Below are 66498 nucleotides of genomic sequence, written 5' to 3' on the forward strand. Positions count from 1 at the left end.
AGCCACCACAGAGCAATGTGGCTGCAATGTTTTCAATATTTATCAAATGTATACATTTGTAGTATTTTTCTAGATAACATGGCAATTTCATATAATACGAAAGAGCTCATTTATTTACGAATATCATAAAGTCCATATTACATAGAATGATGTGATTATTCTGGCATTTACTTGAATGAAACTTTGTTTTAAAATAAAGTCTTAACATGAACATACAAAGATCCTTGTTTACCAAGCCTAAATCCAGTCTATACTATGTTTATTCACAACATCATAAATATAATAATTGACAACACCTGTAACATTCTGTGAGGGTTTGAACCATTGTGTACAGTCTTTCCACTGACATCTATTATCAAAAAGGGTGATATTTTATAAAATATGACATATGTAAATATCTCAGGTGTGGAGCAGAAGCTGGACAGCCTATCCCAGCTGAAGGTGAAGGGTTTGGTGCTTGGTCCAATCCACATGGCCCCCCCAGATGGACCCATGAATCTGAAATTTGAGGAGGTTTCTCCCGAGGCTGGCACCCTGGAGCAGTTTAAGGACCTTGTCCAGTCTGCTCACGGGAAGGGTGAGTGGAAAAAAACCCAATTTCGATTCAGCCACAATGCATTAACTGACCCCTGATTAATACATTGTAATTTTTACGCTGAAAAATAAGGGGTTTTCTGGTTATGGTAGTTCAAATTATGAAATTTTCCTGAACGTGTTCCTGTGTTGCAAAACAGTTTAACAATCTCACTGACCAGATTTTAAGGGAATTTAGTATTAATTAACCCCTTAAGCCCTATGCTTGTTTTAGGGTTATCCTCACCTATAAACACTGTTTAAACCTGAAGTAAATCAAGCTGGCCATAGGATTTTGGTGGCCCTAAACCAGTGGTGTCAAACTCAATTTAGTTCGGGGCCAGATTAGCCCAATTTAAATTTAAGCGGGCCGGATTGGTAAAATCATAGCATAATAACCTATAAATGGACAACTCCAAGTTTTCCCTTTGTTTTAGTGCAAAGAGGTACAACTTCATATTGCAAATGTTTACTTTTATTTAACTATCTTTTTACAAAACATACTATGAACAACCTGAAACTTCTGAAGTAAAACAAGCGCAATTACAACAATAAGCAATAATAACAATAAGGTATATATAAAACAACTTGTCAAGATCTAGAAATTATTTTAAATGTACATACATTTCCACATCTGTGTAGTGATGTGATCCGAACTGACTCACTATCCGTGGGTAACTCCAACAAAGTCTTGGAGGAACAGAGAGTTCAATATTGACAGTTTCAATTTGCTTTCACTGACAACAATACAGGAGAGAAATAATAAATAATAATAAATAATAAATAATAAATGATAAATGATAAATGATAAATGATAAATGATAAAAAATAAAAAATAAAAAATAAATAATGTGCTTGCCATATGGAGAGAAATGAAAGAGAAATTATAATAAATAAGAGAAGTAAAAGGCAAAATGTCCAAAGACATTTCCAGAACAGTACCAAGCTGGAAATGAACGTAAAAGAGCGAGTTGGATACTGCTGTGGAAAGCTGGGGAGAGCAAACAGAACAAGTACATCGATTTGACAAGATCGTAAGGCACAGAAAGCCCTTCACAGGCGGAGATTACATGAAACAATGATTTACTAAAATATTTGAGAATCTATCCTCGGAAAATCACCTTCGTGAATTGCGGCTCCGACGCTGATCTGACGCTGATGTGGAAACGCTGCATTTTAATGGTGGGATGCTGCCACTGGCGGGTCACAAAATCGACATGTGTTGTGGGAAATGTAGTTTATGGACAATGTATGCTTAAATGCGGCAAAGACGTTTATTTTGCTCTCGTAGGCCACATAAAATGACTTGGCGGGCCGGATGAGCAGGTGAGCGAAAAAAAGATTAACGCTGATCGCTGCTACCACTTCTACTGCTGCTCAATGCCACTCTGGCCAAACGCTTCTCGGAAACCGGAGAGAACTTCCTTGTAGGAGCTCACATTGTCTTTGTAGACCTCTAGGTGGACAGTGAGGCCAGATTCTCTCACAGAGTCTCTCCAGTCGATTACCTGAGGCCCTCATGGAGTTCAGAGGTGTACCAGGGGGCTGGACAGGTGAAGGAGATGGAGCGGGTTTTAAGGCGGGCGAGGGAGTCAAGGCTATGGATATACACTGTGGTCATAAGGGGTTTGGAGGCCAAGTGGGTATCCAACACGACACGTGCTCACTGACTTGATGTTGTGGAATGTGATAAGATGATAAGTATGCCGAAGGGGAGAGGGGCAGAAACAGAAAAGAGGATGGCATGGTGATCTGGACAGCAAAGTCCAGGCACTGTAGATGGAGGGGAGTAGTGCCTGTGGAGCACACAAGGTCCAAAGTGTGGCCTTTGGTGTGGGTGGGTCCTTGGACATTCTGCATGAAGTTGAACAGTCCAGTAGAGACAGAAATTCCATGGCAAATATGCAGCTAGAGGAGTCGAAATGGACATTGAAATCACTGAGGAGGAGTTTGGAAGGAGATGCTGAGCATTAGTAGCTTGAATAAGTCAGGAATAAGACAGGAAGGTGGTGGAGCTTTTCAGTCAAATTAAAGGTGAGACATTCCAGAGAAGTTGCAGTGGGTACTGGAAGCTCTTTGACCTTGTGTGTATTTTGCAGCAGTATTGCTTGTACGTAGATGCTGAGCAGGAGTGAGTGGGAGGAATGACACTATAAATGCAGAGGAGACTTCTCAGATTACGAGGATGCATCTGTGGTCTGTTTTGATGATGACAACAAGTCAATTCACATGCAATGTCTCCAAGGGCTTTACAGACCCACAACATCAGGAAAATTCCTGCCCCGCCCAAAGCTCTCTGGGAAGACGAGGAAAAACTCCCAAGAAAACCTTAATGCATAAGGAAAAAAGGAAGAAACCTCTGGAGAAGCAATTCCAAGAGAGATTCCCCCTCCATGACTGGCTGAGTGTGCAATAGGAACTTCCTAATGTTCCTTTATATGTAGTACTATATGTATATGCTGGTAATTTTGAGTTAGGATATTTGAGTTTTCCTGCTTGTTTCCTTCCTGTTAGTTGTTTCCTTATGCCTGTTTTTGGTTTTGGAGTTTTGTGGTAACAATGAAAGAGATTAAATTTAATACATTTCACATTATTTTCCGAAATAATTTGCACTACATGTGGCCTTAAGGATCGTCTTGTTGATTAGAGCACTGTTATACTGCACACTATTGTAGAGGCTGCAGGTTATGATCAATTTAGCTTTCTAAAATTGATACTAAGTCCTCTGGGAACCACCCTTTTTTGCAAGGGGAAAGGATAAAAGGGGATTGGTCAAGGTTTCACCATAATTTATTTTATTTTATTCATTAAAACAACAAGGAATCTCAACAGGTAAGCTTGAGTTTGTTTGTGTTTGTGTGTGTGTGTGCGGGTGTGTGCACGTGCGCGTACTGAGGGAGAGGCACAAAATGGCTGACACAATCCATGAGGGTGGGTCAGTCCCTGTGCAAGTGAGGACACATAGATCTGGATCTATCTCGGGAAGTTTGAATGCACACCGGCTTATATCGAACACTGGAACGGAAACAGTTAAGCATAGAAATAAAAATAGAATACAATCTTTATTGGCTCAAATCACACATGCGAACGCGTCACCATGCAAACACGGCAATCTGAAATGTCATGTGTGCCCCTCTTACACACACACACACAAGCTTTACAGAGGGGTCAGCACAGGGCAGCCATGATACAGCGCCCGCGGAGCAGTGTTGGGGGTTTGGTGCCCCGCTCAAGGGCACCTTGGAGGCAAACTGGCAACTCTCCAGCTGCTAGTCCATTTTCTTGGTCCATACAGGACTCGAAGCGGCGATCCTCCAGTTCCCAAGCTTAGTCCCTTTGAACTGAGCTACTGCCGTCCTACACTATTATGAAACACCCCCTTATAATTGGACAGTGATAAGGGATTGTATTTTTGTGTTGGGACCAATTTTACTGTAAGGTTATTTAAGGTACATGTTAAATGGACTGTACTTATAGATCACTTTTATCCAAATAACTTTACATGTATCTCACATTTACCCTTTCATTCATACACTGGTGGCAAGGGCATACCATGCAAGGTGGAGGAGTTCAGTGTCATGCTCAAAAAAGGAATGCTCTCTAGGAACAAGGAACATTCCAGAGCCACGCCGTCTCAGGTTGTTGCTCATGTAAACGTAACATGTCATATGTAATATGTATATCCCTCTGAAATGTAGTGTAGGAAAAGGTTATGTCCCTTCTTTGTTTAATTGACATGAGTCTTTCTGCAGGTATTTCTGTGGTTCTGGATCTGACTCCAAACTATCAAGGATCATCTGGACCCTGGTTCTCCAACATCAGTGTGGTCAATGTGGCTGAGAGGCTGAAGGTGAGTATCCTACCTGAGCCTACGTAGAGCCAGGACAAATTGGAGCTGGCTATGTATATACAAACTCAAATAAATAAAGCCCATCTCACCTTTTCAGACAAAAGAAAGAAATCATTAACAACAAAATACACAGATGATGACAAATATAAAATGTCATGGGTTGATCGCTCAGTAGCGGTCCTATCATAAGTAGTTCTAACTTGGAGATGTCTATGTTCTTTTTGTTACTTGTTCCTTAATGTTCCGTTTCTTTAGTCTCAGTTATAATGCTGCTTGACCTATAGGCTGCCATTGACGCAGTTTAACCACCAAATCCTCCTCTCTAAATACTCTGAACTTGGCCTCTAAGGAACCGTTCTTTGCTGGTTTGACTCCTATCTCTCAGGGAGACATTGTCATGGAGGGCAGAAGTGTCTAAATCAGCACTGCTTGTCCACAGGGGTATCTTAGGTATTGCTTAGACCCCTTCTCTTTTCAATATACTACAACTCACTTGGCTCAACCAGCTGCGCACATGGCATCTCATAGCATTCCTATGATGGTGTCAGCCAGCTCTTCCTGTCCGTACCATCAAAAGACACAGTACATGCAGGGCATGTCTCACAAATATCCCAGCATGGGTTTAAAGAAGGTCACCTTCAGCTTTACTTATCAAAGTTGAGTTTCAGTTCCATACAACCACCAATTAGCATCCAGCTTGACTGCTCACATCAATTGCAAAAATTGATTCCACAATTGGTGACCAACTAAACTTCAAAGAACATGTTGCTTCAGTCTGCCTGTCACATAGTTTCACCTTATACAACATCAGTAAAACCAGACCCTACTTGCCTGAGTATGCGGCACAGCTCCTGCTACAGGCTTTTGTCATCTCACGCCTTGACTACTGCAACGCCCTACTGTCAGCATGTACATGCTCTGTCAATAAATGGCGCCTGATGCTGCCAGCACAACATGGCTCTAAGTCTCCAGCCCTTGGTGGTGGAATGATTTACCCAACTCCATTCGGTCTGCTGAGTCTCACTTGGTCTTTAAAAACGACTAAACACTCGGCACTTTTGGAAGAGATCTACAATAGGTCCTTTACAACAGAAGAGATCCTTATAGATCTTTTACAATTTCAACAAGATGGAGAAGAGGATAAGGCAGTGGGCTTAGAGGAGGCAACTAGCTCAGAGAAAGTGGCCAACGAAACTCTCAAAGATAGTAAAGGTATAGTGTCCCTCATATTGGCAACATCTAAAAGTGTTGTCCTAGTGGGAGTAGAGTTGTCAATTGTTGCTTTTAAATGATCAACCTTGTTCATAAAAAACTCCATGAAGACATTTGGTAAGGACTCAGAGCTGACTGGGGGTACATGTTTGTTTGAAAGCTGTGCCACTGTGTCGATTAACAATTTGGGGTTACTCTTATTGTCATTCATCAATTTTCAGAAATTTGAGCAGAGTGAAGTGCTTGTTCATAACTTAGTACTATCAGACCAGACAAGTTTAAAAACTTCCTTTTTAGCAGTCTGTATGCCTGCTCAAGTCGACAGATATCACTTGTGACCAGGGAGCCCAGTTGTCCCGCTTGTGAGACCTTCGCTTTCAATAGAGTCAAGTATCTGATAATAAGGCAGCATGTTATCTGTTACATATCCAATGAGGCCTCATTAAGTTTAAATGAATTTAGAGTTTGTGGTAGTTCCTCAGCAAGCTGACTGAATGCTAGGACCTAAAATACAGTTAAAATTGAAATAAAGCATTTGATCTGCTTACTATTTTCACACTGGTCACACCTAGACCATGTGCCAGTACTAAATCAAGTGTGACTTCCACCTCTGTGGATTGACTCTTGGATGTATCGGGAGAAACCCACTGAGACGGAGGAGAAAGCTTTTTTAAGTGTATCATTTTGATTCTGGAAATGAATGTTAAAGTGACATGCAACTGAGATTTAAACACCTTCTGACATTGTTGGTAAAAGCCGACCTCTGATAAATCCTGTTTGGTCACTGTGAATTCATGAGGGGATTACTGAATTTAAATCTCATGTAAGTTGCTTTAGATAAAAGCATCTGTCAAATGACTAAATCTAAGTAATATAAGCTGTTGGTCATGATATAGTTTTTCTCAATGAAGTGTGAGTTGGTTCTATTACAATATGAGTATGTTTGTGGCTCACTGTCTGTAATGGGGACTTTTTTTTTTACCCCAGTCTGCTCTGGTTTTCTGGTTGGACAATGGTGTGGATGGCATTCAGCTGTCAGGTGTGGAGCGTGTAGCAAGCACGGTGCCATCTCTGTGGTCCGACATCAGGGCCATTGTCCAGAACGGGACAATGAGTGAGAGGTCCAAAAAAAGGTGAGAAACCATCCAATGTGACAACTTTGTCTGTAAATTGCATTCCCAGATTTCCTGAGGTTTTTTTTCAGGAATTGTTGACTTAAGGGTTAGAAAATGTTACAAATAAAGGTGGTTAAAAAACACCTTTTAAATGTATATTTGTTCATCTTCTTCGCAACTATATGGGGGGAAATAAATTGTTAAATTTTGTAACTTTTCTGCATTTTTAAGAGTCCTTATAGGTGTAACAGAGAAACGTTCAGATGAAGATGTGTCTGGCCTCCTCTCCTCCACTGGAGTTGACCTGCTCATCTCTGGAGTCCTTCACCCTGGGAACTCTGATGCCACAGAGCGTGCTAGGTCCATTCAGAGCCTGTATTCATCACATAGTCAGTTCAACCTGGCCTGGAGCCTGGGCAGTCGGGATCAGGGTCACCTGGCATCAGTGGTGGGCATTGCTCTGGTCAGACTGCACCAGCTGCTCCTGTTTACTCTACCTGGGACACCCGTCTTCAACTATGGAGATGACATCGGTTTGACTGATAAGGTGAGGACATGCTTTATATCACAGGTGTCAAATTCAAGGCCCGCGGGCCGGTTTAATTTCCAGCTTGGTACTTTTCAGTAAATGCTGTGTGTTTGTTCTGGAAATGTCTTTGAACATTTTGCCTTTTACCTCTCTTATTTATTATAAATTTTCTTTAATTTGTCTCCATATAGCAAGCACATTATTATTAGTTATTATTATTTCTCTCCTGTATTGTTGTCAGTGAAAGCAAATTGTAACTGTCCAGGCACAGTTAAACTCTGTTCCTCCAAGACTTTTTTGGAGTTATCCATGGATAGTGAGTCAGTTCAGTTTACATTTCTACACAGATGTGGAAATGTATGTTTATTAAAATGATTTGTAGATCTTGAGAAGTTGTTTTATATATACCTTATTGTTATTGTTTATTGTTGAAATTGCACTTGTTTTACTTGAGAAATTTCAGGTTGTCCACAATAGGTTTGTAAAAAGATTGTTAATTAAAGACATTTGCAATATAAACTTGTACCTCTTTGCACTAAAACAATCCATTTATAGGCTATTATGCTATGATTTTACTAATCCGGCCCACTTAAATTGGGCTGAATCTGGCCCCAAACGAAAATCAGTTTGACACCCCTGCTTTATATCCATCAACAGACAAAAAGACTGAGATAGAAATTTCTATTGGATTGTAATAAAATCTGGTTTAGATATTCATAGCAGATCAATATTTACACTTTATTTCACATACTTCAGCTTTACATTAATAATAACGTAGTATGCCAATATGCTAACATAAAATGATATGTTACACATTAAACTTGAAGTTGAAGATCATGCAACCTGAGCAGGGCGCATTGGCTAACGTGGTCAGAATGGTTGCCTGAAAATAATCATACCAATTTATTATGAATACACTCACAATTCAAGGGTTGGTTGTTTGACGTGTCTGTTAATCTTGATGATTTCTCATGTGTTAAAGGGCACCAAGTTTCCCATGATGGTTTGGGACAAAGATGAGGAGTTGAATGGGACTCTACGGGTTAGTACTGTGTCAATAACCTTTTCAGTGTTATGAGGACAGTGGAATAAATACTTTGTGTTCTGACAGGAGGAGCGGGAGCAGCGTCTGTCATGTCACAGATTCTTCCAGACTTTGAGCGAGTTGCGAGGAAAAGAGCGTTCCCTGCTGTTTGGAGACTTCCTCATCCTCTTTAATTCCTCTTCCTCCATGGCATACTTACGTGAATGGGACCAGAGTGAGCGTTACCTGGCAACCTTCAACTGGGCTCAGGAGGAGGTGGAGCTTGAGCTGAAGGGTGGGGGGCTTCCTAGACAGGCAGTGGTTGTCCTCAGCACCAACAGCAGCTCTCTGCCCGCAGACAGCCGTGTGGACCTGGCAACTCTGCGAATTGGCCCTGGACAGGCTGCGCTCCTCAGGTTTCCCTATTCAGACTAGCCCAAACACTGTTAGAGTAGAGTTTAGGCTCTGCGGCAGGTGATAATTGAATTATTGACACCACAACACTGTTTTTCCATGTTTTAATCCTTGAATTAAAATCAACTTCAATCAATTATTATACTGTACCTCTACCAAGGTTGAACAATCCCACAATTGCTTAATTTTATTTTACATTTATATTGATTTAAATCAGAATCTGCACAACGAGTTCTGGTCATAATCGATGTCAGTGTTTCCCCTTCAACAATTTTATCCATATGAATCTTAAACCACAAATGTTATTCCCTCCCTATGTGCCCTCTGTTTAGTCAAGGAATGTGTTCAATTGTTAAGATATCTTGTGTGAAAGAGGCTATTCTCCATTAAAAACCATACAAAACATGTTTAGCCTCACTCAACTCATTGTTAGATGTGGATTAAAACAAATTAGAACAACTCTTGCTCTAACATCCAACTCTGATCCCTTAGCTGTGCATGGTGGTTTTGGTGTGTACTCTCTGTTTTACACATGGAAATGTTTCTGTTATTTCTGTGATTTCCACTGTCGCCAAAATGGATTATTTTTTAACTATCTGGCAGCAGTCCAACTTAAGATGAAACAACTGACCTGTTTTCCAAAATAGTTCTGTTAAAGTGACAGTATTGGTTTAAGACTGCTGATTAAAAGTTAGTGACTTAAATTATTTATGTCTGTATGTGTACTGTAGTTTGTGAAAATGAATCGTATTTGGCCCTTCTATGTTTAGCGTTCCATGAAAAGATGTTACAAATAAAAGCATTTTCAAAGGTCATGCCTCTTACATGTGATTTATTATGATAATTTGATTATAATTATGTAAAGATTTAAATGAGAAGGATCAAAATGTCAAACAAAGAACTCCTGGGTTTAAAGGGTTTTATCTTACAGTATATCACAGTGATCCTGCTTCTGAAGTAGTGCCTTAGGGCGGTATTGCTCAGGAAGGTAGAGCATTCGTGTAGGGATTGGAAGGTTCCTGGTTCCACTCTGGGCCCCTCCCTAGGGAGCATGTCAAAATGTTCCTTAGCAAGACACTGAACCACTAACTGCTGCTGATGTGCAGATTAGTGTCATGGATGGCACACGTGAAGTAAAGTCATCAACATTTCTATAGCCTAATATCACCTACAATGTCTCAAAGGGCTTTACAGGAAATTCTCGACCCCGTCCAAAGCTTTCTAGAAAGATGACAAAAATCTATGAGGAAAAGGAACAAACCTCGGAAGACACAATTCCTGAGGCATTATCCCGTACAATAAAGCCTGCAAAGCCCTAAACACGAACAAACATTAACCCAGGGGCCTGTACTAAGCACGATTAAGGCATTAGTCAGCTATGTTGCAAGGTCTCATTTTCCAATGTCACAAAGCTGACTTACTTCTGAGCACACTGTCACCACAGTAACTTATGCTCCACTGCAATGCTGGCCTGGAGCAGAATTTGATAGCGCTTAGTCGGACTGAAATATAAAGCCCTGCCTCTTGAACAATCACATTACCATCATTGTACCTGCAGGACGCTGTCACAGTTCAGTCATCCAGCTCTGTTTTTCCATTGATCCTGCCTCCGCCCCACTCAGCCTGCCAGGCACACCCACCTCGCCAGTCTTCTCTACTCACCTGTGCACACAGCTGCTTCTCATCACATGCAATCAGCCCAGCACATATATTCACCAGCTCCACACTCACTCCTCTGCCAGATTGTTCTTTGCCATGCGAGACCTTCCAGCATACTCCTGCCTGTCTTCCCGGTACCGACCTTGCCTGTCCCCGATTCCTCTGCTTTGCCTGCCTCCTGAATTCCCAGGTATCCTGACTAGTGATGGGCAGATGAAGCCCCATGAAGCCTTGAACCTTTCCATCAACTGGTTCGAGAAAAGTTTCATTTCTTGAGGCTTCATGTGCTCACAAACCCCCTGCTGGTACTGAGGAGGCAGGGGTGGACAAGTATCCAAGAGCAAGCCTGTATAGGCTTGGGTATATTTGCCTCTGCCTCTCCCAGTACTGCAGAGGATCCTCAGTCCTGGCAATATTCGGTTCTGCCAGGTAGCATTGTGCTTCCACTGTGGCATCAGCAAAAACATTTGTTGTCTTCCTTGACTCCGATTCCATGGCATGAAATGGCTCCAGAGTTTGTTTCCTGAAAGCAGAAAAATATATAAATTAGGTCATAACTCCAAAGTAGAATGTAAATTAAACCAAAAATACTGACCAGGTCTCTCAGCTCCAGAATCCTGTGAAGTGGACGCTACAGGTGGCATTGAATGAGAACTGCTAGACCCAATAATATTTGCACATTCAGCTGTGAGCCGTTTGATGGCTTCCTCTGTCTTCATTGGACAGAAGAAGCCAAGTGCCTTGAATCTTGGGTCTAGCAGTGTTCCAAGGGACCGGATGCTCATACTCTGCACTTTGTATAGCTTCTCCCTCAGGAGCCTTATGAGATGCTCTCCCAGTTCCCGAGCCACTGGTACTGCCACCTTTGCAGTCTCCTCCTGGATCATCTTCTCAACCATTTTGAGCAATGGCACCACTTTGGAGCCAGATACTTTTTTCTCTTCTGAGAGCTCAATTGTTGCTTCAAAAAAAGGAGACAGTACTGCCAGGCACCCACACACAATAGTGAAATCCTCTGAGGTCAGAGCAGGAATGTCAGTTTTTAGGCCCGCCAAAGCTGCCCCCACAGGCTCCCTGAGCTCTGCTACTCGCTCCAACATCTGGAAGGTGCTGTTCCACCGAGTTTCAACCTCTTGGATTAATTTCTTCTTGGGCATCCCCATCTGGTCTTGAACTTGGTCCAGCTTTTCCTTCAAACATAAAAAAGTAAATGTTACACATGTAGCAATGTAAAATAATGTGTAAACAAATGTGAAAATAATGTTACTCACTTTGGCAGTTGTGCTGCTTCTGAAATAGCCCACCAGCTTTCTTGCCTTTATGCGAATGCTCGATAGCGCTGGGGTGAGTTCCAGGGCCTTTTTCACAACTAAATTAAGTGTGTGAGCAATACACACTGCATGGCGCAGCTTCAGCTCCCTGCCACAGGCAACCATGTTTGATGCACCATCAGTAACTAGATAGATAGATAGATAGATAGATAGATAGATAGATAGATAGATAGATAGATAGATAGATAGATGCTTTATTGTCATTGTACAACATATACAATGAAATTGAGGTGCAACTCCATGTTCTCACATTCAGCCTTGCACAGTAAACTGACCTAAACAAGTTACTTTTGATCGGATGCCCCATTCCTCCATGAGGGAGGATTTCACACTGGCCAGGTTTTCTGCTGTGTGTGCCTGCGGGAATTTCAGTACACCAAGTAGTGTAGACTTCAGACATGTTTTAGCATCAATAAAATGGCATGTTACAGGCAATTATGCATCCATGTTTAGAGATGTTCACATGTCTGCTGTCAAAGACACTGCAGCAACTTTCTGGACCTCAGCTTTGGCCTTCTCCTTCTCACGCTGGTATCTCTCCTCAACCATGGCTTTTACAGCCTAAAGGAAAGGTGAAAAGAAAGGTTAAAAGAAGAAAATAATAATCAGTGCATTGAATCCAATAGTACTCTCATGTTTCATCCATGTCACCAAACAACCCTTTCTTGTTGGGAGGATGTAGGTTGGATCTAGTTTAGCCACAAACTCTCTAAATCCTGTGTCCTCCACTATACAGAAAGGCTGGATGTCTTTTACTATCATTGACACCAAGGCATCATCCAGGACCTTCTTTCTGCTCACTGGAAGAGAAAATAACATGACATGTTTTTACAAAAATATAGCATTAGTTATGTCGATTACATTATTATAGTTGATTAGAAGATATGTCAGGAATTGAAAAGTATGTTCATACAGTGGATATTTTAAATGACTGACTTGGACTGGGTCCAGCCACATTCCCCTCACTGTTTTCATGCAAAGCATGAAAATGCCTCAACATGGGTGTTATTGTTGTATGCCAATTGCTTGGCACACAACAAACACTTCACCTTGGATTAAATGACAAAAAGTGAAAAAAAAATTAGATGAATAAGTTATAATTATTATTATTATTACTGAAAGTGTACTTACCTTGTTGGGAGAGATCAGCTCAAAATGTTCCCACATGGGGGAAAACTTCCTCTTTCTCACAGGTTCCATGGAAAAATGTAGTTGTAGAACAAGATATATATCTATGTCACTCACAAACCAACAAATCACCATCACAAACCCACAAAGTGTGAGCGGATCCATTGCAATACTTATAGATGAATGAATCCTGCCAAAAATCGAACCACTTCCTGAACCACCGAGGCTTCGAACGTCATCAGTGACGTCACTAGCCCCAAACAACACAAGCGTCGATACGCGCTGCACTAAAGGCTTCCGGGATTTCTCGACACACGCTCCGAAGCATCGGCACGGTACGACCCATCACTGATCCTGACCGCCCGCCTGTTCCTGACTACCCGCCTGCCTGCTCCTTCCTGGTACCTTTGCTGGATCGACTGCCTGCCTGCCTGCCCGTTCGACCGATCGATCGACCAACCGACCCCGGCAGTCTTCCAGGCCGTGGCCAACGACGTCCTCAGAGACATGGTCAACAAGAATGTTTTCGTCTATATAGATGACATCCTCATTTTCTCCAAATCCCTCGAAGAGCATATCCACCACATCCAGACGGTTCTCCAACGCCTGCTGGAGAACTCCCTTTTCGTGAAGGCCGAAAAGTGTGAGTTTCACACACAGTCCGTGTCATTCCTGGGTTACATTGTGGCCCAAGGTCGCCTGGAGATGGATCCTGCCAAGGTGGGCGCTGTGATGGGTTGGCCGGTCCCTGAAACCCGTAAGCAGCTGCAGCGGTTCCTGGGCTTTGCCAACTTTTACAGACGTTTCATCCGCAACTATAGCTCCATTGCTGCCCCTCTCACAGCCCTGACATCCTCCAAGACTCTCTTCCGATGGTCCCATTCGGCAGAGACTACCTTTCAGACCCTGAGGGGCCGCTTCAGTTCCGCGCCCATCCTCCAAGTCCCCGACGCCGAGCGGCAGTTCGTCGTGGAGGTGGATGCTTCAGACGTTGGGGTAGGGGCTGTGCTGTCCCAGCGAGCTGCCAGTGACCAGAAGCTCCACCCATGTGCCTTTTTCTCTCGGCGTATTTCCCCAGCCGAGAGAAATTATGACATTGGTAACCGGGAGCTCCTAGCTGTTAAACTGGCCCTGGAGGAGTGGCGGCACTGGCTGGAGGGAACCAAGCAGCCCTTCCTGGTATGGACGGACCACAAGAACCTGGAGTACATCCGAACCGCAAAGAGACTTAACTCTCGGCAGGCACGTTGGGCCCTCTTCTTCACCAGGTTCAATTTCACCCTCTCCTACAGACCCGGCTCCCGCAACGTCAAACCTGACGCTCTGTCACGTCAGTTCCAGAGGGAGGATGATGACGCCAGTGCTTCAGACACCATCCTTCCGTCCCCGTGTGTTGTGGCCTCCGTGACTTGGGAGATTGAGGAGAGGGTGAGAGCTGCCACAGAGGGTCAGCCTGGTCCTAGTGCCTGCCCAACAGGTTGCTTGTTCGTGCCTGCAGCTCTGAGGTCGGATGTATTCCAGTGGGCCCATGCTTCGAGGTTGACCTGCCATCCTGGGATCCAGAGAACCCGGGATGTCCTTCTGCAACATTTCTGGTGGCCCGCACTACAGGAGGACACCCGGGAGTATGTCAGAGCCTGCCAGACCTGCAACCAGAGCAAACCGTCGCGCCAAGCCCCATCCGGCCTCCTGCAGCCTCTCCCGGTGCAACATCGCCCCTGGTCCCACATTTCAGTGGACTTTGTGACGGGCCTGCCACCATTGGATGGGAAGACGGCCATTCTTACCATTGTGGACCGCTTCTCGAAGATGGCCCACTTTGTATCCTTATTTAAGCTCCCGTCAGCTAAAGAGACAGCCCAGCTGCTCCTCAACCATGTCTTTTGCCTTCATGGGATTCCTGTGGACGTGGTCTCGGACAGAGGGCCCCAGTTTTCCTCAGTGTTCTGGCGGGAGTTCTGCAGCCTCTTGGGAGCCACCGCCAGTTTGTCATCTGGGTACCACCCTCAATCTAACGGCCAGACTGAGAGGATGAACCAAGAAATGGAGATGGCCCTCCAGTGTATGGTATCCCAGAACCCATCCTCTTGGTCCCAGCATCTGTTGTGGGTGGAATATGCCCACAACACCCTGACCAGCTCCGCCACCGGTTTGTCTCCTTTCCAGTGTGCCTACGGTTACCAGCCTCCTCTCTTCCCAGCCCTGGAAGGGGAGGCCTCTTGCCCCTCAGTCCACGCCTTCATCCGCCGCTGCCGTCGGACCTGGGCCCGTGCTAGGGCCTCCCTCCTGAAGGCGGCAGACCAGTACTCCTCAGCAGCCAACCGTTGTCGCTCTCAAGCTCCAGAGTACCAGGTGGGCCAGAGGGTTTGGCTCTCCACCCGTGACCTTCCTCTGCGTGTGGAATCCAACAAGCCGGCTCCCAAGTTTGTCGGTCCCTTCGCCATCAAGAAGGTCATCAGCCCTGTGGCAATCCGGCTCAAGCTCCCCCGGTCTATGCGGGTGCACCTGACATTCCATGTGTCCAAGGTCAAGCCGGTCGGCGAGAGCCCACTGGTTTTGGGGACGTCAGGGGCCGTCCCTTGAAGGGGGGGTTCTGTCACAGTTCAGTCATCCAGCTCTGTTTTTCCATTGATCCTGCCTCCGCCCCACTCAGCCTGCCAGGCACACCCACCTTGCCAGTCTTCTCTACTCACCTGTGCACACAGCTGCTTCTCATCACATGCAATCAGCCCAGCACATATATTCACCAGCTCCACACTCACTCCTTTGCCCTATTGTTCTTTGCCATGCGAGACCTGCGAGTCTTCCCAGTACCAACCTTGCCTGTCCCTGATTCCTCTGCTTTGCCTGCCTCCTGAATTCCCAGGTATCCTGACCGCCCGCCTGTTCCTGACTACCCGCCTGCCTGCTCCTTCCTGGTACCTTTGCTGGATCGACTGCCTGCCTGCCTGCCCGCTCGACCGATCGCCGCCTGTCACTGTGTTTCTGTGCTGTCTGCCTGTCTGCCGGAGTGTCAGTAAACCGTTGAACTGTACCAGTGATTCTGAGTCCTTTGTACTGCAATTGGGTCCTTACACCACCCGTTACAGACTCCCCTGATGTATCTTCTCTAGGGGGTTTCCCCGTATAAGGAGATATTTTAAATTCCTCAAGGATATTCTTAACGGCACAGATTCTTGGTGGAGACAGTATTTATGTACGCTTCTTACTTGCTTTGCCATGCGTATCACGCTGCCAGGATTGCAACTAAAACATGAGAATTATACATCGTCTAAGGCAGTGGTCTCCAGTTCAGTCCTCTAGCCAAAAAGTACAAAAAAAAGTACTAAGCATTAAAGAAAATGGAATTAAAGTGCAAACCAGACTGCATAACAACAGAATAAAACATATATATACAGACTGTTACAAATAAATAAATCTAAAGTGGCATGAGTGCAAAGTGATAATATAGTGAAAAGTCACTGGTTAAGGAGCCTGATGGCCTGGGGAAAGAAACTGTTTTTGAGTCTGGTAGTCAGTGTCCGGATGCTCTGGTAGCGTCTACCGGATGGCAGAAGGGTAAACAGTCCATGTGATGGGTGGATGTGGTCTTGGGGATTTCTCGTGCTTTTCTAAGGCATCGTGTGTGATAGATGCCTTGCACAGGGGGAGGTTGGAGCCAATGATCCTCAGCCTTGAGGCCCTCAGCAGAGCAGCTGCTATACCAAGCATTAATGCAGCTGGAGAGGATGCTCTCAACGGTACACCTGTAGAAGTTGCAGCGAGTTTGAGTAGACATGCCAAACTTCTTGAGTCTCCTCGCGAAGTGCAGGCATTTCTGGGCAGTTTTCACTGCCTTGACAGAATGTCTTGACCAGGTGAGATCGTCGCTAATGTGTTCACCGAGGAATTTTAAATGGGAAACTCTCAATGGGCCGCACAGTCATGTGTGAACAGGGCATATAGCAGGGCTGAGTACGCAGTCTTGGGGGGCTCCAGTGCTCAGGGTCAGCAGGAGGAGGTTAGGTTACCCATTCTCACCACTTGGGGCCTGCCCATCAGGAAATCCAGGATCCAGTTGCAAAGGAAGTTGTGAAGACCCAGGATCCTGTGCTTGGGGACTAGCTTGCCTGGCACATTTGTGTTGAATGGGTGTCAGGAAGGGTGGAACAGACGTGGGTTCTGACTAGCCGTTCAAAGCACTTCATGATGGTGGATATCAGTGCTACAGGGCGGTAGTCCTTCAGGCAGGTAATGGCGGGTTTCTTGGGTACAGGGACAGTGGTGATCTGTTTGAAGCTGGTGGGAACTACAGACAGGTTCAGGGAGAGGTTGAAGATACAGGTGAATACCCCCCCTAGCTGATCGGCGCACACTCTGATGACACGGCCTGGAATGCCATCTGGCCCTGGAGACTTTGTGGGTTTATTCTTTTGAAAGCTCTCCTCACGTCGGTCGTGGTTAGTGACAGAGTGCAGTCGTCCTGGACCTCAGCTAGGCTCACTGCGGGGTGTTGTTGCTCGCCTCAAACCGTGTGCAGAAGGTGTTGAGTTCATCTGGGAGAGAGGTGGCGGGCGGGGCATCACTGCTATCCCTCCCCTTGTAGCCTCTGATGGAACGTGAGTCCATTCCACATGCGTCTGGGGTCAGGGCTGTGGTAAACAGACTTCAGCTTGTCCCTGTAGGATCTTTTGGCATCTCTGATGGCCCTCTGGAGGTCGTATCTGGATGTCTTCAAGGCCTCCAGGTCCCCTGAGTTGTAGGCAGAGCCAAGAGCTTAGCACGGACTTCACCATTAACCCAGGGTTTCTGGTTGGGGAAAGACCTGACAGTGACCTTCAGAACGACATCATCGTTGCACTTAGGGATGAGGGCAGAGACAGAGTCTTTGTATTTGTCAATGTCTCCATTGACTGCTTCACAGAACATCTGCTTGCTTTGCTGCGAAGCAGTCGTGGAGGATGGTGGTGGATTCCTCACTCCAGCGTTGTACTGCCTAATAACCAGTTCTTCCTGTTTAAGGCGTTGTCTGTAAGTGGGGAGTGGGAGAATGTAGATGTGGCTTTACCAAAGGCAGGACAGGACGGGGGACGGGTTTGTAGCTGTCCCGTGATTGGGAGTAGCAATGGGAGGTGGTGGTGGTGTGTGATGGTGGAGGGCACCAAATCCTGACGTTGCCTAGGACCAAAATGGCTAGTGCCGGCCCAAGTTTCTAGGTTTGCCTTTCTTACGAGTGATTTGAATAACTGCAGTCCATAGTGACGCGGAGAAAGTGCCTGAAAGAAGAGAACCATTCACATTCTGCAAATGCTTGTATTTTAAACTGTCAGAAAAACGTTATTATACTGAATAAACAAAGAAGGTCATGCTGTATTTCCTCGAGGAAGAAGTGGAGGGGCATTTTCTCTATAAGTATCTATGCAGTAGCTATTGAAGGTCAGTCAACTCAGACTGCAATTGATATTTGTATCATTGTAACTGACTGGACTCGTAGAACAATAAAGCTGTTTTTCTTCAACCAAGTGGCCTGACGTCTCTGAGTCTATGAGAGGTCAGAAAGAATTTCCCTAACAACTTGGTCCTTCAAGCCGGATTCCAACATCTTTCCCACCATCCAGGACTGGAGCTGAAACTGTGCACAGGGGAGTCTGGGGCTCTTGAAACAAAGTCCTCCAACTCGAATTGCTGAATTTTAGTGAGGCCAGCCACCCATCGGTGGATGGTGGAAAGTGACGGAATCCTGAAAGCAACTAGCGGGGGAAAGACCAGGACTGACAGCAATTGGGTGAGAACAGTTTCTATTGTCTGTCTGTGTATTGTTGTGAGAAAAAAAAGGACACTCTGCCAAGACCTGTGGAATGGCAGTGAGGTGTGAGTGGCTATAACTTAAAGTTTTTTGGGAAAAAGGGCATTCCGCCGAGATGTGGAAAATCAATGAGGTGTGAGTGGCTATAACCTAAAGTTCATAGTCTGTGTGAGAAACAACTCTGTCTGGACGTTAAAAACAAAGAGTTTGAGGAACTCCAGAGTTCGGGGATCTCTTCTGAAAAGCGCTGAATTATTTAAGAAACCTGCAGTGTTGTGGATTTGTGTTTCATGTTTGTCTGTTGATTACAAGCAATGTGTTTTAAAGCTGTGTGAAGAATTTTATCATTGTTGTTATAAAGCTGTGTGAAAATTTTAACATTGTTGTTAAGAAATCATGGGGAATTGTTCGTGTAAACAGGGGACCCCAGAACTGACAGGTGATGGCAAATATATGAGTCAGAGAGATCCTGAAAATACAAAATATTTGCAAAGATGGGCAAAGAAATACAGGTTGCAAGGTAAATTGGGACCAGTACAATGTGGGGCATTGGTGAAATGAAATGAAGTGGAGGGAAAGGGGAATAAAAAGGGAAATATAAAGAATGGCTTAAAAGAGGCTAGAAACTGGCTGGCCGAAGCAAGCAAACGCAAAATGGGACAAGCCAAGTCAGGGGGAGAAGATAAAGAAGGTAAATCTACAATGATATTGGAAGATAAGGAAGACATAAATGCTGTCACCATTTCCAGACTTCATCATGATTTTGGCCCATATCACGACTCTCCGCCGGGCCCGTATCCGGGTAGGGCCATAAATACACCCGTCTATTCCAGGGCAAGTCCACAGCCAACAGCCCCCTCTCCATGATCGCTCTATCCGAACCTAGAAAGAGGTTGTAAAGCACCTCCAAACACATCAAATTGTCCACCCCTGACTTTAACAAGCGTGCCGGGTCCAGTAACTCGGTCGGGAAGAACTCTCTGGTCGGCATCCAATCCATTCGCCGACCAGCCATCACCAGCCCCGACAGATCAGTGTATACACAGATACAGGGCCTCCGACTCAGGGTCAATCCCCATTGATTCAAGTTCCCCACCCAACTTTCCATAATCACATCACAGGGCTGTGCATGAGCTATAGGCTGGACGGTTCTGAAGTAGAGAGGGCGATCAGACAGGCTTTGGGAGGGGACTGGCATTTGATAAGCCGGAATTGGAACCCAAACGGAACGTACGGAACACCACTACCACACGGTGATCTCAGAAGAAAGAGTAACTGCATTAACGGAGAGGTGTGTGCTAAAATGGCTTAATAAAGCCTGACGCAGCAAATAATGGTCTCAAAATTCTATTTTTTTTAAATTGAAGTGTTTATTGCACCTTTTAACAAAATACAAAATCAAAATATTTGAAAATGATTTACATATATGATTGTTTTTGTAAATGGGATTCGTCGGGTGTTTATGGAAAATCAGTGACAAAGTATTTTCTCTTTTTGAAACAAAAACAAATATTTATTATTATTTTGAACATTTTGAACATATAAAATGATGTTGTTCAATTCTTTATTTTAACCAAGAACCCTTTTACAAGCTCTCTATTTAGCATTATTTGCACTATTCCACTTTTTTGCTACTTTTCATTTCCCACAGTATACATGTCAGAAATGATTGTCTGTGCAGTGCTTGCATCTCTTTAGGGTGTCCCATGTTGGGTAATGACCAATGCAATCCTTTTGTCACATCATGGATTCCTCCATCTTGCAGGTGTTCAACCAGTGAAACTGCTGTGAAATGATGTGATAGTATATTTCAACTATCACATTTTAATTCTTAATTAGTTTAATTATATAATCTAAACAGTGTTTTGGGCATTGTGGTAAGCATATTGCAGATTGCATCATGAAATGCAATAAAATGTATAGGGTGTTAAAAGGGCAGATTGGACAGAGATAAATCGCTGTACTCAGAAAGATGATGAAGATATTGATCATTATTTGCATCCCGTGACCACTTGTTTTGATATTCACAGTGGCATGACTAAGCCGGCAAATATGGAGGCAGAAACCTCATATGAGCAACAATTGAAGAATGCCTTCCTAAAAGGCTGCCACAGATCAGCAACCTCCCTTACAAAGCATATGATTACCCATGGCACCGCAAGATTAACGGATGTACATGAATATGCCAAACATGCTGAAACACACTGTAGGGAGAAGGAAAAGTCTAGGAAAGGACAAGTGTTTGTGTTGGAAGGGCGGGACCACACAGGAGATGAATGCTATGTATGTGGGAAGAGGGGACATTGGGCACGAGGTTGCAGGCACTGCAGGGACCGACAGTATAAGAGCCAGGATTCCCCTCACATGATCAGCATGCTGAGGGGATGTCACTAGAAAGAGAAAAGGGAGAGAAAAGAGGAAGTAAGAAATGAGGTTGAGAGAGCGGACGTGGAAGAAGATAAAGAGGAGTCTGAAAAATAAGTAGAGGGGGAGGATGAAATATATACAATCTATGACACAGTGTATGCAATGCTACAGGGGGAAGTGACCTTAGTGGTGGGAGGACAAAGGGCGCATCAAGAACTGTAATACATCCTGGCGATGTAGGACATGTTAAAAGCAGCAAATGGTCTGGTTCATAGGGAAGATGTATCAGAAGAACTAGAAATAATAGATCCAGAAACAGAGGTGAAAGCTAAAACACAAGTGATTTTATTTAAGGTTTGCCCTTGTAACCTTTTTTGCAGAGATCTGATGCAAATATTGGGCATAGCAACCGCGCCAACGGAGGATGGCATGAGGGCACAACGCATGACACCTATTATGGTCATAGAGGGGATAGGCCCAGCACATTATCGGTACAGGCTTGACCTGTCCACAACAGGACCTGGGTCTGTAATCACTGATTTAATGAAAAAAAATAAACAAAGGGTGCCACCTCATGCACAATTGACGAAACCAGAAGATGTGCATTGCACTGTGTATTTCAAATATACATCAGGACCATATTTAGGCTATGAAAAGAGATGTTTCCAATTTGGACAAATAACGCTCCACCTGAATAATTTGTATTGGGACAAAAGAGGAAATTGTTGATGCACCACATGTCTCACTCTCAAAATGCAAAACAGACAGGTGGTTGGATGTTGGAAAACTTGTAACAGGGGGTGAAGAAGCCTATAATTGGCAACAAGTTGAAGGAGGCCGCAAATACAGCCGGAAGAGAGAGGTCTACACATGTTCTTTGAACAATGCATGCTAAGACAGCTGTCCACTTACATAACAATACGACCATTTGGCAGACGCACTTATCCAAAGCGACTTACATTACCACCGTTCGCAGAGGGGGGAGCAATTGAGGGTTTGGTACCCCGGCAGGGACTCAAACCGGCAACCCTCCGGTTCACAAGTGGAAGCTCTACCCACTGACCTACTGCCTCGCCAGAGAAAGCAAACTAAATTACCACAACATGTTTTTGATCTTAAACCAGAAAATAAATTATTTTCAGTAGTAGACATCAGAAATGCTTTCTTTTCAGTTACAGTAGAAAAAGAGAGCCAGCTCTGGTTTGTATTTACCCATGGAGGCAAACGATATACTTATACGCGGATTCCACAGGGATATTGCGAGTCACCGACCATATTCTCACAAGCTATGAGTGCTAATCTGGCCCAATTCTACCCACCACAGGGACTGTATGTTAATGACATTTTAATAGCCTCAACCTCAGAAGAGGACTGCAGAACTGATACTGTAGCTATGTTGACATTCTTAGCGGAGCAAGGTCACCGGGTGAGCACAGAGAAACTACAGCTGTGGAAACCGACAGTAAAATATTTAGGCTATAATCGCTCTCACGAGGGAAATCATTTAGATCAGTGGTTCTCAAACTTTTTACATCAGGTACCACCTCAGAAAATATTTGGCCAAGTACCACCACTATGGCTGATGTTAAAATACAGTAGGCCTATATGGTAGGCCTACCCTATTCAGCTGCTTTGCAAAATTAGACTAGATTTGATTCAACTTTATTGTCATTGATCAAAGTAGAGGTACAAGCCAATGAAATGCAAACATCCAACCAAAAATGTACAACAATATATACAGAACAAACTATAATGCTAGCAAGAAGCAAATGTATTCCTCATAAGAATATTATTTATTTTGACCTTTGTCAGTCACAGCCACATTGTACAAATTGGTACTAGAACTCTCTCATATGAACAACTCTCCTATATGGGGCAGTCCCTCACACACCCCCATCCTCTGACTTTGAAAGTACCACATGCAGTGTCTGTAATACTATTGCAAAACAAAATATCATGTCTGTCTTCCACGCGCCACTTATCCTGTATGACAGTGCTGACCATCGAAAGATGCACCACACTGAACCCATATACATTAGTGCCCACTTCCGAAGAAGGGACACCACATAATTGTCTAAAGCAGTCTCTAACTGTGGTTTACCAGTGGTACAACGGCTCCCACCAGTGGTACGCGGAGGTACGCTGCAGGAAAAAAAAATATCTGAACCATGAAGAAATGTAAATGCGACTTAAAATAAATGTTTGCACATGGCACACTACTAACCCATACCGATAGTGGCGCTGCGTGCAAACGTCAACTATTAGCCTACTATTACAGGCTAAACTTAACTGTGATGGCAAGGTGGTAAGCTGAGATAGGGAGAAAAAAAGTATGAGCGGTCCAAATTCACTTAAGACGTGGCTCCAGAGGGGAACTAAAAGGACAAAGTCTGAGGATCAGGAGGAGTATATTTTAAACAGCCTTGAAAGACGGTGAACGGAGTGCGAACGTTAGCAGCAACATAAGTAGTGGCAGTGAAGTGTCCACAGCACCGGTACCTGGCTGCAAAAAGCAAAAAACAATACGGAAATATGACCCTAGTTACATCAACCTGGGATTCAGCTGCAGCGGGACGGAGGACGGGCCAGGCCACAGTGTGCGGTATGTGGTGATGTTCTCAGCAATGAGTCCATGAAACCATCGCATCTCAAGCGCCATCTTACAACAAAACACACAATGCTGAAAGACAAACCAGTGGAGTTTTTTGTACGGAAACGTGATAAACTGAGGCAGTCCAAATGCCCAATCCAATTCCGTGGTACACCTGTGGTTGAAGCACAGGAGGCTTCTTATCCTGCCAGCCTCCGCATAGCGAAAGCCGGTAAGCCGCACACAATTGGTGAACGGCGAGAAGATCGCCAAACAGTTAAATTTGGTGCCACTTTGTAATGACACAGTGTCGCAGAGAATAGGAGCCATGGCAGATGACGTTAAGAAGACATGATTGAATGCATTAAAAATAGTCGCTTTTATTCCATCCAACTGGACGAGACCACTGATGTTGCAGGTTTGGTCAATTTACTTGTTTATGTCAGATATCAGCACGATGGTCCAGCTCAGGAGGACTTTCTGTTCTGTCAACCACTGCAGACCAGAACTACAGCAGAGCACATATTCCAGCTCCTGGACGCCTTTGTGCAAGAAAATGGGCTTGATTGGAAAAAGTGTGTTGGAGCCTGCACAGACGGTGCCAGGGCGATGACAGGTCGCCACAGCAGAGTAGTGTGGAAGAAAATGCTGCTCGAATGTGTGAGGTGGCACCAAAGATGCGATGGACTCACTGCAACATTCATCGTGAGGCACTGGCGGTGCCTGACGAGTTGAAGTCTGTGCTGGACACGGCTGTGAAAACTGTGAACTTTATAAAGTCCCGGCCGATGCATTCTCGCCTGTTTAATGTGCTCTGTGATGAGATGGGCAGCGAGCATGTCCAACTCTTGTTTCACACGGAAGTAAGGTGGCTATCATGAGGGAAGGTGCTTTCGAGGCTTTTCAAGCTGCACAGAGAGGTCGAAATGTTCTTACAGGAGACACACTTCCCTTTGTTATATGTTTTTGAAGATAGTCTGTGGCTCAGTCAACTTGCATAGTTGTCAGACATTTTCTCGTGTTTAAAACAAACTGAATTTGGGGCTACAGGGACTCTCCATCCATTTGTTTGATGTGCAGGACAAATTAAATGCACTGCTTAAAAAGATGGAGTTGTTTGAATTCAAGGTATAACATGTGCAAAACACGATGCAGAAGGAAAAATGAGACCACAACGAGGTCAGTTTCCAAAACCACAATACCCTTTTCAATATATATGCATGGATTTCATAAAATTGAGCAAGTGTGAAAAGAAAAAATATTGTCTAGTAATCATAGATATGTTCTCCAAATGGGTAGAAATATTTCCAACAGGAACTCCAGATTCACTCACAGTGGCAAAAGCCTTAGTGAGGGAGATAATCCCAGAGAAAACATACAGTGACAACTGAAGCCATTTTGTGAATAAAATCATCAGTCATATAGGACAGCATTTCAGGATAGAATTAAAAAATCATTGCGCCTACCATCCACAATCAGCAGGATTGGTGGAGAGAACCAATGGCACTATAAAATATAAATTAAAGAAATTGGCTGCACTGCCTCCCTATTGTTGCCCTGAATATGCAGATCACCCCTACTGTAAATGATCTTACTCCATATGAGTTACTCTATGGCAAACCTTACACACTCCCACGGCTGAAACCATTCGCTAGGGAGGATAAGGACAGAGACACAACACTGACAGAATACATGAGAGATATGCTAACCTCTAGGGTAGTTTCTTCTGCTAACTCTGTTCCAGGTGATGACACCCCGACACCAACGGAAAAGTGTCCCCAGGAGAGTGGGTGTTTGTGAAAGTCATAAAAAATAAGAACTGGACGTCACGAAAGTGGGAATGGCCGTATCAGGTGTTACTAACCCCTCCCACTGCAGTAAAAATTGCTGAGAGAACCTCATGGATACACCTCTCACACTGTAAAAAAGCACAACACATAACATAACATAACACAGATAAAAACTAGAAGCCAACTCTGGAGGCAAAGGGGGGTTGACCTTGCAGTGGTTGGCCGTCTCAAACCAAGTGAAGAAACCAACAAACCTTCCAAAGGAATAGGGTGAGGAAAAGACCAAGTAGACATGGAACATCCAAGACCACGCCCCCGGCAACCTTTCCGGCTGCCAGGCTTATGTGGCATCAGGGGCACAATGTGTCTCTTGATAGTAATAACCACCATAGTGATATTACCACTACTTTGGGTACATCAAGGGGAAGTAGCAACCAACTCAATGGCGGCAGCCCCCATTCAACACCCACAAAAATGACACAACATAAGCGGAACATCCAACAGCTGAAAGAAGCTGATGGAGTGTGTTAAAACCTATTGACTGAACAAAACATAAATCCTACAATCTACCTACATAGATGGACAAACTAGCTCCGTAGAGGTGCAAGTTGTTACCTGAAGGAAGTTGCCCTGATATACCAACAGCCAGAGCACTCGTCTGGGCAGACAAATATCTGTGTTCATATGTCCAAACTGGAGCCAGGCCATCTGGACTACCAGACATAGACATATCCCGTATGGCTACCGGGGATGCGGCAGGCGGCCTGAGCGACTGTCTCACAATGATCAAAAAAGCCTCATCCCCATGCACAACACCAAAGAATTGTAACCTCCTGGTGTTCACATTACAAACCCCAAACCAGGTTACTGACCAAAGGGAGTTCGCTATAGGGGCAGATGTCTTTGGCAGGTGCTCCTACCGGAAAACTAGCTGTAGTCCAGGGGACCTAAGGGGAAGTGTTTTTCTTCCAAATATTGAAACCATCAACACAAACACAGCTAGAAAACAGTATTGCTAAACCGACCAATTCAACAACACCTGCACCTCCGGGGCTGACTCCTCTGATTGATACTGATGAGGTAAAATACCTCACCAACCTGACAGCCGAAGACAAATGGGCAATTGAAACTGGGTACGCAAACAAAAACCAGATTGGGTACACTATACGGCAAAACAAAGCAACTCATCTGTCACAGTCAGAGTATGTCACAAAACAGATCAGAACAATTATTCTTAAACAAAATTATTCATGTGAAAAGCTAATTTCATTTTTGTCTTATCACAGTTTCATTTTTGGTTGTGAATTTGTAAAAGGACTGGTCACTATTAACTTCAGACTATGCAGCCAGTGATCCAAAGATGTTTATCCTTGCCTGTGTGGGTTAATTGTTGGTCCATCTGTTGACAGTACCTTGGGACTCCAGTAGGGGTTAGTGAAGGCCAGAAGTGTGTGTTTGCTGCATCCTACTCCTGTTACTATTCCCCCTGTTTAAGGTCACTACACATGCCAGCTTGCAGTACTGGTCCAACTATTCATTTATGTCTCGTGCTTTTTGTAAGACTTACTTCCATTACTCAGTTCCCCAGGGGTATTTTGTGTGATTTTTTTGCAATTTTGCTGTGATAATCAACTGAATTCTGTGGCAAATTTGGCATTCCTGACGTCCTTACACTGGCTTCCTGTCTGTCAAAGAATTGATCTCAAAATACTACTGCTGGTTTATAAATCACTGAATGGTTTAGGGCCAAAATACATGTCTGATCTTCTGCTAGATTATGAACCACCCAGACCTCTCAGGTCGTCTCGTTCGGGTCTGCTTTCTGTCCCCAGAGTCAAAAGTAAACATGGAGAAGCAGCGTTCAGTTTTTATGCTCCACATATCTGGAACAAACTCCCAGAAAACTGAAGGTTAGCTGCAGCTCACTCTTCTTCTAAATCAAGGCTGAAGACTTTTCTGTTTGCTGCTGCCTTTAATTAAACCAAATAATCATCCATCTCTTTCACTGCATTGTAACTTAATTTAACTCAAACGTAATCTTTACCATTAAATATTAAATATTAATATTCTCAATTTTTTTCCAGTTTTTAATTGTATTTAATGGTCCTTTTCTTTTCCCTATGCTTTTAATATTCCTTTCTTCAATAATATCTCCTTTGTCTTTAAAATGTTTCAGATTCATTTTGTATTATTTATTAAAAATATGTATGTTATCAACTTTAAAATGACGTGAAACTATACAACATCGGCATTTGTTACTTCTGCTGTATGTTGCAATCAACTTTTGATACACATCACCTCTTCCATGTTACTTAGATTTCAATGCTGACAGTTAGTGTAGGTGCCAAGGCGCATTTTGATGTCAAGTGCATAGTATTATGTATATTTTGGATACATCAAGGATAAAATTAATGGAATTGTTGTTAATTGATTGAGAGGATATATATATATATCTATATATATCTATATATATATATATATATAGATATATATATATATATATATATATATATATCTATATATAGATATATATATATCTATCTATCTATCTATCTATCTATCTATCTATCTATCTATCTATCCATCCATCATCCATCTATCCATCTATCTATATATAGATATAGATATAGATATATATATATATATATATATATATATATATATAAGAGTCTTTTATGTATTTATTTTACCTATACAGTAATATTAACCAGATATCCTGATCTATACTCCATACCAGTTGGTAGCGGTAATGCGCCTATCCGTTGTTTTCCAACCGCCAATAAACATCAAGAAAAAGAAGACGAAGTAGAAGAAGAGACAGCAGATGGCTAGAAGAAGAAGAAGAAGAAGAACCTAGGGAGGCCTAACCCGGAAGTGAAGCTGGGGTTGCGTTCAAGTAAAAGAAGCGGCGGAGGGAAATACAAACGTTCAAACTGCTGCAGTCTGATCCTTCCTACTCTATGAGATTTAAGCGGTAAGAAAAACAAACCAAACTGTTCAATGGTACGTGTGTAGAAACACTCACATTGCCTGCGAACAGCTACAGACTGGTTAAGAAGAGACAGCTTTTCTTTCAAAACGTCCAACTCCCAACTTATGGGTGTTTTCTCCCAACTGCAGATAGAAACAATTTATTCAATTTAGCGCATCAGCTGTAGACCACAGAACGTTTAGATCAAATTATGTTAAAGATGTCGAAAATGTCGTAAGGTGTTGCATACGGTGGTCTGGAGTGATACCAACACACGCTCTGCTCCGACCTGTCGTTGTTTTATGTGAACGATACGATCGTCGCGGAGAACAGAGTGGCTACAGTGTCTAACTACATAGTCTTTGCCGTGCGTTTCCCTGCCTGGTCCTCTTTTGACTCCGTGCTGATGTGGAGTTCGGGCATGGTCTTCTTTTCCTGCCCTCTCCTCAGCCTAACCATTTCCCTCGCCTACCCTGCCTTTTGCTTTAGTTACAGCCTTAGTACATTGCCTGGGCAGGGAGTCTAGGTGGCTCTAACTCTTAGGTTGTCGGCCCCAGTTACACTACATGACGGTCATTTAGGAGACGCTTTTATCCAAAGCGACTTCCAATTATTGCAGGGCAGCCATTATTCGATGCCCTGGAGCAGTTTGGGGGTTCGGTGCCTTGCTCAGGGGCACCTCGGCAGTGTCCTGGAGGCAAACTGGCAACTCACCAGCTACTACTCCACTTACTTGGTCCATACGGGACTCGAACCGGCGACCCTCCGGTTCCCAAGCGGAATCCCTACCGACTCAGCTACTGAGTTCAACGGCCTTTTCCAAAATAAGAAATAACTGAATTGAATGGGAATGTCTTTAATTTGGGGAGAGTCAAGTCTTTAACTTGTATTAAATATATATTAGGCCCCCCCGAAAAGTTATTAAAGGCATTTTTTAAATTAATTAATTAAACTAAATGTGATTACCTACTAATGCTGCTACTAACCTATGTTCGGTTCTGATGTATGGATGTGTTATCCAGATAACTAGGCCAAATGTTGATGCAATTAGGCATTGTGATGGGATTACCGATTTATTTGGCACCTCATACCTGCGTGCCCAGGCACACACTGTGATCTCGAATTGTCAGAAGTATCCAGTTATAAATGCAATGTGCACAATATGAATTCATTTTTTCATAAAATCTGCCCATCAATTGTAAACATCACTCCACCTCCACATACACTCATTCCAAAAGCTGTTTGAGTGGGGGTCGTGCCTGACTTTTGCTCTGTCTTGCCTCAATTTGTTTCACCATGTCTGCCGTCGTCTTTCTTTCTTTCTTTCTTTCTTTCTTTCTTTCTCCTTGCTCTCTGTCTTTCTCCTTTCTCTCTCTCTTATTCTCTCACTTTGCCTGTCAGGGTCTCACATTGTCTCAATTTACCACTTAGTTAGTTAGTTAGTGAACTGGACTTACTCAGGCCACGCACCTGGGAGCAATCTCCCTGGTCCACTACGGGCAGTGGCCCTGATTACACAACTCTGAGGGTCATGCAGGCAGGCGACACCTAAATCATGCAGTTATTTAACAACAATTTATAATGAAATGTCTTGCACAGAGTAAGGTGCATCTGTATGTATTTCCTGCATGTATTTCTCCTGTGCATGTATATGGCTTAATTGCCATTTTGCCTGTAATCACAGTAAGGACAGGTACTCAGAGTACTGAGTGCTGCACTTTCTCAACCTTGTATAATTTTGGTTCTCTGTGTCTCACTTTGGCTATCTCAGCGTGTTTTACCTTATTTCTGTGTCTCACTGTGTCACATTCTCACTTTGTCTGACTATATTTCACAGTGTGTCTAACTGTCTCTGTGGTTTTCAGATGAGTCAGTCAGATTTGTCTCCGTTCTCTGTGACTCCAGCTGCCAGTCTCTTGTGTAGATGTGTCTCCAGAGGAGCTCTGTCTCAGGTTGGCTAATCTGTTTTCTTGGCTAATCTGTTTTCTTTCACAGGACATTTTTATGACTGCCGTTATGATCTTTCACAATCAAATGTGTCTACAGCAATTGGATGGATTCCTATGAAATCGGCTAAAGACACTCTTCATCCTCAGAGGATCAATCCTAACCTGGTTGTGATCCACTGACTTGTTGACTGGTGCCATTAGCAGGTCAAATTTGACACTTTTGTTCTCATTCCTAGTCCTCCATCGCGCCATGCTCTACCCACACCTGCTTATGTGTGTCCACTTGATCAATTGGGATCAGTTGTGCCTCACAGATCGTGATAGCTTGATTGAACAGAGGGTTGTGGATCTGGAGGATCAGGGTTGAGAACATAGACTTCAGTTCATGATGTCCAGATAAGATATCATTATTTTTATTATTGTCATTGTACTGTACAGTATATTATCGCCTTTATGTACAAAATGGGTTATTGACTTTTTGTCTGTAACTTAAAGCATTCTGGAGATACTTGGGGTCAGATGTATGGACATAAAACACACGCATGCATTTTGGACAGATCAGAGTGTCCTTGTGTGTTTGCAATTAGCGTGAAACGAACATGTAGTTCACTAAGGCTGCAGCTAATTACACAATCAGTGACTGTGCCTGTCCACTAACCACATTTTGCATGTGAATGAGCGCTTAGAAGGTGCAGGTGAACGATGAAATCTGTCCAACATGGAGCCCTCAACAAGCTTAGTGGTACTTTTATACAATCTGCTGCTCCAATAACATTGGAATATGTCATATAACTCTCATTTAGTGCATTGAATATGTTATAATATCTCTGTCCATTGTTTCTGTGGTCCTCTCTTAAATACATGAATAAAGGAGAGAAGTGCATATTGGCATGCCGACATGCAAACTACGCTTCCAGGCCCATGCACCAAACTGAGAAACAACACATGTTTTTAAGAGCAGAATTTGTCAAATCTGCACTCCAAACCAGAGCAAAGGCTTAGTACATCCGGCCCTTGGTGTTCACTTACAAGGGCAGAAGGCCTTTGAGTGAAAGAATCATTAGCATTTTGGGGGTTAAGCACCTTGCTCAAGGGCACCTCAGCAGTGCCCAGGAGATGTGCTGGCAACCCTCCAGCTACCAGCATCCTACCCATCTTCTATTTATTATTTTGGTCCTCCTGTGTGACTCGAACCAGCGACCCTTCGGTTTCCAGCCAAGTCCCCCTGCAGACAGAGCCACTGCCCCCCTTTAAGGTGTTCACCATTGCCTCAGAGTTTACCCATGACATTTCATCTTGAAACAGTTGTATTGTTAATGTGAAGTGGCAGATATCATGTGGTGTAGATATACTTGCTGGGTGTTGTGAAAATAGTGCCCAAAATTGTTTTGATTTTTATAAGGCTGTCTATTTGTTCTATAGGAGGAAATCGACTCTGCCGCCTCCAGGCAGAGCCAAGCCTTCTCCCCTCACATCCATGAGACTGAACAGCAAATCAGAATGAAGAGGCAGGTGGACAAGGTACATTTAGAAGGATCTGTTTTTAAGGATAATGCTTCTGTAATCTTATGTTTTACTAAATGGCTTCAATGAAAGCTCTACACAGGCTGGGAAGTATATCGAATATCTAATGTATATATATATAATACTATTTTACTTAATATTAAAATCAATGAACATCCTTATCATACCATAACTTTTGTCTGGCCAATTAAGTTTTGTAAAGACAACATTAAGCTTGCCTCTCAATAGTTACCTTATGTGGAAGCACAAGCAGTCTATACCAGGGGTTCTTAACCTTTTTGACCTCTGGGCCCAACTTTTCAAGTACAAAGTAGCCCAGGGCCCATTCAAATATTACATTGTATTGGTTTAACTAATTGATCTCACTCTTGGTTTGATTTGTATTCAATAAGTAAATCCAATCTCTTACAGTTTAACAAGCAAAAACCTTGTCAAATTAATGACGTGATACAATGTGATCATAACAAAGACATTTATTTATCATATGTATGTAAACCTGCATATACAACAAGACGCCGAACAGGCAAATAATTCACAGAACAACACGGATGAACAAATTTAAAGGTTCAAGTCAGGCTTACTGTGGTATTTTTTTTTTTTTATTGAAGCAAACATTTGACATGACAGTGCGCACATAGTTATAGCACATTTTGGATATCGTTTTTTTCATACAGAAAGAGGAGGGAAAGAAGATGGAGATAAAAAGAAGGTTGTATTATTATTATTATTATTGGTAAACATCTTCTCGAAGACCCTGAGGTTAAAAAGGCAATATGAGGTACAAGGAAATTGACCTAAGATGGGGTCGCAAATGGCTGCCTCGGTGTGTTGGTGCGCTCAGTTTTTTGTTGTTATTTTTATGGCAAATTCTGCTATCAGGGCCTCTCTCAGCAGAGGAGCTCCTAAACATCAGGGGAACCACTAGAGGGCCGCCAAAAAAAAATCTGTTTTGCACCTGTGGGCTGTGAGGGCTGCGAGACGCTCAGTTGTAATAAATCTTCCCGCCACTTGTTGACAGTAATACGTCAGTCAGACAACCCTTGAAAAGGGCTGGAAATTGGCAACCCTGCTAACAAGCTCAAACAAGCAGATGAAGACAGCCGCTAGTCTGGAGCTGAAGTCATGGATAAGTTTTTAGAGTGAAAAAATGATGAGGAAAGTGATGCCAACCCTCCCAAAAGGCAAATTTTTTGCGCAAATACAATTCTGACTATCAAATACGGTTTTGTGAACAGGGGCAACAAGCAAGAAGCAGAGCCGAGGGCTCAGTCTGTTAGTGTAGAAACGCTATCAAATGAAGCACTGAAGCCGTCAAAACTGACCCGGCATCTACAAACGAAACATCCCAAAAAAGTCGGTGGAATTTTTCAAAAGGAAAGAAAATGGGCTACAGATGCAGGAAAAGTCTGTTGTGTCATTGACTGGCAACTCCAAATGTGCTTTGAAAGCAAGCTACCTCGTAGCCAGACGAGTGGCACAGTGTAAAAAAGCATTCACCATAGCGGAGGAGTTGGTTTTGCCTGCCGCTGTGGATATGTGCCGTGAGATGATCGGAGAGGCTGCTGCAAATAAGCTGCTGATCATACCACTCTCAAACGACACTGTGAGTCACCACATCTCGGAAATGGCCCCAGACATACAGAATCAGCTCCCCGAAAGAATAAAAAGTAGCCCATGTTTCTCTTTGCAACTAGATGACTCCACTGATGTCACCAATGCTGCACTGCTTTTGGTTTTTGTCTGCCATCGCTGGGACAGTAGTTTACATGAAGACATACTGTTTTGTGGAGAGCTACCAACACGAGCTACGGCTCAGGAATGTTTCCGCATTGATAAATACTTCACAGAGAACGGTCTAGACTGGCAGAACTGTGTAGTGATGGTGCAGACATAATGCCGTCATCAGGAAGATACTGGATCGTGCACCAGAAGCTAAATCAGGGGTGGGCAAACTTTTTGATTCGTGGGCCACAATGGGTTCTAAAATTTGACAGAGGGGCCGAGCCAGTCAAGGATGGATGGAGTGAACTAATATAAATGACATGTGTGGCAGAATTCTCTGTGCAGGTTGTCAAGTGATTTGCTGTATTTCTTTGCGTTTCACGTCGCCTCTTTCTGCATGACAAGTGTGGGGAAATGAGCGAAAGATTTGTTTGCAATTTGTCGGGAGAATAAATTTAGCTGGGATTTGAAGGCTCTAACATTGTTGTACATGTCGTGCACAAACTGATCTCTTCCCTGCAGTTTCACATTCAGCTCATTCATGTGTGAAAATATGTCCACAGCAAACGCAAAGTCACTAAGCCAGTTCTTGTCGCTTAGCTCAATTCAATTCTCTGGCTATATCTTCGTCAGTCAGTTGCACATGGCGAGTCACAGTCCTCCATGATAAACCTATTTTTTTCAAACTTCCCTTTGCTCTCCGGGCACAAGAGACCTGCTGTCTCTACCATACATTCTTTTAAAAACTCATCTTTGGAGAAAGGCTTGCTAGCCTTTGCTAATTTGAATGCCAGCAAAAAACTTGCCTTGGTAGATGAGTCTTGAATCGCAGTTTGTCGGTGAAAAAAATGTTGCTGAGTCTGTAAATTGTCGGCCAACTTCTCAGCCGTAGCCACCCGTTCTTGTGTTGACTGTTTGCTAGCATTGTAAGCATGCTTCGCAGCAAAGTGACGGCTGATATTGTACTCTTTGAAAACCGCGACAGTTTCTTGGCATATCAGGCACACAGCCTTTGATTGGACTTCAGTGAAAAAATATTTTGTTGTCCACTCCGTATTAAACACTCGGTACTCACTGTCCACTTTTCGTTTCTTTGATTCACTCATGTTTTACAGAAGGGCTCGTAGGGCAAAGCGAAAAAGTGAAGAAGGGAGTAATGTCTCTGAAGTGCGCCATCTATTGGGGAAACGCAGGCATTGCGGGGGAAATGTAAAACGAAAGAGGTTTATTTAGAATAAAAAATAATTAAATAATAATATAATAATTCCGCTGGCCGGATTAAAAAGCCCAACGGGCCGTATATGGCCCGCGGGCCGTAGTTTTCCCATGTCTGAGCTAAATGGACTCACTGTTTTCTCCACCGTGAGAGCCTTGCAGCCAAGAAGATGTCCCCTGAGTCCCATAAGATAATGGATATTAGTGTGAAAACCATTAACGTCATCAAAAATAATGCTGTAAACTCCAGATGTTTTGCTAAGATGTGTGAGGGCATAAAAGCAGAACATGTCCAGCTGCTCTATCACATTCAGGTGAGATGGCTTTCAAGAGGACAGGTCCTCATGCGTTTGTTTGAGCTGAGAAATGAGGTCTTCTCTTTTCTCACTGAGAAAAAATCTCCTCTTACACATTACTATGCCAACATAAAGTTCACAGCTAAACTTGCCTACCTCTGTGACATTTTTTCATTGCTTAACCAGCTGAACATCTCACTTCAAGGGAGAAATAGCAACATATTTTTTGTTGCAGACAAAGTTCAAGCTTACAAAAGGAAACTTGCTTTGTGGACTAAGAGGGCCCAGGAAGAGAGGATGGTGATGTTTCCAATATTGTCTGACATTTTGTAAAACTCCCCTCAGGTGAATATCAGTGCCTCAGTATCTCAGCACCTTTCACAACTGGCAAGGAAAGTTGATGAATATTTTCCAGAGGATCCTAGAGAGGGACACGTGGATTTTGGACCCATTTTCTGCAGATCCTACTAGACATGATGTTGCTTTGCTGAGTCCCAGCTTCTGGAAGTTTCCACAGACGGCACATTAAAGTTGCAGTGGGACAAACTGGACCTGGGCTCCTTCTGGATCGCTGTCTCAAAAGAGTACCCATGTCTAGTACTAAGGGCTGTGAAACTCCTTCTCCCATTCACAACTACATACTTGTGCGAATCAGGATTTTCCTTTGTGGCCACAACTAAGACCACCAGAAACAGGCTCAGATCAACACTGGAGGCAACTCTGAGAGTTTGCCTTTCCTCCATTCGACCTAGACTAGATCTGATCATGTCTGAGAGGCAGGCCCAAGTGTCTCGTTAAGTGGGGAACTTTATAAGGGAGTTGCATGAGAAGTAAAAAAAAATGTATGTTGTTGTGACTGTTATTTTTCACTTGTCACTGTTATGAAGAGCAAGTTCTGGCTGTTAAACCATAAGTAAATTAGATATAGATATTGAAAACAAATCAAGAGTAAGATAACCAATTCAGTGTTAATATTTGAATGGGCCCCGGGCCCCTCTGTACTGGGAAGGTTGGGCCCCGAGATTCAAAAAGGTTAAGAACCCCTGATCTAATAGGTACAGTTTTTGTAGGTCAGGCTTATTAACACAAAAATAACTAATAATTAGATTTTACTAAAGCCAACAACGAAGGACTCTCAGAAAAATAATTATCAATTAAATAATATGGTGATAGAATAAATACATCAAATTGTAAAAGTTTAAAATTAAATAAAGTAAATAAATTGAGTGTAAATCAAATTTTAATAAAGTGCACATGAAAATATACAATTGCTGCAGAACAAGAAGTTCCTCTTCATATCTGTGACAAATGAACAATAACAGTCACGCCAAATGCCTGCTTCAATAAAAATATACAAGAAAATAACGATCACAGAAGTCAATATTTTGACAAGCTACAACTCCCTTTTGTGTTCACCTCTTAATGAGACACTTGGGCCTGCCTCTCAGGCCCCACAAGATCCAGTCTGGATGGAGTGGGATAAAGGCTCACTCTCAGAGTAGCCTCCAGTGTTGCTCTCAGTTTGAAATCAAATGTCTTAATAAATATTCTGAACCTTGTCGAAAAATATAGATTGCAACAATAAAAGCAACGACAATGATGGCAAAAAATATTCCTCAGTTTTGAGTGTCGGCGCTGTGCCACCAGGCAAAGTCATTCCACAAACTTGTCTATTGGTGCTTGGATCATGGCTTTCTCCAAAAGCAAGTCCAGTTGTTGAAACCCACATGCAACAGACCAGTCTTGGCTTCAACAACCAGGGCTTTCTCCGGCCGGAGTAGTTTTCTCTCTCCCTCACTAGCCATGATTGTTTTTCTTTGTTGCAGTAGATTTCACAAAGTAGCCTGAGAAAGCGCCCCTGCTGCATCTTGCTGGCTTGTTTTTTGGCAGTTTGTCAAAAACAAAAAAATTTTTTCCTGTCAGTTCTCTGTGTGCTCGCATGTCACGCTTCAGATAAAGGTGTGGTCAAGCAGCTGAAACAGACAAGCTAATGGGATTTAAAAAATAAAATAACGTAGTTTAATTTTCGCATTTGTTTTAATCTATGAAAACACACAAGACTAACATGACTACTTAATTACTATAAAGTGATTTTTTTAAACAGCATTTATATGGGAATGATTCTATCCAAAAATATTTGATCCATATAAGCGGTTGATCACTATATTCGCAATCACTATTAGCAGGTTTCCACTGTATTGAGATACAGTATATTTTGAATATTGCCGAAGGATAGAAAACGATTGTAATGATTCCTGTACTTTAGCTTAAATTGTACTGAATGGATGCTGTTTGAGGTGGTGGTGTCCATTGTCTGAAACACAAACAGACTGCAAATGCATCTTTAAAAATTTTTTTTGAAATAGTTTAGGCCTCCACAGTAAAACGCTGCTCTCGTTTCAGTGCAGATGAAAGCTGGCGCTTTTCATGTACGCTGACGCCACGGAGCCATGCGATTCAAGTGCTGGCTGTCAGTCACATAAGGCTACTCCCTTGTTTGATCGACACCACAGATGACGACAACATGCATTACCTTGATGTATCCTGAATTGCTTGGATGACTTGGAGAAATCTGTACTACATGAAAAGTGGAAACCAATACAGGACTTGTTATCCAAGCTTAAACTTGCAGTGTCAGACAGCTCCAATAAAATCAAAGACTTGGAGGAATCTGCCAATAGAAGTAAGATTGGTTTGGCCCAGCTGGAGAATGACTACCAACTGCTTAGAAGTGTAAATAAAAAGCTAATGCAGAAAATGGAGGCACTTGGGAACCACAGTCTTAAACTTAATATTGGAAAGTTTGACTGAAAGGAGTGCAACAAGGAAAACCGATTGCATATGTAACCAAGCTGTATGACTTGTTTGGCAAAGAGACACTGGGTCTACTACCATTTGTGAACATTGCACATTGCGTGGGTCTTACTACATAGCTGTATCATTGCTAGACTGAAAAGCTTTGAAACGAAGAGGACCACGTTAACACCTTGTTAGTGGGATGGGGGGTAAACTCCGGTACCAAACCAGAGGATCAAGATGTACCCTAACTTGTGTGCCAATTTACGAGAGCAATGTTCTGAATTCAACACCGTAATGAGCCTTTTACGCTCTGCGAGGCTGAAATGTGGTTTGGTCCACCCAGTGTCCTGGTTACTTTTGAGCAGGTAACTCATGCCTCACAAGCAGAAGACATGATGGGTCCAATCAAACAATAGAATTATTTATCATTTCATTATTTCATCAAATATGTAACCCAAAGTGTCAGTTCTATCAAATATGGAAAAAAAGAGTGGTGAATGCCAATGACTTATGGTAAGGGTTAAAGGTTTAATGTATTTCAGAGAGTTTTGTTTTGTTTACAGTTGTAACCGTACCAAAAACGTTTAGCCATGTCTATATGGATTGATCACTATTGACACTCTTTTTTTCCTGTTTTCCCAGCATACACATCATAGAGTGATGTAGGTGTGCATACCCACAGTGTTTCTACAATCATGAAAATTTGGAATTTCTAAGTGTTTATAGTAAACTAGACAATGACAGTACAGGTGAAGCAGCTCTGTTTAGCCAACCTACTGTATAGAAACCTTTTTTTCTCACCAATATCAAGTAATACTACCAACATTACTTCAAGTGCCAAGGTTATGTCAGGAAAATTCTTTTCTTCATGCACAGAGACTTCAGAACACTTGGGTTGAGAATTTATTGCAGCAAGAGTCAAGTCAGTTACAATGTGTGGTCATTGCAGTCTGGGTTGACCGATTTTCAATAGCTCAACTCGTCCTCTTATACATGGTTGCCAGAGAACTTTGTCCCTGTCACTCACAGTCTTGATCAGTTTAACAATAACAACAGGACACACTACCTGAGTAAATCACAAGTTATCACTATCAGTAGGAAACATCTTGGTGCACACTGTCTGAGTCAATCATAAGACTGTCTCTAGTCAGACTGCTTGTTTCCTGTACTGGACTTCAGCAAGCTCTTATCCCATAGTATAACTCACTCAACATTTTTGTAACAGTTACCAGTAGATGCTAATATCAACAAGTACTACACACAAAAACAAGTTGGTTAAGCCTTACTTAATAACAATGTTTTTCTGTTGCAGCTACAGTTGGAGTTGGAGATGCTGAAGGTGGAGCAGCGAAGTGCTGATGTAACACACAGCTGCCACCTTGGTACGTCCGTGCTCCAAACATAATTTACCAGGAAAACGAGCTGCAAAGATAAAACAATCAGTCAGTGTATGATAAGAAGAAGTAGAAAACCCTTTTTAATCCCATAGTTGAAAAATGTTACATTCAGATACATGCAATGAAATTGCGCCCCCCTCCCTGACATCCTTAAACAAACACACGCATGCACCGGAGGGGGCAGCCAGCAGCCAGCGCCCATGGAACAGGTTGGGGGTTTAGTGCCTTGCTCAAGTGCCCTGGTGGCAAACCAGCAACTCTTCAGCTGCCAGTCCACGCTTTTTGGTCCGTAAGGGACTCAAACCGCTACCCTCCAGTTCCCAAGCTGAAAGCCAGTCAATGGCTTTAATGTCTTTGTCATCCAGGAACTGCCTAGGGCCACATGAGGACAGGCAATATCCTCCACCAGGAGGAACCCAGGGCATTTTGCCTTACTACTCCTGGCTTCCTTTTACCCTGCCTGTCCTCCCTGTCTTCCTCTCCCATCCTGCTCTTTTCTGTCTTATCTCATCCCGTTATTCCCCTCTCTTCCAGTTGGGAAGTTCCAGGTGGTGCACATGTTTTGCAATCACCTGCAGGACATCCTTAAGGATCAGAGTGACCTGAGACAGAGACTGATGAGACCATTGGGTTGCACCAATCTGCCCATCCGTGCTCACCTTCACAGGTAACAACCAATCAAAGTGGCTTCCTACATTTTTCCAGACATGGACTAAGAGCTGCTGTTTTTCAGGTTTGTGGTGGACATTGTGAAGATAATGTTGGACTTCATAGAGATGCTTGAGGAGAAGCTGAGCTCAGTCTGCAGCAGTTCCATGGCCAATGAAAGGGTTGTTCAGTTGGTAAGTTCTGACACATGATGACATTGTCCAACTTTAACGTGTTCATCCTGTTACACCAAGCAAGGTCTCACTGGTCACCCTCCCATTATGTTTACAACATCAAAATAACCTGACATTTCAACTAGCCGTGAAAGATGATGGCACAGTGAATGTAGTGAGTGTAAGAACCTGTTGCCAAGCAAGATTCAGTAGAGGAAATAAGTATTTGATCCCTTGCAGATTTTGTAAGTTTGCCCACTAACAAAGAAATGAACGGTGTATAGTTTAAATGGTAGGTTTATGTTAAAGGTGAGAGACAGAATATCAAAAAACTAATCTAGAAAATCACATCATATAAAAGTTATACATTGATTTGCATTTGAATGAAGGAAATAAGTATTTGATCCCCTAGCAAAAGTACTTGGTGGAGAAACCCAGATGTATCTCGTAGTTAGTCACCAGGTTTACACACATCTCAGGAGGGATGTTGGTCCACTCCTCTTTGCAGATCCTCCCCAACTCCTTATGGTTTCGAGGCTGTCGCTTGGCAACTGGAAGCTTCAGCTCCCTCCACAGATTTGCTATGGGATCAAGTTTCGGAGACGGGCCAGGCCACTCCATGACCTTAATGTGCTTCTTCTTTAGCCACTCTTTTGTTGCCTTGGCCGTATGTTTTGTCATTGTCTGCTGGAAGACCCATCTACGACCCATATTCAGTATGCTGGCTAAGGTTGTCGCCCAAGATATCACGGTACATGGACCCATCCATCCTCCCCTCTATGCGCTGAAGTCCTCCTGTCCCCTTACCAGAAAAACACCCCCAAAGCATAGCGTTTCAACCTCCATGTTTGATGGTTATAGTTAGCATTTCTCTTCCTCGGCAAGTCGAGTTGATGCCAAAGAGCTCGATTTTGGTCTCATCTGACCCCATCACCTTCTCCCAAGGCTCCTCTGAATCATTCAGGTGTTCATTGGCAAACTTCAGAAAGGCCTGTACATGTGCCTTCTTGAGCAGGGGGACCTTGCGGGCGCTGCAGGATTTTCATCCATTACGGCGCAGTGTGTTACCAATGGTTTTCCTCGTGACTGCGGTCCCAGCTGCCTTGAGATCATTCACAAGTTCATTCATGTAGTTCTGGACTGATCCCTCACCATTTTCATGATCATGGATACCCCACGAGTGGAGATCTTGCGTGGAGCCCCAGACCAAGGGCGATTGATGGTCATTTTGTGTTTCTTCCATTTTCGAATAATCGCACCAAGCATGTTCTTGTAGCCCATTCCAACCTTGTGCAGGTCTACAATTTTGTCCCTGACATCCTTAAACAGCTGGTTGGTAGGGGATCAAATACTTATTTCCCTCACTCAAATGCAAATCAATGTATAACTTTTATATGATGTGATTTTCTAGATTTATTTTTTGATATTCTGTCTCTCACTGTTTAAGTAAACCTAACATTAAAATTATAGACCATTAATTTCTTTGTAAGTGGGCAAACTCACAAAATCCGCAAGGGATCAAATACTTATTTCCTCCACTGTATGTCTACAGTCAGGTGGTCTTGCTAAACATTGGACTGCGGTGCCAGTTCCACGTGGCCTCGACACAGCGAGGCCACTGGCTTTGCTGGATTGCAGCCGTATCAGGGAGGCAGCATTGTCAGCACAGGCGGCAGTCAAGTGGGCCTACTTTCTCGTCTGAGGAAACAACTTCACAAGACACTCCTCTCCTACAAAACAGACAAACTGAAGCTGCTAATCGCTATGAACTCAACTATCCGCGGTTGTGTGACGATCATAACGGAGACATGGCTACAATCGCTGATCCCGGACGCAGCAGTACAGCTAGCGGGGTGCTTCATCCACCCGTGTAAGGTAAACAACCTAGCACTGAACACCAGTAAGAGGGAAGAAATGGTACTGGACTTCAGGAGACACAGAGTGGATCCTACCTCACTTCTCATAAATGGGGAGGGTCTCCACCTTTAAGTTCCTTGGGACCACCATCTCCCAGGACCTCTCCTGGACTGCAAACATTACAGCAGTAGATAAAAATTTCCAGCTTAAAAAATGCAGTCTGAAACAAACTGAGAATCTGCTGGTCACTTTCTACCGCTCCACCATTGAGAGCATACTGGCATACTGCATCAGAGTGTGGTATGCTGGCTGGTCAGCTACAGACCAGAAGGCCCAGAAGGTTATTAAGACAGCAGAGAAAATTACCGGCTGGCCACTTCCTTCTCTGGAGACATCTCCAGCTCGCAATGAGTAAACAGGATGAACTTTCACTGTTCTGTGCACTTTTTCTTTACAGTATCTCAGGTACAGAAACAATTTTTTTCATATTAGTTTTAATGGTATTGGTGTTTATTTGTTTTGGTTTTATACACTGCCAGGCCAAAAAAAAAGTCGCCACCTGGATTTAACTAGGTCTAGGTCTAGGTTCAGCAACATTATGTGCCCAAAGAATGAGGCCAGCTGACTACCTGAATATACTGAATGACCAGATTATTCCATCAATGGATTTTTTATTCCCTGATGGCACAGGCATATTCCAAGATGACAATGCCAGGATTCATCGGGCTCACATTGTGAAAGAGTGGTTCAGGGAGCATGAGACATAATTTTCACACATGGATTGGCCACCACAGAGTCCAGACCTTAACCCCATTGAGAATTTGGGATGTGCTGGAGAAGGCTTTGCGCAGTGGTCCGACTCTCCCATCATCAATCATCAATCATCAATAATCAATCAATCCTCAATCAATCAACAATATATTAGAGTGTGTGACCTTTTTTTTTAGATGGCGACTTTTTTTTTGGCCAGGCAGTGTATGTTTGTGTCTGTTTTGAAAGATGTCCACCGTTTCACTGTGTCAGTGCAACAAAATCAAAAGTGCTACACACTTTTGATTTCCTTGTACTGCTTGTACAATGACAATAAATGCATTCTTAATTCTCTTAATTTTTCTTCTTACCCACTGGAGAAATGGCTAAAAACTTTCCCATCACTCCAAAACATGGAGAAGCTTCACAGCTTTACAACCGCTCTGTTTTTATCTTAGTCTGTGTCATGTTTGTGTTTTAGATGTTTAAGGCTGTCGGAACGTTTTATGTCTATTTACGTCTTTTCTGTCTCCTTCAGAAAACCTCTCTCGTCCTGTTGCTGGCTCAGGTTGCGGGGGTGGAGAGCTTGTCCAAGCAGGTCCTCCAGTGGAAGGAGGTGCACAATAGCCTGCTGAACAGTAGCTGTGCCCAACAACCTACTGTGACAACCCCCCACTCAACCCTCTCATAATTTAAGAGAAACAGAAGAAAAAAGATGACTGTCACTGTGATTACATTCAATGAAAATAAAGGAAATAAAGCTCAAGGGATGTTCATGTAACGTACAGTACATACAGTGTTAGTGTTATGACATTTTAATTAATGTTGTGCTTTACATAATAACTAAATAAGAGTGGAAATCTCGAATATAAACGAGAGGGATCTTTCAAGGTTTAGTGTGCTGCAGGATTTGTAAACTCCCTTACTAATCATTAAAATCCTTAAATGTGTTGTGAAATTTGGTTAGTGTTTCCACAATAATTTTTTTAAATTAAATTAAAGCATTTGTTGATATTTATGCTCTTTGAATAAACAAAATAAAGATGGAAGATGTCAGCTGTGTGAGTGAATAAATCTTAATCCTAATGTGCTGACTTGCTAACTTCACGCTTTGGCACTTCTTGCACTGTAGGCACTCTCAAGGGTATAACTGGGAGTGTGGACAGTTTGACCCATAATAACCTATTTATTGTGAAGTAGGTGTGTCTTAGAACTGAATCTGCAGAAACATTTGTTTAATTTGAGAACAATGTAGGGCAGTGGTGGGCAAACTTTTTGGCTCAGGGTCCACAATGATTTTAACATTTGACAGACGGGCCGCGCCAGTGTGAACTTACATAAATTACCTGTAAAAGCTATTGAATACATTCCCCAAATGCTCACTTTTTATTTTTTATATAATTTCTGTATTGTATTGATCTTTCCCTTGTAGCTTCACATTCAGCTCATTCATGTGTGTCAATATGTTCACAGCAAAAGCAAAATCACAAAGCCAATCTTTGTTGCTCAGCTCAGGAAAATCATCAGCTTTTCCTATTGACTCCAAAAATGAGCTTTTTTCCCCTTTGAGGTCCCACACTCATAATAAGTGGACATTTGAGTGGTTATTCAGGGCCTGGTGATCAGCATCAGTTTCCTTAAGGTGCTGACAATGTTTAAGTCCCCTTGCTCGTATGCAGTTGACAAACTTTACGACTGGCTTCACTACATGCTACCTGCGTCTCCCTGCAGGAAAAAATTGGGAACCACTGGATTATCCAATGTAGGAAAATTACATCCAGCTCAAAGTTTTCCTCTTTTCACCTTATCCTTGATCCGTTGAAGCAGGCAGGTATTTATTCCCGTTAAATTCGGCTATCCGTCTATATTTGCACCAATATTTGACGGGCCGCTTTTAATAGCGCAATGGGCCGCATGTGGCCTCCGGGCCGTAGTTTGCCCACCCCTGATGTAGGCCCTCAAAATGGTGGCTGAAACCATTGACTAAATTTACCAGAAGCCTCCATTATTCGCCTGGGATGTAAAATAAATTAAGAAAATAAAAAGGAACTGTGCGGTGTTCTGGTAATCAGTCACTGCCTTGGCATAGCCTGTAGATCTGTGAAGAAAGAGAGAAATGGTTGCCATCTCTGATAGAACTTCAGCGTGGCCCCTCATAGTGTACTTGATTTTCTTGAGTCTAAGAAAATACATAATATATACAGAAATGTTCGCATTTCTGACCGGATTTTGGATCATGGTCATATACTGAAAAATTGGTAAGAGTGTCGTATGTAGACATGCCCAACTCCACTTAATGCCCAACGCTGTAGCCAATTGTTTGGTTACTCTGGACGTGAACATTGTCCCATTATCAGAATCGATCCCGATAGGAATCGCAAATCATGGAATGATGTGTTCCATCAGACATTTCACCACTGTCTGGGCATTCTCTTTCCTAGATGGGAAAACCTCCAGCCATTTTGAAAAGCAATCCACTACTACCAAAAGATCAGCATGCTCTTTGACCCTTGGCATGTGTGTGAGGTCAATTTGAAGGTGTTGGAAAGGCCCATCTGGTTTAGGTTAATGGTCATGTTTGCACCTAGCACAAATCAAACACCGCTGAATATATTCTGTCACTTGTCTTTCCAAATCTATTGTGTAGAATAACTTAGCTATGTAAGCTGTTACCGCTTGATTGATAATTGACATGCGTGTCCCCATGCACATAAGCTATGAGCGGACCATAAGCAAGCCTTGGCAGTGAGATTCTCTCATCCTTAAACTTCCACAAACCTTCACTGTCCTGACAACAACTAAATAACTTCTGTTTCTTGGCATCACCTCTGGATCAACCAATCTACTTGAAAAAGACAAACTTGTTGGTTTCATTTTCAGAATCTGTGCAGCAACAGCAGCATGACATTTTGCCAACCTCTTGCCTTTGCCACTCCTTCCATACTAAACGTGTTTGTCACAAAATCAGCAATGAACAGTCACAGCCCTAGTAACACTAATGCTGTTAGATAATAACTGATATGCTTTATTTGCTGGTATGTACACCTTCACTCCTTCTGGTGAACATGTTGTGTTTGCATTCAGCTTGCATAGAATATCTCTCCCTAATAAGGAAATAGGCACTATTACAGTTAGCTACCCTGTTAATAATACGGGCTCATAACCTTGTCCAATTAGGTTCTAAGATTTAGCTTAGACTAAGTCTTAGATGCACGTCTTCTTCACACATTCAAAACACATCAAGTTGGTGAGTAGTTCCCCTTGAGTAATCTGGGATCCTGTATTGACGAATAGCTGTTATAATATTCATAGATGACATAGTGTCCGTTCACTACCTTTTGCTGACATACGAATATTAGCTGTTTGTGTTGTGGAGCACAACTTTTTGTAAGATAAGATGAAAGTTTATTATCCCGAGGGAAATTACTGTGCAACAGTTACAGTACAGACTGAAAAACAAGAACCAGAAGTCACCCAACTAATGCAATAAAGAAACGTGCAAGAATGCAAGTAGATGTGTACACCTTAAAGGTGTCATTAATTGGATACCATGTTTAATTTTGGCAAGGATTTCCATATCCAAAATATACCAAACATTTCAAATCATTCAGTGCATCTGTTTCCTGATCAACCACTGTTTCCAGCTTCTCTAACTATGCAGAATGGAAATGTTGTACTCTCTACTCTCCTCACCACAGGTAGCAGTGTAGTACCATATTTGAGCTGGTCTTCCTTCAACCTCCTGTGACAATGTTCGTGATTTACTGAATTATATTTGTTCCAATCTGAATATCCACCTGCCATGTGTTATTTGGAGTTATAACAGGCAATGCAAGTTTCATTGCTCATCTTGTTTGGGCTTTTGATCACTAATTGTTTGTAGGCATCAGATTCAACTTAGATGCTTAGATACTGATCACAGAGACAAGCTCCCCATGCTAACACCTAAGACTCCTGCTGCCAGCCAATTGTGTTTCTCTTTTTTTGGTTTGTCTACAGCAGTGGTTCCCAAACTTTTTCTGCAGGACCCCCCTTTTGTTGATAAGAATATTTTCAACATTTTCTGCTTTCAGAATTTTTCTCAAAATTCCATAGGTGGGATGTGGCCAAAGGAAGGTGTGGCCATGGCTCTCCTACCTAGCAGTGGGTGACCACTCATTCTCCTGCTGTGAAACGGATTAGTTGATAATAATAATAAGTAGTTAAATCCCTCACAACTGGGCTACCCACATCAGAAGTAGATTGGAAGCCAATGTAGCGACACTGTGACTGGTGCGATATGAACAAATCTACGGGTTTTCGTAAGTAGTCTTGCTGCAGTGTTTTGAAGAAGCTGCAGTTTTTTAAAGGGCAGAGGGGTTCAAACCAGAGCAATAATCGAGTTTGAAGGCGGCAAATGCATGAATTAATAACGGCAAATGCATGAATTAGCGTTTCAGCATCTGCTTTGCAAATGAAACGGTCTGAATCTGGCGATATTTTGGATGTGGAAATCCTTGTCACGTTATTAATATGGCTGCTGAATGTTAAGTCCTCATCCAATGTTACGCCCAGCCCCTGTGAAGTCTAGAGAGAAGGACGGTCACGTGTTCTGTCCTCGCCGATCATCTGTGTTACGTTGTCCTACATCCATTTCTCCATGCCATGACATTAGGTCAGTAGATCGGAACTCATTTATCCTGACAGGAGATATGTAGTAGATATGTAGGAGGGTTTTTCGATGGCAGGTCCACTGAACAATTTGGTGGGACTCTGTTTATATGTTAGACCATTAGCTTAGGCTAATCATATGCTTGTCAGCTTGTGGAGTCCTGAATGTTAGACGTACTTTCAAACACCCGTCCTCAGATTTGCAGACTTCTGTTCTCCCTTTATAGTCGAGACAAATGCGAGTAGCCATGAGTTGAGCTGTCCTCTATCAACAGATGGGAAACAGATGGGAATAAGAGGGGGATTTCCTATTCAAGTAGGAGGTTGAGAAAGGCAGAGAAGAATAAAAAACTACAGTCATATGAAGTTGGAACTGCTTGCTCTAATATGGGTAGTTTCTGAAAAGTTCAGGAATTATCTGCGAGGCTCCAAATCCAAAGTTGTAATGGCTAATAATCCATTGTGTCATCTCAACACTACTAGATTAGGGCGGCAGTGGTGCAGTCCATAGGGGACTCTGCTTGGGAACTGCTTGGTACGAGTTCCCTGTGGGCCAAAAAAGTGTGGATTAGAGTTGCCAGTTTGCCTTGGTTCTCAAGTGACTTCCAGTGACAAACAGGCATGCAGACGGTTAGAACGGAAGTGGCGTCTGACCAAACTAGAAGTCTTCCGACTCGCCTGGTCCGATAGCCTTTTAGATTATAAACGAGCACTTTGTACGCGTTAGCTATTATTCAAAACTAATTAATTACAATTAGAGCAACCCTAAGTTCCTCTTCGACACAGTGGCACAGCTTTCAAATAAACCTACAGCCTACAGTCAGCTCTGTGTTCGTGCCGAACAACTTCAAGTTTTTTACGAACAACATTGATGATATAAAAACATCAATTCATAACTCTACTCTCACTACGATGTCACTTTCTGATGTCGCCCCTACGAGGGACCCTCTGTCTTGTACACTAAGCCTTTTTAAAACAGTCTCATTGACAAGTTTTAACAAGTTAGTTGACTCTTCCTAGCCCACTACCTGCATACTTGACCATCTCCCAGCTTAAATTATAAAGGGTCTATGCCCGGTGCTTGGGGCCTCTTTTCTTGAAGTTATAAATATGACTCTCGGTGTTATGCCTGCTGCTTTTAAAACAGCTGTCATTAAAACCCTTCTAAAGAAGCCCACCTTAAACCCAGACACCTTAATTAACTATGGACCCATCTCAAATCTCCCTTTCCTCTCTAAAATTCTCGAGCATCTGGTAGCAATTCAGCTTACTGATTACCTTGACGCAAATAACTTGCTTGAGCCTACCTAATGGATACATCTTATTTTGTTTCATTAAACAATATCAATTCATCTTGCCTCCCTGTGAAATGTGGCGTTCCACAGGGTTCTGTACTGGGCCCATTATTAGTTTCTATCTATATGCTCCCTCTCTGGAACATAATTTGCCAGTTTGGGATAGATTTCTTTCCTATGTGGATGACACCCAACTGTATGTTTCCATAAATCCTAATAATCACTCTAGGATCTCCAAATTGGAGTACTGTCTTCTAGCCAATAAATGCTGGATGTTACACCTGGGTGTAACATTTGATGAGGACCTAACTTTCAGCAGCCATATTAATAACGTTACAAAGGTTGCCTATTTCCATATCTGTGATATAGCCAGAATCAGACCGTATCTCAGCAAAGCAGATGCTGAAACGCTAATTCATGCATTTGTCACCTCCAGACTGGATTACTGTAATGTTCTCTTCTCTGGTTTGAATTTAAGAAACTGCAGCTTGTTCAAAACACTGCAGCAAGACTATGAACAAAAACCCCGTAGATTTGACCGTATTACACTGGTTCTACCTACACTGGCTTCCGCTACACAGGGCTGATTTTAAGGTTTTACTTCTTACTTATAAGATACTACATGGCTTGGCTCCTGTGTATCTTTCTAACTTCATTTCCAATTACGTTCTCGTGCAATCTTTAATATTTCAGCAGGCAGTCCTGCTTGTCATTCCAAAGCTCAAGACAGAGACCTTTGGAAATAGAGCATTTTCGTACCGCGCTCCTTTGCTCTGGAACGCTCTTCCTGCACCTGTTGAAGAGGCAGGCTCTCTGGAAGTTTTCAAATCCCGCGTGAAAACGCACCTCTTTTCAGTAAACTTTGATAACCGCTAAATGGGCAGAAGGCACAGTCTCCTACTTGCAGGAGAGTGATTAGCCAATCCAGGTTAAGCCTAGGGCCCAGAAAGACTTTGTGCACTCTGGTTAGCAATATTGTCATTGTAGTAAGAGGATGGGGCACATTAACGGATGTTCTCTCTCCATCCTTCCCTAACCCTCTCACCTTACTTCTTATGTCTCCTGATGTCTACCTCTCTGGCCCTGGGCCCCACACCCTTGAGTGTCGGGTCCACAGGTCAGCTGTTTTTCAGCTCCATGGCTGTTTCAATGACACATGGCTGCCTCTCCAAAGGGACGTAGGGGTGCTCCACCACCAGGACTCTGCGGCTCCCTCTCCCACTTTGCCCTCCTACCCATCCCATCTTCCATGGCATCCCATCTTCCTCCCCTTTAACCTCCCATGGTCTGCTCCACCAAGCTGCCTCCCCCCTGCAACATCCTCAACTATCTGCATGAACCGCTGCCCTAGGAGAAAGACATTTTTACTGTGCTTTACCTTTCTTGTCATCTCTCTCTCTCCCTCGTCCCTGTCCTGCATGCTATTTCCTGATCCATTACTTCTATGTGTTTTGCCCCGCATGCCCTCTGTGCCTCTGTAATCCCACTGGATGTTCCTATTGCACACCCAGCCATTCATGGAGAGGGAATCTCTCATGGAATTGCCTCTCCGAAGGTTTCTTTCTTTCAATTGTTGTTGATGTTGTGGATCTGTAAAGCCCTTTGAGACATTTCTTTTTTGTGATATTGGGCTGTATAAATAAACTTGACTTGACAGTAAAATTAGCAATTCTACTAACTGCACTTTTTTATTTGGTATGAATATATATCTTATGACCCCTTACATTTTAAACATTTGGAAAAAGACGCAAAAATGTGTTGGTTTGTGGTGATCCCTGGCAAGACAACCATATCAGCCATTGTGAGCAGCAATGAAAAAAACATTATTTTATAGCCCCTCAACTATCAACCGGTCGAACTATGAGACATTAAGTTTGAAAATCTCTAAAATTGATTTTGTTTCTTGATTTTGTGTTAGTCTGCCGACACCCACCGGAAACATGCCTGACTTTGTGTCGAGAATACGGACACAGCCCCTGCTTTGGTTGTACAATGGACCCGGTACCCCATTCTCCAGCAATACCCCCCACAGGATTCCCCGGGTGACACAGTCATAAGCCTTTTCCAAGTCCACAACACATTTAGACGGGTTAGACAAACTCCTAAGCCCCTTGCAGCAACTAGCCAGGGTAAAGAGCTGGTTCACTGTTCCACGGCCAGGAGAGAATACGCATTGTTCCCCCCGAGGTATGACAATCGGTTGGAGCCTCCTTTCCAGCACCCTAGAATAGACTTTCCCGGGTAGGCTGTGGAAAAGAAGCACACTCTCTGGTCCCCTTATTTTAAAAATGGGAACCACCACCACGTCTACCAATCCACAGGCAGTGACCTCAATCTTCATGCGACACTGAAGAGATGAGTCAGCCAAGACAGCCCTAGTCTTCAGACTCTGTCTCCTCCACGGAGGACATGTTGGTCAGGTTCAGGAGCTCCTTGAAGTGCTCTTTTCACCCATTGGCAACCTCCTCCTTCCCTGCTGAATACAGCCTGGGCCAAGCCCTGCGTTCCCTTCCTGAGTCCCCAGATGGTGTGCCAGAACGTCTTTGAGGCCAACTGAAAGTCCTTCTCCATAGTCTCCCAGAACTTCTCCAACACCCAGATTTTTGCATTCGTGACTGCCAAAGCTGCAGCCCTTCTGGTACCTGGTGCCCTGGTACCAGGTACACTTGTATGCTCAAACATGGTGTTTGTTATGGCCAGACCATGACTAGTACAGAAGTCCAATATCAAAGCACCACTATCATTTATATTGGACAGGCCAATCCTCACCCCCTCCTGGCTACTCCATCATGGCACACGTGGGCATTGAAGTCTTCCAGTGGCCTTTGCCTGCCGCCCAGCTCACATCGCACCCAACCCCAATATCTATCGGGGTCGGCACCATGTTGTTTTTTCGGGATGAGACCCTGACAAGGGGCCTGGCCACCAGACGTCAGTCGGTAGGCTCCCCTCCCAGGTCTGGCTCTAGGAGAGGGCCACGGGTTCCCTCTACGAGGTGAGGTGCTCCTGCTCTCTTTGTGCTGCTTCATACTGGGCCTTTGAACCGCTCTTAGTCTGGCCCTCACACGGATCCTTGCTGACTTTGCCAAGTGCTTGCTTGGAATGTTGGGCTTCTTTAAATGCTCTGTGTGTAAAGTGCCTTGAGATTTGGTGATTTTGTTTGTTGTGATTTGGCGCCATATAAATAAAGTTGAATTGAATTGAATTGAATTGAAAATGACATATAGACTCCATGTTCTCTACTTCCAGGATGAACTTTATGTCATCCAACTTCAACAGGTTCTCACTGTTGTGGTTTGTTGTCTCTTTCTTTCAATGCTGTTACTGTGTCTGACTTCCTGCATTTGTGCAACGTACGTGAAGAAGAAAGACCAGACATGGTAGATGCATATCAGGAGCTGGCACACATTGGTGTGTCGGCTTTAAATAGTGACACTAGTTAATATGGGTGCTGAAATCAAAGTAACTGCATGCCATGCCGCTTATTTGCTTGCACTTCAGTGTCTGATGTGCCCCCCCTCGATCACGATTTTGCGGTGGGACACTTAGTGCTGCTTCTGTGTCCAGTGTGGCCCCGGGGTTACACTCAGGGTAAACAACAACTCTGACAAACGGATAGACGGGACACCAAATATAAACAAAGGCCAGAAAATGTTGTAATAGACAGTCTCTATAAAACCCATATTTAAGTTTGACTTGTTAATTTCCTTCACAGTGAGAACATGCAAGGAAAGTTCTTCTGTTCACCTGAAATGCCATTTCCTTATAATTGTCCCAATGCTGACATGACATTGTTTACAATTCACATCACGGGCTTCAACCCCTTTCAAACTTGCCTGCCAGTCTAGTATTTCAGGACCCGACATTGATCCTATTCAACATGTGGTCAGTGGTTTTAAAATCCAAAAATATAACTTAGGATCACTGGAGTCCCCAAGGGGTGTGTTATTTCTCCTAAACGTTTTAACCTTATACACCAACAAAATAAGACAAGACAAGACAAGATAGTAATTAATTTATCCTGGGGGAAATTCTTGTCCAACAATTGCAGTACAAGTATGAAATACAGAAATACACATCTAGTGCAAAATATGCAGTCAGGCCAAAAATACAGTAAGGATATTACACCTGTAAAAAAGAACAAAAAGTGCAAAATGAGCAGAACTGAATATGGACATACAATACATACTGTATATACAGTATATATACATACCTACATGGTGGACATGTGGTAAACATACTGGAATAACTTTACTAGCTAACACTTTAACATAGGTTTCTGCCGAAACTATGGCAGAGCATTAAGGAATCACCTACTGATACATTTTGGTTTCTTATTTCTTACGTTTAATACTACATATTATCTGATGTGCATAATAACAGTACTAACGTCTTGAGTTCCACAACAATCCTGTTTTAATGTGTTTCTTATCTGTATGTGTGTTAGTTGATTCATTGTTTTTCAAATAGGCTAGTTATCCTTTTCCTTAGAAAGACAAATATACTGCTTAATTTGAAGGAGTACTGTACATTAATAGTACTGAACTAAACATTTACTGGGAACAAGCCTAATCAAGTTTAAAAACACCACACTGGCCTGCAATTACAGTATGTTCAATACAGCTTTATTTCACTGTTGCATATTTTTGTAAACAAAATCTTATATATATTACATTCATTATATACTGTATACCTAAAAATCTCTTACTAAGTGGCCAACTGGCAGACAGAAACGCAGAACTACAAATACACTCTTTAGCAATTCTTTCAAAAATACTTTTTAAGACAGTCTTTGCCTGTCGCTATGTTTTTTGGCGAACACACCCACAAAATCCTCCAGATTTTCCTTGTCAGACATAACACTCCTCAAGACAGTTTTGATCAGCTTTAACACTGAAAGACTGCGCTCACAAGATGCGGTGCAATGCAAGGCAATGCAAGGCAATGCAAGAGCAATTTTGCACATTTTAAATATTTTGTGAAACACCTCCTTCATGCTGTCAGTGCATCCCCCCCTCACTAACCCTCTGCTACCGATCCATTGCCGGCTCGGTCTCTGCTTTCTTCTTTAAATAAGAGGAGATGTCTGTGGTCCTTCTCTTCATTGTCTGAAAATTGAAAAAACACAGCACAATGACTAATAAAAGCTAATGAGCTATTACCGACAGAATTTTCCAAATATTCAGGAATATATACCTTCACGCCGTTTCGGAGGCTGAGCTCAAAGTTGAAGTGTTGCCGTCCGTGATTTTCACCGGCAAGTGAAGAATAAGAACAAAGCTCTCCCAAATCCTTAACCAGTTCCGGCACTGTGCCAGCTGCAGCCAGCAACAGTTGCTCTCTCTCTCTTTTCTAGCTTTTAGCTGATTATTAATGTTTGGGTTTTTCTTTTATATATTGCACATTGGGGATATTCCACTGTGTGATCATTAGACTGGGATTTACTGGGAGAGGTAACCATGGTAATCAGTTACTCCCTCACCCAGGCCCTCAACTTCTTCTTCAATGAAAAGTACAAAATGATCTTCCTGGAGGAGTGGACTAGCCTGTGCACCAACCAGAAACCAACACGAAGGAGGAGACACACACATTGAACAGTATATATTGTAGGGAAATCCTGTGTTCAGGGCTCATGTGCGGATGTGTAGATCTATCTTACTTGGTGCATTACTGACACCTAATGACCAAGATAGGTACTACGAATCAGCACATCCCCCTTTCTTTGAGGTGAATACCCAACAGGTAAATAAACATATTACAGGTGTCAGTTTTCTTTTACAATCACCGTAACAAAATTCCTCTTAGTAACAACATAATGCTAACCAATGTGATTTTTTCATTTCAGGTCTGCATAAACATTAACATCAAATGTTAAACTCAATTATCATCACTAATACACTAACCGAATTCAGACCTTTTTATACATATGTATATATAAATCAAAGATTCAGTCTTTCAGGTTTCTTAATGGTCCGTGCAGATTTTCGTGTCGCAATTACATCTGGAATGTGTGTATTGGCTTGAGTTTCAGTGTATGTGTCTGTGTTGCAATCTTCCTGAGGTTGTGAGATGGGCTCAGACTCAGCCCGTGTTTCACTGAACTCTTCATCTGCAACAGTCCCTGGTGTATTGAGTAAACTGCGCCGATTACGTCTGATGATCTGTCCTTCCTTGGTTCTCACATTGTATGATTGAGGAGCAACTTCTCGAAGAACAGTAGCCTTTGTCATCCATCCTTCAGGACTTTCAATCCTGACTGGGTCGTTCTTTGACCGAGGTGGAAGCCGCTTTGCCGTTCTGTCATAGAAGGTCTTTTGCTTAATTTTCTGTTGTTTTAACTGTTGTTCCAGTTGAGGATGTTTCTTTTGCTTTGAGACACTTGGAAGTGTAGTACAAAGCTTTCTCTTCATCAGCAGCTCAGCAGGTGATGCTCTGTAACTGAGTAGAGCAAGGTAAGGATCTGAGTCACTGTCAGAAGCCTTTTTAGGAGTTGTTTGAGAACAGCTTTTCCATTTGACTGTGCATACAAAGGGCTGGATGTTATGTGCTTAAAATCATAACGCTTTGCAAAGTCTTGCCACTCTTTGCTGTTGAAGCACGGTCCATTGTCACTCATCACCGTATGCGGAATGCCATGTCTGGTGAAGATGGACTTTGCATGTGTGATGACACAGCTGGAAGATAAGCTTGACAGTAGTGCCATTTCAGGATAATTTGAGTAGTAGTCAATGACTACTAAATAGTCTTTTCCTCTAAGATGGAATAAGTCCATTCCTACTTTATGCCATGGTGCTGTTGGTACATCAGTAACAGTCATTGGCTCTTTGATTTGCTTGTTTGTTTGTTTGTTTGCTTGCTGTATTTCTGGCACGTTTCACATCTGCTTATCAGTCTGTCAATGTCTTTATTTAATCCAGGCCAGAACACTGTTTCCCTCGCCCGTCTTTTACATTTTCAACACCTAAGTGCCCTTCGTGAATTCTTTGCAGTATGCCCTGTCGCAATGTTTGTGGGATAACTATTCTGCTTTGTTTTAGCAACAGTCCATCAACCACACTCAGCTCACCTCGACCGTGGTAGAACTGTGGACAGGAACCCGCAGGCCATCCATTCTGCACGTTCTCAATGACACGTTACAGTTCTGTGTCTTTAGTTGTCTCTTCTGCTATCTGTCTGGACTTTTTGTCTGACAGTGGAAATGTAGTAGACACCATGTTGATGTGGCCCTGAACATCATCCTCGGTTGAACTCACACTGTTCTTTGTGGGTGCTCTTGACAGTGCGTCAGCCAGAATCAAGTGTTTTCCAGGTGTGTAGATTAGTTCAAAGTCATATCTCTGCAGCTTCATCATCATGCGCTGTATTCTTGGTGACATCTCATTCAGATTCTTTTTAATGATGACGGTGATCAGTTTCGATGGTGAAGGTGGGAAGGCCATATATGTAGCTGTGGAACTTTTCTAGGCCAAACACTAATCCTAGGCATTCTTTTTCTATTTGAGCATACCTACACTCACCTTCGGCCTGTAAAAGCACTGCTCCAATTCCATTCTTTGACGCATCTGTGGAGACTTTTATCTTTTTAGTTAGATCGAAGAACGTCAGCACAGGTGCAGTGGTCAGTGTGTCTTTGAGCTTTTGCCACTCACGTTCATGGTTGGCTGTCCACTTGAAGTCATTGTCCTTGTGCAGAAGCTCACGAATACAGGATGTCTTCGCTGACAAATTGGGTATAAATTTCCCTATGAAGTTCACCATTCCCATTATGCGTAGGACGCCGGCTTTATCTGTGGGTCTGGGCATGTCAAGTATGGCGTTGATCTTCTCTTGATCAGCCTGGACGCCTGTGCTGAGAGCTTGTCACCCAGGAAGACTATCTCTTGGGCTGCAAATTGGCATTTGCTTTTGTTGAGCTTTAGCCCGTTCTTCTGTATTCGCTCTAGCACTCATGTCAATCTCTGATTGTGCTGATGGAGTGTGGATCCCCATACAATAATGTCATCCACATATGCTCGTACGCCAACTAGGCCTTCAATGATGTTTTCTATCGCTCTGTGAAATATTTCAGAGGCAGATATAATTCTAAAAGGTAAACCTCTGGAAGCAGTATCTCCCAAAAGGTATATTAAAGGTGCAGTATTTGGTGCTGCTTTCGTCCAATTTAAGTTGCCAAAACCCTTGCGATGCGTCAAGCTTTGAAAAATACCTGGCGCCTGCCATCTCACTGGTGATCTCTTCACGCTTAGGTATTTGGTAGTGTTCCCTCTTGATGTTATCATTGAGATCTTTCGGGTCCATGCATAATCTCAACTCTCCATTCTTTTTCTTTACGCACACCATGGAGTTGTCCCAATCCGTTGGCTCCTCAATCTTCTTTATCACACCAAGTGCCGTCATTCGTTCCAGTTCCTTCTTGAGTCTGTCCCTTATGCTGCTGGAACTCTCCTTGCGATATGCTCGACTGGCTGTGCATTTTCTTTTAGCTGAATTTTGTATGTGAATGGTAGTGAGCCAAACCCTGTGAAGACATCTGTAAAGTTCTGTACTATTGAGTCAACAGAGTCAGATGAGGCAGTCACATCAGTGTTGATTCGATACACTCTCTTCACAAGCTCCAGATCTTTACAGGCTTTATCACCAAGCAGTGAGTCAAGACCTTCAGGAACAACTGAGAAGAGTAGGTGGTGTACTTTATCTTTCACCGTGACTTTTATCTTGCATGTGCCTAAACACTCAATGCTCTGCCCATTGTAGTCTTTCAGTGCAAGTGTTTTTCTTTGTATTTTGGTTTTTTTGCTCATTGCTTTGATGTCAGACATGCTAATCAGGTTTGCTTTTGCACCAGTATCCAATTTCAATGTAGTTATAATCCCATTTATTTGCAGTGGTGCTATCCATCTATCCTCTTTTACAGCATTTATCTGATCTTCTGGCTCTTTTTCACAGTTGACCATGCCGACAAAAAATGTGTCACATAAATCAGTGTCCTCCACAACATTTACAGATTTTCCTTTTTGATACTCTTTTCTTTTTGAAAAACACTGTTCAGCAAAATGGTTCTTGCCCTGGCAGTTGTGACATTGCCAAAGGTTGGACATTGTCTTGGTTTGTGCTGTGCGCCACATCTTTTGCATTTAAATGAGTCCGTCTTCTGTCTTCTGTGCACACTTTGACGAGCATTTCGGGGTTTGGATATGGCGGCAACATCCACGCTGTCTTTCACGTTCACAGTCGCCATCTCGCTGAATGTTCTTGTATGCTTATGGCACAATTCACTTGCCTGGCAAATCTTGATTGCTCCTTCTTATGTCAGCTCTGCATCTCAAAATAACCTTTCTCTGACCTTTTTGACTTCTAAGCCGAACACTACCTGGTCCCTAACCATGGAGTCCCGCAGTGTATTAAAATTGCACGACTGCGCTTTTATCTTCAGGTCAGTCAGAAAACTATCAAAGCTATCACCTTGCTGCTGCATTCTAGAATGGAACACATATCTCTCGTATGTCTCATTCTTTTTCGGAGAAAAACATTCCCGTTCAACTTCAGGTGCTCCGGTGGCTTCACGCCTTCCATCATGTCGCCGTTCACAATTTGCTTAATCCTCCGATGCTGCACTCACAGTTGTTTCATCCAGAGTAGTTTCACTCCTGGTACCATGTTTTGTTCTTTGATAAAGAATCGTTATATATTTGTATTACTTTATTAAGTCCGAGCTGCATACAACATTCAACTTCCCTAGCTTACATCTAGGATAGCTCTTACTCGCTGTGACTATGAATTAACTTCTATCTTACTTGGTGCATTACTGACACCTAATGACCAAGATAGGTACTACGAATCAGCACAGTTCTTGTCCATTCTTTTTCTTCCTTCTTGTATATATTGCAATCTTAATTCTTACTGTAGTTTTGTTTTTTCTTATTTTTTGTATATACCGTACATTCTTGTATGCACTCAAACTGTGACAGCTTCAGAGTTTGTCACATCTAACATCTATGTTATGTAAACAGATTGGATTGGATTCATTTCACTGGCAGGTTTTTTCTTTTTTTGAAGAAAATCTTGATTACCAGAACCCAGGAACAGATAATCTTTACGTTTTGTATGTTTTTATATATGTGTTTATGTTATTATTATGAATAAAGTATTTTGTTTGCTAATTTTTGACTCAATTGTAAAATTGGCATTCTTTGTATGAAGCATTGCTTCAATGTATGGCATGCTTCATACAAAAACTCTATTCTATTCTATTCTATTCTATTCTATTCTATTCATTATACAAAGTCCCATTTTATTTTGACAGGTCCTCTCGGAAGCTTCGGTGTCATCCTCTCCATCCTCCCGGATGACGTCACTCACCGGCTTCTACCTAAGTATCCTCCTCTTCCTCAGAGCTCATAGCGGCATCACGGCCTGTTCTCCTGCTCCCCTCTGGCGTCGGGCCGCTGACTTGAAGGACGCGGCGATAGTCCGTTGAATTCAACGGAGGGGCAGCGGGGTGTTGCGGATCTAGCACCGGTCGGAAGACGCTGACGTATAACGCTTTAACGAATTTTGATATTTTTCTACAATGTCACCACCAAGGGGACGCGACTGATGATCTCTGGTGGTCGTTAGTCCTTATCGTTATGACCAGAAACGGACCTGTTTGTGTGATTTGACAAGGAGCGTTTGGGGGGGTGGGGGGGAGGGCTTGCTGAACCGGCTATGTGAACCGGCCGCCGCACCAGATTCCGCCTGCCCGAGCATAGCAGGACCTGGCGGCAGCGGCAGCGGCAGCGGGGAACTGATCGCCCCAATCGGTCCCTGTGCGGGGAGAGAAGCAGCGCGGCAGCCACAGGAGGACGTGAAGATGGGTTTAGCTGTCTGGCTCCTGTGGCTGTGGACGGGCTACCTGCATGGCGTTCACGGACAAGGCGTGTATGGTAAGACGGCCATTAACATGTCATTAATGTATCGAATGTATCCGCTTAATATGCCGCATGAACATCAGTTAACAGCTGCATCAAACCCCGCAACATGACCTTGTGAAGGATTTGAAATGTGCGTGTATGTGCGTGACATTCCAGCTTAATCAGTCATCAGACATTTCTGCCTGGTCAGAAGGCACGAAAGGTCCCTGTACTGTTGTTCCTGTACTATGCTTGAAGTATTCCTACTGATATTTAGTGTGACAGTGATTTGGGACATGAGGTGTAGAGGTGTTGTGTATTGCTGCTGGTCCTGGGCTGTGCTGCAGTCTGCTGCCCTTTCTAATGTGATCATGTTTATGACATTTCTTATTCTAATGTCACTGACATTTTTCTGTACTCACCCCAAGATGTGACTAAATGTTGGTGATACTGTATTTGTATATTAATGTTCACAGTTCTATATGTTAAAGTAGTTGATACAGTGCACAGGAGGCTCCTGCTGGGTCCCCTAATAATGCTGATCCTCTACCAGCTGCACCCTGCTATACATGGGGAAATGTGTCCAGCTCATATTTGTAAAGTGGATTTTTATTCACCTTTGAATAACTCTCCATATTCAACATAAACTTACTCCAACTAACAGATGCATATTATGTGAATGTAATTGTAAAATTTAGAAGTTTAAATATATAATTTTACAGTACCATCATTATCATCATCATCATTGCCACCATTGTGCTACTTAGGTTTTATTATAGTTAACTAGAATTGGTTATGGTTTACTCACTTTTATTCACTCTCTTTTACTTTTACATCCACTTTATTCTTCCATTGCAGTGTTGGAAAGGTTTGGGATGACGCAATCAGGCAAACACAGAAACCATGTTACAGTCGATGGATATGAGCCATGTTCTGTTTTTGACTCAAAATACTATAACAAGTCTAACATACAATCGAACAAAACACAACATTCACTGCATACATGCCAATTCCTTATTTTTCCCATGTGCAGGTATGTATTTAAAGGATGTACAGCATGGATAGCAGGAGAGAGAAAAATGTAAAATGAAAAGAAAAAAGTTGAAACAAAATCAAAAGAAAGAAAGACAAACCAACAAAATGATTGTTATGTCAAGCTGCTCAGCAGTGTGGCTGCTTTGGCATTTATTACAATCATATGAAAGTTCTGAGCTGTCATATTGTCTTAAGATATGTTTATACTGTACTTTGGCACTGGGGCACAAGGGGCCCTGCGCCACATATGACGAAACCACCATGCTGGGGACATGGTGCTCAGGGCCTCTGCTCTTTGATTCTCAAAGTAGTCTGTGTGTCAATGACTACTGTTACACCATTCATGATGATGTCCATGTTCATGTTCACATTCATGTCTCTCATCTCCTACAACTATACTTTGCACAACTTGCCTAATAAAAAATAAATGTAAATGCCATGAAAAGCACCTTGTTCATATGCTGGACTGCTGAACAATGTTTCTGGCTTGGAGGCGATAGAAGGAATGGTGTTGCAACTCCTTACCAACACACGCACATACACACACACATGCAGCAATTATTGTAGTAAAATGAGATAACACAAGATTTGTCACAGATTAAGTTAAGTCAAGTCTAGACAATATGATTTGCATAACCCAATATCACACACAATGTCTCAAAGTGCTTTGAAGATCCACAATATCGGGAAATTGGGGGGCGCAAAAAACGTCTGATCTATATAATTAATGTATAGGATAATGTATAGGGTAATATAATGTTAGTGGAGATTTCCTTTCCATGAATTGGCTGGGTGTGCAATAGGAACTTCAGATGGGTTTATACAAAGGTAGGCATGCAAGGCAATACACACAAAAAGTCATGCATTAGGAAATAGCATGCAAGACAAAGATGAGGGAGAGTTAGACAGGCAGGGAGAGAAGCAGATGAGGTGTATGTATGATGTCACACTCTCATCCTTATTAAAATTCTGAGAGATTGTTGTCCTGCAGTGACGTTTGTTTGTGTGTTCATGAATGTGACAGCAGAAAATCATTCTCCAGTGGATTTTCCAAGTAATTCCTCCTGGTATACAATAGAATAGGGAATGGGACGGATTAGTAAGTAACATCTGTGCCTTCATTTCACTTTGGACAATTCGCAAATGGAGGCTTTACAGTGATGATGATGACAAGCACGATGACTTATTGTCCTGATTGTGCAGCAGCATTGAGTGATTTTCCAAATAATTCTGAAATTTTATTGAGCCTGTGATGAGAACAAAAGCTCAGGGTGGGTTAGATAGTAATGACATAAATAGTCAGAGTGAGTGTGCTCACTTTATACAAACCCCTAAATGTAACAGGACAGATACAACAGACAAATACATGATGTCATGCTCTGAATCCCAATGTTGCTAACTGGCTGACTCCATACTAAGGGTGCACATTAGGCAGGTTTTAAAGCACAAGTGCGTAAAGTGACCAGTTATCTAAATGAGACACACTTAATGATGGTTAAGCAAGACCTGGGACCTGAAGTTGGGCAGACCTAAATTGAAAAACTGAGCTTGGGAACCGGCTGGTTCAAGTCCTGCATGGACCAAGAAAGTGGACTGGAGAGTTGCCAGTGTGCCTCTTGAGCAAGGCACCGAACCCCCAACACTGCTCCACGGGCGTTGTATCATGGCTGCCCTGCGCTGACCCCTCTGTAAAATATGTGTGTGTGTGTGTGTGTGTAAGAGGGGCAGGCAAGACACATTTCAGATTGCCGTGTTTGCATGGTGACCTGTTAGCATGTGTGATTTGACCCAATAAAGTTTCTATTCTATTCTTTATTCTATTCTATTCTAAAAAGGAAAGGAAAAGAAAGAGAGTGAAAGACAAAGAAAAAAAAGATAAATAAATCTAGGGGTTGCTATTGAGCAACCTGTGGAGTAGGACGTGTGCTTCAGAGTCTCGCGCATAATCTCAACTAAAGATTTAAAAAAATGAAGAATTTTGGCGTCTGGCGTAAAAAATCATTCCAACTTAATGGGCAACCGTGTATTTGCACTCACTGTTGGGACACCACCTCCAAAGTAATACATAAATTTATTAATTTGGTAGTAAACTATTCAAACACAATTGTATTCAATTAAGACATCCCAATCAAATCAATCTCACAACAGACGTAGTGAAATCTGTCACATTGACCCTTTGTACTCTAGCACTCTTTGCACAATAGACTAGCAAATGAATGAATGCAAAATGAAATAACGGGTAGTCATCATAACATTTTTGGTAGATTAAAATTCTGAATGAGCAATGGTGAATCATGGAAAAAAAATAATGAAATAATCACGCAGGTCTGAATTTCTTATTAATCAGAGCTACGTAAGTGACACCAACTCTTTATATCATCTCTGGAGATATTTCATGCAGTTGATCCAAAATCTGTATTGCTGTAATGTTGTCCTTCTGATCATAGCACAGCACAGCTAGTGAGTCAGCGGGTCTCTCTCCGTCTCTCTCTCTTTCTCCATCAATACACAAGAGGAGGATAGTTGCTGCTACTGAGCGTTGCGGATAAAACCAGATAACAGGTTTTCAGTGGATTTTTTTGGGGGCGCGAAAAACTTCTGATCAATAAAAGGTGGGTGCCAAAGAAAAAGTTTGGGAACCACTGGCTTATTCAATTCAAGTAAACGTGATCAAGTGCAATCTGCATTCAACAACAAAAATACATGAGGCAATTTGATATTCAAGTCATTTTCAGAAGAAATAACCTTAATAACCTATAAATAATTGTATTATATTTATTTTGATAATGTTAATATAATATTAGTGCAATTTGAGTATCACAAGAATAACTAAAACTTGCAATCTGAATCAAATCACACACTCTCGCCCTTTTCACTGCAGCTTGTTCTCTGGTTGCGTGCATGCTTCCACCTGGCGCAGCCATGTTACCTCAGTTATGCGAACCGACATATTTACGTAGTTGGTTAGTCGGTTAGCCAGTTTACGTCGAGGCTTCACCCCACCCCTACTGTAGTCCTTTGTCTTGTCCCTACTTCATTTACGACAGTTACTACATGATTAAATATTGCATATCCAAAATTCATCATTGACCATTCAAAATGTTTAAATACAATGGACATAACATGGACACAGATCCCTACCTCTGACATGTAAAATAAAGGCAGCATTTCTATAAAACTATTTAATTCAATTAAAGAAAGGATCTATGCTACATTTGCTGACTTGACTCAATGTTAATGAAATGCTAATTATTGACTATTGGAGGTCATTCACTCAGATCCTATCAACTAATTCATCACATTTGAATATACAAAGAATTTATACAGATTTGTACCTCTCCGGACCTCGTAAACCAGATCCCCGGGTACACCGTCTGGTAACGGTGCGTCCCATCCGGGGACCAAGCCAGAACGAAGGGCCCAAACTCTGTCACGCAAGGCAAAGGACGTTATCATTTGAGACACAAAGTACCTTAGCAGTGGGACAAAACACACCGAGCACAAACACAGGAGAATGGAGCCTCCCAAGATAATAACGGATAATGGCGGTGATTTGATCTAGGAGCATTTGATTTTGAAGACTCACCAGCCTAAGAGCTGTTAATTTAAGCTTTTACAGCTCATTTGTAATGGAAATGTTTGCGAAGGATTGAAGGCGGTATTCTGTAGTCTCTACACTCAACAAAAGCTTACCAACACCAGCTCACAGGAAAAGGGACAGTGCCACCTTCTGACCCTTTGACCATAGTTTGTGGTCCGGAAGGACATCTGTACCCCAGATCCTGTCATGCTCTTTAGAGGGCCTCACGACGCTCGATGTGGACCGTGTTATCGGACACAATATAAGTTGGACCAAAGCACACTTGCTGGACCAAAGGGCAGGTAGAGATGTATAAGCCTGGTGATCAACACAAACCCAAGCCCAGGAATTTACTGAGATGGTGCCTGAAGTAGTAGAGGCAGTATAACTGCAATTTGTCTCAATGCCCTGGCCATCTATGTAAAGGACCCTTGCCCCGTTGATGCACTTTGTAGTGCGGCACAGAATGGTTCCGCATTGGAACAAGCCTATGACACCTAAGTTACACTCGACCGGTTTTGTACCTATAGGCCCTGGCGATGCGAAGCAAGTTAGATAGATCGCGTGCTTCTGACACACCAATTGATCTATCCTCGGGCTCCTCTGGCAATATGGTAACAGAGCAATTAGTTGCGGTTTGTGCTCTATTATTAGATGCCTCTAACGTGCAATTCCATGCATCCGTGGATTGTGTGCCCATATGCGCTGCTGTGATACGGATGAGGGCATAATAGAACAGACGTAACAGTTAGTTTGGCCATGATAAAAGGTGGTGTGATTTGCGTAATGCCACCAGACGTTAGCTTGGAAATGGTGCTTAGCAAGCCCCTTAGTGTGCCAAATAGTTCAGTTAGGCCACGTTTGGTGCGTGGGGTGGCCATTCCCCCCTTTGTGGAATTTACATGGGTTTTTCACATCAACCCTGCTACAAGCAGAATTATGAGCATTACAGAGAATGAAATGACACAGAAAACGATTGGGCCTCGCCAAAAGCAATGGAGTGGTCTCCAATCGGGCATGATCCCTTGCCTGATATTGGAAACCTTTTTAGCCTGAAAAGGAAAGGATTTGTTATCACTGTTAGCAGTATTTGATGTTATGCAGGTGTTCTTGTGGTCTCAGGTTGGCTATGGATCCAACCGTAATTCGGTGATGTCAGTATCAGCAGGGCAAAACACGTCGTACACCCTGGTCGTGTGAATTGTGTGTGGGTGTAGTGCAGTTGGAGCAGGTGATCCTGTCAGTGGAACACTATTTCACCTCGCCAGCTGGCTTCACAGAGGGCGCTCCGTCCAATGTAAGCTTCTTGCAGTGGCTGCAATGGACCCAGGTGACCCGGCCCTTCGACCTTTAGTGCCATGTGGGTGGTCAGTTAAACCTAGAATGGCCCCCGTTAGCAGCACTGCTTCAAATGCTTACGCCTGAAGTCCTTTAACAGCACCCAGTCTCCAGGTTTGAAGGGGTGCTGTGGTCCTGATGCGGTAGGCCGTTGGACAGCTTTCACCTGTTGAGGCAATCCAGACAGAGAAGCAGACAGCCACACACAATATTGTATCATGTCGAGGTCAAGTAGGTTAGGGTCTGGGGTCACAGTCGGAGTTAAGGCAGTCTGCCGCCGCCACTGAGCGATTTCATCAGGAGTGCGAGCAGAAATGTCAACAGGATTCAAAGCAGAGGCACAGGGGAGTTGTAAACACTCATGAGGGGAGCAGAAGGATGAGTTGGGCCCAAGTGGAAGAACCTTGTTTGAGCAAACTGTAATTTGGATAAAGAGGCCTAGTGTCCGTTTTCAGCGAGAAATGTAAGCAGCATCTCCTCATCGTCACTGCAAATCAACAAATCATCAACATACTGAAGCAGCATGGATGAACCAGGAAATTTGAATCCACGGAGGTTCTGCTGCAACGCTTGATGAAAAATTGACGGGCTTCCTGCGTGCAACGAGTCCACGTGTATGATTTTTCTTTGAATGTGATGTGAACCAAAACTGACTGTCCCTATCCACAGGTACAGAGAAGGACACATTAGCCAGGTCGTAGGTGGAGGAGGCAGGAACCTGTGTTAGTTTTGTGTGTGGGCTTGACACAATCGGAGCCCTAGCATGAACAAACCGCCATTCTGTGGGCTGGCCGGGCCCCCTGATTTTCTTTACTGGAAAGATAGGAGTGCGCACAGGAGAATCCTCACAGGGGACAATTACACCCTTTTCCAGCAAGGATTCCAAAACCGGTGTAATGCCGTCTGTGGCTTCTTTTTTCAGAGGATATTGTTTGACACACGCAAGATAATCTGATCTGGGTATTATCATCAGTGGTTTGGCATTTTTGATTAACCCCACATTGAATTTATGAGTTGCCCATAGACTATGAGGCACTGTT

The 66498-nt window shown here is 43.0% G+C and overlaps 2 protein-coding genes and 1 long non-coding RNA gene across 4 annotated transcripts in view; 2 read left to right on the forward strand and 1 right to left on the reverse strand.

Moving 5' to 3' along the window:
- The window catches only part of LOC143012739 (amino acid transporter heavy chain SLC3A2-like), a 12696-nt gene extending 3958 nt beyond the window's left edge, over positions 1-8738 (forward strand). Inside the window, exons 3-8 of the mRNA XM_076166026.1 lie at positions 404-577; positions 4326-4423; positions 6623-6768; positions 6982-7297; positions 8262-8321; positions 8391-8738. Coding sequence (XP_076022141.1) covers positions 404-577; positions 4326-4423; positions 6623-6768; positions 6982-7297; positions 8262-8321; positions 8391-8738 — 1142 coding nt within the window. The remainder of the gene's footprint in view (positions 1-403; positions 578-4325; positions 4424-6622; positions 6769-6981; positions 7298-8261; positions 8322-8390) is intronic.
- Positions 8739-10685: 1947 nt separating this feature from the next.
- Positions 10686-12290, reverse strand: LOC143012712 (uncharacterized). The gene is made up of 4 exons (XR_012965072.1): positions 11983-12290; positions 11648-11832; positions 11469-11566; positions 10686-10899 (listed from the first exon to the last, which is right to left on the reverse strand). It is a non-coding gene; the product is annotated as an uncharacterized LOC143012712 (long non-coding RNA).
- Positions 12291-28181: 15891 nt separating this feature from the next.
- haus2 (HAUS augmin like complex subunit 2) lies at positions 28182-43724 on the forward strand. 2 transcript variants are annotated; one of them, XM_076166070.1, is made up of 7 exons: positions 28182-28341; positions 30204-30290; positions 31710-31808; positions 39156-39225; positions 39775-39907; positions 39974-40082; positions 43207-43724. In XM_076166070.1, exons 2-7 carry the CDS (start codon positions 30204-30206, stop codon positions 43357-43359), a joined length of 651 nt encoding a protein of 216 aa, XP_076022185.1. In that variant the 5' UTR covers positions 28182-28341; the 3' UTR covers positions 43360-43724. The 2 variants fall into 2 exon arrangements, with proteins under 2 accessions (XP_076022185.1, XP_076022186.1); XM_076166071.1 differs by lacking the exon at positions 30204-30290 and having other exon boundaries at positions 28189-28341.
- Positions 43725-66498: the final 22774 nt, after the last annotated feature.

The sequence above is a fragment of the Genypterus blacodes genome, unplaced genomic scaffold, assembly GCF_046128005.1.
Source record: "Genypterus blacodes isolate CSIRO-AG114 ecotype Tasmania unplaced genomic scaffold, CSIRO-AGI_Gbla_v1 ptg000154l_1, whole genome shotgun sequence".
Lineage (NCBI taxonomy): Eukaryota > Metazoa > Chordata > Actinopteri > Ophidiiformes > Ophidiidae > Genypterus > Genypterus blacodes.

Bases quoted from the DNA above. Each gene is read 5' to 3' on its own strand.
- haus2 (XM_076166070.1), top strand. From the start codon at position 30,204: ATGAGTCAGTCAGATTTGTCTCCGTTCTCTGTGACTCCAGCTGCCAGT. The intron at 31,809-39,155 runs GTACATTTAGAA...TTTCTGTTGCAG, and splicing joins TGAAGAGGCAGGTGGACAAG to CTACAGTTGGAGTTGGAGAT. The intron at 40,083-43,206 runs GTAAGTTCTGAC...TGTCTCCTTCAG, and splicing joins ATGAAAGGGTTGTTCAGTTG to AAAACCTCTCTCGTCCTGTT.